This window comes from Pygocentrus nattereri, chromosome 4, assembly GCF_015220715.1.
Source record: "Pygocentrus nattereri isolate fPygNat1 chromosome 4, fPygNat1.pri, whole genome shotgun sequence".
In the NCBI taxonomy this organism is placed as follows: Eukaryota; Metazoa; Chordata; class Actinopteri; order Characiformes; family Serrasalmidae; genus Pygocentrus; species Pygocentrus nattereri.
This window is the reverse complement of record NC_051214.1, coordinates 17,127,648-17,199,736: the sequence shown is the minus strand read 5'-3', so window position 1 is coordinate 17,199,736 and position 72,089 is coordinate 17,127,648. Positions and strand designations below refer to the sequence as shown.

The 72,089-nt window shown below is 41.4% G+C and overlaps 1 protein-coding gene and 1 non-coding gene across 2 annotated transcripts; both read left to right on the top strand.

Moving 5' to 3' along the window:
- The first annotated feature begins 36,218 nt into the window (after positions 1–36,218).
- LOC108429310 (apolipoprotein B-100-like) lies at positions 36,219–58,217 on the top strand. The gene is made up of 27 exons (XM_037537895.1): positions 36,219–36,273; positions 36,505–36,546; positions 37,002–37,114; positions 37,291–37,436; positions 37,637–37,784; positions 38,138–38,290; positions 38,550–38,674; positions 38,766–38,851; positions 39,162–39,612; positions 42,862–42,982; positions 43,075–43,221; positions 43,309–43,520; positions 43,628–43,856; positions 43,942–44,121; positions 44,235–44,438; positions 44,633–44,797; positions 44,978–45,183; positions 45,329–45,508; positions 46,976–47,106; positions 47,232–47,433; positions 51,476–51,648; positions 51,732–51,907; positions 52,086–52,201; positions 52,564–52,937; positions 53,066–57,582; positions 57,681–57,955; positions 58,136–58,217. The coding sequence occupies exons 1-27, from the start codon at positions 36,219–36,221 to the stop codon at positions 58,215–58,217; spliced, it is 9,009 nt and encodes a 3,002-aa protein (XP_037393792.1).
- LOC119263338 lies at positions 47,567–47,730 on the top strand. The gene has a single exon (XR_005130254.1). It is a non-coding gene; the product is annotated as a U1 spliceosomal RNA (small nuclear RNA).
- Positions 58,218–72,089: the final 13,872 nt, after the last annotated feature.

The window sequence follows — 72,089 nt, the reverse complement described above, 5'->3', positions numbered from 1 at the left end:
TACATACAAGCCTATTATCATATGCTAGATAACAGAACATGAAATTCAGAGCAAATCTACATGTGAAATGTTCTCTATGGCTTCAGTTTCATCTGAAGTTTTAGCTGTCTGGCCTCTCTGTGATCCAAATTGCTTAAAGCCATTGACATTCTCCGCTGCACAGCTTGAGGGGAGCCTTGGGGTCCGTCAGTTTGTGCCCTTTAAAGGGGTCAAAATGAACAATAGGAACATGAACGTCTCCCTAAAATTCTAACAGCCATGAACAGGAGATCCACGACAGGAGTCTCCACTTCTGGAAAAGCCAGTTTAGTTTTATAATTGTCCTGCTCAAATACACCTGACTTAACAGATCAGTTAATGACAAGGAAATCATCAACCATCACCACTGTGCTGGAGCTCAGGGGCGACACATCAACCCTGGTCTAGGATTAGCTTATGCCAAGCATATGGCAGTATTACTTACTCTGGAAACTTTAATGTGCACTAATTTACTGTAGTTTACCCAAAGTTTCATCTTTAATACCCCATTGACTGTGCCATTGTCACACTTAACTCACTAACATTTGATCCCAGAATATTTGGGACATGTCCTTGTTAAGCACAGTAAAACCTATTGGCATGTAGAATTGACTCAGCGCTCAGGAATATTCTGAAAAACCCTCATTGATAAACACTGTCGCTACATCCGTGAATGCATATTAAGACTGTACTGTGAACAAAGGAAGTCAGATATCAATAGCGTCCAGAAACTCTGCTGATGTCTCTGGATACAAGCTCATCTGAAATGGACTGCACATCTTTGAAGGCATCATTAATGCTGAACACATTTTGGAGGAATCTATGCTGCCTTCTAGATGCTGTCTTTTTGGGTACACCCATGATTACTGAAGTATGCCAACACCAAGTCTCATTCTGCCTGTGTTTCAACAGCATGGCTGTGTGATCAGAGCGTGCAGGTGATCAGAGGGGTGAACACAGAAAACAATGACGTTCATAAGACAACCATAAAATGCTGTGTTTCAGTTTAATACACGCCAAAAGGGATCGTTGCATTTATCATCATCTCTCATACTGCTCCAGCTTTTTTGGAATTGGATTTGTAATTTAAAATTTACCATTATAAGAGAGATGCCAAGCTATCTTTAAATGAGATATGTAATGTAACTCTGTCATGTTGATAAAACTCTAAACTTGCTTTTTCATCCTGTGATTTGTTTTTGCTAGAGCTGATCCCGAACTGCTCAAAGTAAGCTGAGTTTGTTAGCCAGCTAGCGCAATGTCAAACTCCACTTCCTTAAACTGAGTATGAAGGCTAATGATGCTGATAATTCAGGTTTGAAAATGCTGAAAAATAGCTTCGAGAATAATTTATGAATGTCTCCTGAGAGTGAATTGTCTTGTCTGTCTAGGCTGGTAGCTTCGCTGTCCAGTGAGCTGTTGGAAGCTTAGCCGGTTGGCTTTAGTTACAGGTGCTCAGCTTTATGACCTTAAAATGTATGGGTTTGCAGTTTTTTGAGTAAATTCAAAGGACAGTTATTCAGTTTTTATGTGTGAAGAAAACAATGTTTCTTTTTCCCTTTGGCCTCTCATGCCTCCCACTGCTGACCTTTGACTCCATATTTTAGACCAAAAGGTTCTTTAAAAGAAAATTACGCCTGTAATTAATACTAAATTATACTAAATATACTACAAAAAGACCTCATGAAACATGGACAACATGACTGTCCAGCACTGTCCAGGACCAACTGTGCCAAAGACACTTAAAGACCCTGGATACATTTTACGCTTGTCAAGGCACCTCAGCCCTGATGATGTTCTGACACCAGAGGAGCTTTACTAGTCAAGAAGCTGCTGAATAAATATTATTTGTGTGTTGTTAATGCAGTAATTGCATTACTGTTAATACATTAAGTATAATAGTATAATATATTAATATATTTATATTTATAATCATATATTAATATATTTCATGACATCTTATATTACAAATGACAAAGTATAAAATAATGGTCATTTAAATACAGCGGTTGACTATATACACTAAATCATTACTAATGTGTTTAAAGTGCACATTAGCAGTATTTAGGACAAATTAGTGGTTCCAACATAAGTACACTCTTAAAAAAGAAGCGTTCTTTAGTAAAGAAAATGTTCTATATAGAACGATAAACACTCAAAGAAATTAAAGGGTTCTTTACATCATGAAAGCGCTCTCCAGACGGATGGAGAATGTGCTGTAGATGGTTCTATATAGAAGCTTTTTGAAAATGGGGTTCTTCTATTGTTATGCTGCCAAGCTTGTAACAACAGAAGAACCCTTTTGGGTGCTATACAGAACAGAATACTAGAACATTAAAGAAGCACAATCTTTTTTAAGTGTGTTTGACTTTGTCAGCACTACTTTAGTCCAGCTGTTTAAACTATAAAAGTGACCACAAAGTTCGCTGTTTTGAGAATATAACACTTGTCCAGAGCAGTGGGCAGCCCTATCCATGGCATCTGTGGAGCAGTTGGGGGTTAGGTGTCTTGCTCAAGGGCATTTCAGTCATGTACTGTCGGCTTTGGGGATCAAACCGGCTTCTGGTTACAGGGCTGGTTCCCTAACCTCTAGCCCACGACTGCCCCTAGAACTTTGTAGAACATAATATATTCTTTAAAACTGTGACTTCCTGCTGCTTATCTGAGTTTAAAAAATGTGACCATTTAGGATCGTCCAGCATATCATGCACTGTTTAAAACTATTGGAGTCTAAAACTAAAATCTGAAATATAAATTAAAAATCAAAGCTGTTGCTATGATTTATCTGAACGTTTAGCCTCTTAAAGCTGGTTTCATATTGGACAAAAAAGTGTTCGTATCTGTCTGCCCTATTTTCCACAGCATGAAGATTATTTTGGGAAGAGATATGCAGAGAGTTTTTCTGACCTTGCTGGGCACTGGGCTTTGGGCTTTGCCTCCTCCAAATGCCATAAAGCCTTCCAAGAAGACATTCTTTACTAAATCTGCCTCCTCCATCGTTCCTGTGGGAAGAAAAGTTTCATTAAAAATAATCCATTCAGAGAAGAGTCAAAGTCCAACTTGTGCACAGCATCGTTGCTGATAAATGCTCATGCAATATGATTTTTCCACTGTTGTATAAGCTCTGATAAACCATTGAAATATTCCTGTTCCACAACCATTATTCTGTCATCACTGCAGCTGAACAAAGCAACATTACAGTCACTGAAGGAACGATTATTATAGTTCTTATCCTAAAAGTATTTATTGTTCTGGATATAAGAGAAAATATCATTAAGATATTGTTAATGTCCAAAGAAAAACACAAGCTTCCAAAATAATAACTTTACAGGAGAATCCAAAATATTAAAAATATTATTCCTAACTTTTAATAAATGTATGTTAAAGTAAAGAGGTTTCATTACATATGATTTTAGATCATGTCTGCTGGTCCATTCATCATGAAATTTTCACATAAGGTAAAGGAGACCTGCTGCGTTCCAATGGTGTAGAAAAATAATCTTTTTTTTTTGACAGGAACGACATGAAGAGGATGGAACAATGTAAGTGTTGCACAGTGTAAGAATTACAGGTGTGTGTTGCGCTGGTCAGAGTGGATCAGACACAGCAGTGCTGCTGGAGTTTTTCAACACCTCAGTGTCGCAGAGCTGGCTGATATCAATTGTGTAGCTCAAGTAAATTTATAATCACATGATCGTATAGTTTCCTTATAAATGATTGTGATTTTGATGGCGCTGGTGACGGCTGATCACTGAAATTCTTAATCTGTCCTAGATCTTCTGCAGTGCATGCAGGAGGACATTATATACTGTCCACTGTGTTCTTTACCTGGTCATATCAGCCCATGATTACTCTTTTCAGACAAGTTGTTGATTTTCACTGATTAATAGAAAGACTAAGAAAAACTGTTAGAGAGAAAAAGAAAGATGAAGAACTGATTATAACTGATCAATATGTGAGCTCAACTACTGAAAATACTCTGTAGATATGACCAGATATATAGATATGCATTAGGCAAACACATAGCGGGGTGAAGCAGTACTCACAGAAGCAAAATCCTGCCTTCAATAGAATGAGTGGCTTTACTATATACAGAGGAGACAGTCGCAGTCTTACAGGCTCTGCAGTGAATAGAAGGAATCAGAGGATCTTCATCACTGAGGAGCTCTGATCACTCATATACACCAAACGAAGGGCCTGAGTGTTCAGTGTCTCTGGGTGTCTTATAAGAATAAGTGGAAATGCAGATAAATCAGCCACAACCAGTAAACATCTACATAATGGTCAGTCTGTCTGAATCAGAGCTCAGGCAAAATACCAGTGATAATGGTGGGAGTTCAGAACATGAAGGTGGTTTTATGGATTCAGAGAACAGCAGGAATCAAACCTTTATAATGTCTTTGAGAGAGAGGGGATCAAAGCAGAGAACGAGACATTCTGGACACAACAGTGCCAGGATCAGAAAGGGAAGAGGTGGTGGAATGGGTTAGGCGACAATGAACTGCATACACAGAATTGTTCATGTAAAATATACTTTATAACTTGAAATATATTTTAACAGGGAAGATCAAAGGAAAGATTTCCTCACATATACATCAGTATCAGAGAAGATGGCTAGAGTCTTAAAGATATGTAGTAACAATATGAACTCAATATGAACACACTGGATATGGGAACGTCAAGCAAAACACAATGGAATGGATTCTGCTGACCTCTAGTGGACGAAAACATTGCATTTCTGTTTCAGAATCTTTATTCGCAAAGTACCAGATACGTTTATACACCGATCTGCTGTGTCTGATCCACTCAGACCAGCGCAACACACACTAACACACCACCACCACGTCAGTGTTACTGCAGTGCTGAGAATGACCCACCACCCAAAGTGTACCTGCTTTGTGAGGGTCTAAGGGGGTCCTGACTACTGAAGAACAGGGTAAAATTGGGAAACAAAGTATCAGAGAAACAGATGGACTACAGTCTGTAACTGTAGAACTACAAAGTGCTCCTATACAGTAAGTGGAGCTGATAAAATGGACAATGATCGTAGAAACAAGGAGGTGGTCAGAACGTTGTGTCTGACTGGTGTAAATACATTGAGCTATGTCTAAAAAAGCTTTATTGCTCATTTTAGGGTGTCTGTTATACAACGACAGCTACAGGTGGCAGGACACCACGTTTTGTTGTCTGATATTAACAGTAGCAAGGACAGATAACTCCACCTTATACCATCTCATCACTTTCTACTCAGACACTAGCTGTTATCCTGACAAGACCACTTACCAAGGGTCCCAGTCCTGCTCCTGGAGTCATGCCACCCTGGAAAGATCATATCAGACATACTCAGCTCTAATATTCAGGTGCCTCTAAAGGCCTTTGTCACTGATCAGGGCGGTAAATCTCCATGACCAGGTTTCTCTTTCACAGAGACTAAAGCCACTTCTTTGTGCTGGACCATTTAAATGCATTTGAGTATAAAGAGGAAAGACTTGAGCAGTAAGTGTGTCAATAACTGCATAACTGAGGGCGGATAAATCACGACTGCGCTCAAAATAAAACCTGTGCACTACCTACTACCTTTTTTCAGATCATAGGCGGGAAAATGAATGTGTGCTGGTGATGCGATTGTTCACCTGAAGCCCTGTGAAGTCGATCTGCAGACACAGTAAAGGACCAACAGGTAAACATACTGAGGTGAAGATCTGCTCCGTATGGTAGTTTCAGATGTTCGTGTACTTGTGCCTCAAAGTCAGTTCATTCTATGATTATTCATTCATTCATTGTTACTCTTTTCTTGAGTTCTCTGCTCTCCCTTTGCTGCTGTAGCACTGAGAAATTTCCCACTGTGGGACTAATAAAGGACCATCTTATCTCATCTTATCTTACTCTCTTATCATCAATCTGTATAGGAACTGTAAAGGAAATTCCATGCTGTATATGTGATTGTTTTTATTTCTAATTCATAACAGCTCAGAATAATAAATGACACTTCACATTAATGACACTGTGGATATTAAGGGGTACTAATGCTGGCCAGAGAGTTCACTGTTTGATTTATTTTGTACACTAACCCTGTAACAGAAATGAGAAGAAATAGGAAATAAAAAAAAGGAGAAAAGGCTTAGAGCACCTGGTACTCACAGGTGATGCTAACCAGGCCCGACCCTGCTCAGTGTCCGAGATCAGACGAGGTCAGCGTTCACAGGGCACTTTGGCTGTAAGAGACAGAGACACTGAGGATAAGGGCTGATTTAGATGATGATTATAGGGCTGCATCAACAGCAGTTTGTCATTAGGAGACTATCTAATCTGGTTGTAGATGTTTGGAAAAAGCCACGCTGTTTTTTCTGACTGGCCAGCAGAAAGAAGAGATATGATTACCTGCCTTATCACAACAACCAATCAGTGAGGAATCACACATGATGGCACTTTGAAAGGGCTGCTAATCTCTCATATGACTTTCCTACATTTCCTGTCATTTGAAAAACTGACTGATGACAGAAATTACTGTTATCAGGCAATTTGTTCACTTGTTTATAATTTATAACACCATAACTTCTTTCTAATTAGAATATAACAGTTCTGATCTAGTTTATGGGCTCATTGAGATCCCATAATGAAAGGCTGGAGACAGGCTGCATGTGCAGAGTAGAATTACTGCAGGAAATCCAACACTCAAAGTTTACAGGTCAGGCAAGAGTTAAACACCAGCAGAGAGAAACATCAGAGACACTTCCATAATCAGACATTTAGTTAACAGGGCAGTGATCAAAATACAACAGATCACTTACACATAGAACATGAATCAGAACTCAGGAAATACAGAGTCTTCACCCAGTAAGAGCACACAGGGCTGTACAGGGTGATTCAACTGCGAGATGTCGAGGAACCAATCACAATCCAATTGTAAGAGGGGATCATAGAGATTCTGACTGTCACTGGAAGATGACCCCCTTCAGTCTGCCCCTTCATGACTGCCCCCACAACACACACAAAGGGGCAGTGTGCCCGGAGCGGTGGGCAGCCCTATCCAATGATGCCCAGGGAGCAGATGGGGGTTAGGGCACTTTAGTCAAGGGCACTTTAGTCATATACTGTCGGCTCAGAGGGTCAAACTGTCGACCTTCTGGTCACAAGGCTAGTTCCCTGACCTCCAGTCCACAACTGAATGATGAAGGGGTGGAGCCACAGAGGTGCAGGAGATGGAATGAGTGAAATCTACCCAGGGCAGGTCCAAAAGATCTCTCCTCAGAGGACTCAGACACTGAAATTTTACTTATCACACATTCATAAAACAATAACATTGAATAAATCGTAATTAGATTAAAACCAGGCCTTTTAGCACATCCTCAGCAGTAGTTATAATGCAGCAAAAGCATAAAATATTCATTTACTTAGGTTGAGATGCTTTTTCAGCTATTTTGTTCTCTATGCTGGGTACTTGGTCTCTTTTTAACGCACAATGTGGAGAACTTACACCTGCTCAGCACTTCATTATTACATATTTACTCATTGTTAGAAAACTTTTCCTTTAAGAGTTTTTCAAGTGACCTTTAGGTTCCTTTATTCAGTTCCTCCTCAAAGAGGTTACTGTTCTTGTTACAGTCCCCAAAGTTCTATTTACTGACCAGATAAATGTGAGGTACAAACTCAAAAAAAAAAAAATGAGATAATCATTTTGGGTCACATGATGGCTAATTCTGAGACAGTTTAATGGGAATTCCATTTTTCCAGTTCTGTGGAATTTACATTAAACTGTCTCTGTCTATTGTAACAAATATTTTGAAAGGACAGACTGAAGTTATGCTCAGCAGCTCAAACTCTAAATGTAAATTTAATTGTATAAATATATAAATAAACACTGATCAGGCATAACATCATGAACACCTCCTTGTTTCTACGCTCATTGTCCATTTTATCTGGTCCATTTACTCTAAAGGTGGACTTTATAGTTCTACAGTTACAGACTGTAGTCCATCTGTTTCTCTGATCATTTTTTACCCTGTTCTTCAGTGGTCAGGACCCCCATGGACCTCCACAGATCATGCCCTATTTGGGTGGTGGGTCATTCTCAGCACTGCAGTAACACAGATGTTGTGCTGGTATGAATGGATCAGATCACAAATATGCACACACATACACACTCACACACACATACACTCACACACAATCACACTCACACATACACACACAGTCACACACAGAAACACACACACAATCACACAGAAACACACACTCACGCATGTACACACACTCGCGCAGACACAAACACACACACACTCACACACACTCGGACAAACACAAACACACACACACTCACACACACTCTGACAAACACAAACACACACACACACTCACACACATACACACAAACTCCCCCTCACATTAACAAACTCACACACACACACACACTCACACACATGCACAAATACACATGCACTCACTCACAACACACTCAAATACCCACACAGACACACCCCCACACTCACACACACACACACACACAAACACACGCAGACAAACACTCACACACAAACACACAATCATACTCACACACACATGCACACTCACACACTTAGACACACACACTTAGACACAATCACACACACTGACAAACTCACATACTCTCACAGAAACACACACACAGACACACCCCCACTCAGACATACATGCACTCACACGCACAAACACACACACACTGACAGACAAACACATACTCACAGAAACACACACACAAACACATGCAGACACACCCTCACACACAAACACACATACACACACGCACTCACACACAAACACATGCAAACACACACACACACTCAAACACACAATCATACTCACACACACTCACACATACATACACACACAATCACACAGAAACACACACACACAATCACACACAGAAACACACTCACGCACGTACACACTCACACTCAATCAGACACAAACACACACACTCACACACACTCAGACAAACACAAACACACACACAAACTCCCCCTCACATTCACAAACTCACACACACACACTCACAACACACATACGCTCACTCACACACTCACACACCCTCAAACACACACACAGACACACACTCACACAAACACACGTCCAGACACACACACGCTCACACACACAAACGCTCACACACACACATGCACATACTCACATACACATACACTCACCCACTCGCACACTTACACACATGCACACTCACTCACAAACACACACTCACACACACATACACCCACACTCTCATGTACACACAAACACACACAAACGCACACACTCACATTCACAAACTCCCACACAAATACAGGTTTGGCATACACTGTGAGGGCCACCTGTTCCAGACAAATGAGCAAAAAAGTAATAACGCAGTTCGCCACTAGATGTCAATAGCAACTGCAACCCGATATTGTTTTTAGCTGTAACTCAACTTCCAAGAACAAGTAGAACGCTAATCGTGCGAGGACCCGCCGCTGATTGGCAGGAGTTAATTCGCTTTCTCTGATTGGACAGCTGGCAGGGAGGGTGGGCATGGCCAGAATGTAGGCATGACACCATGGCTACATGGGAAATGTTGTTTGTTGCGTTGAAACATGTTGCGTTGAAATACGTCGTTTTTGAGCCGGTATTTAAAAAGTGACTGTTCTGTTTTACACAGCGGCTGCAGCACGCGAGTCACAGCGGAGCTTCCGGGTCTAAATTCCGAAACATTTCAATAAAGCCCCAAATCTTAATCTCGTGTCAGTCAGCTCAGGGGAGGGGGGGGGCTGTTTATTGTTTTTTTTTAATGCTCTTTGTATTTTATGCTTTGTTGAACATTATTACCGAATTCATATAAAACTGCTTTGTGACAACATCAGTTGTAAAAAGAGCTGTACAAATACATTTTAGCACCCTGTATTTTTGGCCAAAAGTTTGTGGACGGTGCTTTTATCCAAATAAAGCATATATTTACATATTAATATTTTAAGTATAAACCTGTATTTTGCAGTCAGCAGTCATTCAATTACATTTTAGCTTCAACACAGACGTCTGAAACTCACAACAAACGCACAAGATGCTTAATAAGAACGAATCCATCTCCAAGAAGCTGGTGAGCTCTGTTGAGCTAAGGCTACTGCGGGCAGTACAGCAGTCACAGAGCGTCCACTCACACGGTGATGACCTGCTCATCATTTATACAGACAGCTTTACACTAAACATATACACACTTATACACGCTGCTCAGCTCCTCATACACAACACACTCACCACAACAATAACTTAAAACATTTTTAATTAAATAAAAATAAATAAATAAATAAATAAAGGATTATCTTATCTTATCTTACTTCAGCTCTAGTGTTCAACACACACAACACCATTTTATTAGGTAGTTTTACACTAACAGTAGTGTACAATCACCTGAACTGTAGTGTGGAGCTGCAGGGTTAACTGGAACAGTGGTGTACAGCTGCACTGATCTGAACTGTAACTGTACTGTAAAGTGCAAAGTACCTTAACAGATCTACTGTTTAGGTTTTTGTAATGAGAGAAGCAGCCTTTCACTTTTCTGTTGTCATACTATTGTAAACAAAATGTTTGATGTCTTTCCATGTTCTTGTCTTCAAAGCAAGCTCTACTTGGATGCACCGAAGGCAGTCCGCTTTTCCTGGAACTTTCTTTAGGGCACGATACTTTGTCAGGTGACGCCACACTGCCTCCTTCTCTCTGTCGGTCCCTGGTCGCCTGGGCTGGACTGTGTGTTTACGATCTGAAACAAAAAGCACAGACAGATGCAATGAATTTTAGTTTTTAAAATAAGGTTAATACATAAAATAGAGGGCATTTTCTCCAGTATTGCAGATACAAAGGATGTCCATACCATGCCAAGCAGATACATATTTACATATCTATCTACAGGTCGACACTCGGTTACAGTGAGATACTCGGTAGAGAGGACTGATAACCTGTGCGGCACGACATGAATGACATATTTGCCTTACATATATAGCAACGCAGCACACCCACAGTCATATAAAAATAAATGGTTTCACTTTACTTGGATGGTTCATTGTAGATGCATCACAGTTGCTCAACTAACATTCAAATGACATTCAACTGAATTTCTATTAAATGCGCCTGAACGCTAAGCTGAACGTAAATAACTCTCTATTGAATATAACCCTAAACTTAACCATACCCCTAACCCTAACCTCAATCTTTCACGAGTAAGAGCTATGGTTGGGTTTCATTTTAGGTTAAGTAAAAGATTATGTTTAGGTTTTAGGGTTGATTCAAGATCAAGATCTTTTTGCACATTTTACAGTCTTATTCCAAAATGGATTAAATTAATTTATTCCCTCAAAATTGTACACACAGTAGTACCCCATAATGACAAAGTGAAAAACGTTTGTTTTAATTTATTGCAAATTTATTAAAAATAAAAACTAAACTAAAATCCCATGTACACTCTCCCTTAGAGATAGGGTGAGAAGTTCAGTCATCCAGGAGGGACTCGGAGTAGAGCCGCTGCTTCACGTCGAGAGGAGCCAGCAGAGGTGGTTCGGGCATCTGGTTAGGATGCCTCCTGGACGCCTCCCTCGGGAGGTGTCACAGGCAAGTCCACCTGGGAGGAGACCCCGGGGAAGACCCAGGACACGCTGGCGTGACTATATCGCCCAGCTGGCCTGGGAGCGCCTCGGAATCCCCCTTGGAGAGCTAGTGGAAGTGGCTGGGGGAAAGGGAGGTCTGGGCCTCATTGCTTAGGATGCTGCCCCCGCGACCCGAACCCCAGAGAAGCAGAAGATAATGGATGGATGGATGGATGGATGGCATTGCGCACACTGGAAAACACTACTCTGATACACTGACATACCTGATTGTTGTTCTCCACAAGAACCCTCGACACCTGTCTCCAAATGATCCTGAGGGGATGGAGCTCTCGAGGACGTTTTTTGCTTCTTTTTGCCTGGCGGACATTCACCATTTGAAATAAATCAAAACATTGGAAATACAGTTCTTCCAGTACATTGGGCAAACCTCTTCATAAGGTCCAAGCTTGTGAGGCCGTTTGCTATATACTGCCCATTGCCCTTGCACCACAATGACGTGGCGCCCAATGTCATGGTGTGGTAGGGGTTAGAAAGCTTATTAGCTAACATGTTTTTATACTGTTCAGCTAAAACCTACCCATTTGCACAATAAATATTTCTAATTACTTTAATTCAGTTCATATTACAGTTTGAACACATCACATACAAAGTCCCTGTACAAGACAACCATCAAATATACGCCGATACGCTGATATAAACGTGTCCTGACAATCCGTTTGGGAATCACTATACTACTGACAGTAGGTAACATACCTGATTTTTCACCATCCAGAGTGTCTCCATCCAGCTCCAGCTCCTCTAGAGACCGTCCCAGATAATTGTGATTTCCTTTCTCTATGGCAATCAACAGTTTGCTAATTTTAGCAAGCTGAATGGTATTTTCAGAGAGTCTGTAATATTCACAGTGGACACGTATATCGTGACCCATAAACTTTGCCACCTGATCCATTTCTACATTTTTCAAGTTCATCATTTGGCCAAGAGTGGCTATGTGCTTCCTTAATCTGGTGGATCTTAAACACTCTGGATGTTTGGCCTGGCATTCCAATGAAAATTGGCGGAGATAGTCTGACCCTCTCATATGGATGGTTCCTGAAATTCGGGCAAACACAAAAGGGTTTTCACTGCAGATACCTACTGCAGTTCGGTTGCTTATCAGAATGTCTATGGATGCCTCCATGTCATGTGTGAGGAGCAATGGGAATTTTCGCTCTCTCTTCCCTCGTATCTCCAGTCACGTGAAGTTGTTGACAAGTGACTTCAAGTTTGGAAAGGCTCTCATACACTTCTGAGTGAGCTGGAGCTCTGTTCCGTGTTTGGTATGTTGCCAGGAGTAATTTTGAGGCTTCTCCTTCCCTCCTTCTATTGAAGAGGACTATCTGTGTGAGAAGGCTCTGACAGTTTCTTCCAGTCTGAAACACTGGGTGCAACCGAGAGTCCATGCAGTGCATCTTTTTCCAGTGCTTTAAGATGTTTCTGCAACTTCATGTTATCTTCAGTCAGGGGAATCATTTCATCTTTGTTCCACTTGGCTGTTTTTAGAGTGTTAAGGGCATGTCCTGACACAGAGGTGTTCCACTGTGTCTCCATCACCTCAATGAACTTCTTTGCGTCCCTCTCTGTTCTAGTGTTTCCACCTATTAGGCTCTCCCCTACCAGTATTTCCGCTGCTCTCTTGAGCGAATATCCAATTTTACATGCTAGAGAAGGTGTCTTGTACTCGTTCTGTGAAGCCATAAAGCCACTGACTGTTCTTGTCGCTTCCACAACAGTTTGGAATTTTCCTGGCACAAGGACATCTTGGAGCGTACATACACTGTTATCAATCTCTCTGGCGGCTATCAAAAACCTCCCTAGCTCTCGCATTTTCTGAGCGATGTAGGAATGCTGAAATTTGTTATGTCCATGTTTTTCAAATAAAACATCTCCAAATTTACAAATGAGAGGGTCATTTCTGACACAAATGCTGATAGCATATTGATGCATACTGTGTAACACATCCTTGCAGCCTGAAGAAATTGAAGATGACACTGGAACTAGGCGGGATGCACATGACTGAATCCTTTTTGTCTTCTTTAAGTTCTTTGCTTGCCTTACCCTACATGAAATCTCGTGCTTCCACAGATCTGTTTTAACAAAAAATCCCCAACACTGGGGACATGGCAGGTAATTGTTTGTACTTGCGTTGGCCTTGGGTTGTCGCCAGGTGATCAGCTGCACCATTCTCAAGAACGTCTATATTGTGCTCAAAGTCCCCTTTGTTTCGAATGTCCTCAAGCAAAGCTGCCCTTCGCTTGGAGCCTTTAGGAAAACTTAGAGCTTGGGCAACCTCCGTTTCTTCACCGTGTTTTCTTTCCACGTGGCAAGCCATTTTACTATTTGGTTTTTTACAGTACAGACAAAAATGTTTCTTGTTCCAGATCCGTTTGCCATCATCAGTTTTTGTGCTGCAATTTACTGTAATCTTTTTTTTTTTTTTTGTTTCGTTGACTCAGACGTACCGTTTTCAACTTCCTTGGACAGGATCGAGCTGGAAGACAGCTGGGTTGAAAGGGAGAGACAACTTTCAAAGTCAGACTCTCTGCCATCATGTTCATATTCCGAATGTGATGACACCAGATCCTCTTCGGACAAATTAATGGAGTCGTCACTCTCTTCCTGCTCAGGCTGTCACAGAAACATTAAAAAAACAAGAATAATTAAACAGTCAAATTAAACTGGATTAACTTAAACATAAAAATCTGTCAAAGACACATTTGGAGTCTAAAATTTGCTTCTTGAGTTTAGAACTGCAGCTGTGAGGACGACATCCCATTAGTCCACCAAACAGCCCAAACTGCATTCAATAAAAATCAATCTACAACCCTTTTCTCAACTCGTTATAAGTTATAACAATGATCCCACAGACTAGTGGATGTGCCTCTGGATACAGTAGATACTGAACTAAAAAAAATTTCTGAACTTAACTGGTAAATCAGAGGACTGACCTCAGATCAGACTCTTCCCTATTTACGATCATGGTCACTAAAGCAGGTACTAGATCAGCACTCTTACTGGGCAGCGTGTTTGACAACTCATTTAATTTTTATTCACTTTTATGGCTTGAAATGAAGCATACTGTGTCTTAAAGCACACTGACTCATCTGTGGAGCCTTAACTACAAATAGATGCACTTGGAGACGTTTTGATGATTTTTACACAGTAAAAAGGCCTCACAGCCTAGATCAACTATAACAAAGCAAAATTCTGACTTCAAACATGTTTCAGCCATCTAGGTTTTATTTTATGCTAAATTATTCCTTAAAATATTCATTTGATGAAAGCTGTGTTATATACCTTCTTGTTTGGCCTCACTCTGCCAACAGGCTTTGTGTTCTCCATGCTCTGAAAAGAGAAACAAATCACCACATCATCCATCTACTAAGACACATATGCAATTCATCAGTAAAGTACTGTAATTATTCTAAGTACAAAGCTTTGTTGTTCAGAGATACTTGTACTACAGCTGTTACACAAAAGGAAATCAACTTCTACTGCACTTCACATTTTGTTGGGTGTAACATGAAATGGCAAGAGCAACATCTCTTCTATCTGAGAGACCAAAGCTGCTGAAAACAGCTTGAGCTGGTTAAGCAGTTTAGATCCTGACCAGCACATGGTGTGTTTTTATGAGTTTAATGGTTTATCTGGTCTACTTGCATGATCGACCTGACCGAGACAGACCACCAGTATGACCGTGCTTGATTATGCAAGACCGAGCTGGTTGACCAGTATGACCAAATCAAATGTACACCAGTGTTTTTCAGTCCTGGTCCTGGTGTCCCAGCTCCCATCACCCCTGATCCAACTAATCAGTTCATTAACAGCCATTACTGAGTTAAAGTGGCTGTGTTAAACAGGAAGAGCTCTGAAATATGAAGGGCAGTGGGTCCACAGTGCCATGTTTGAAAAGCACTGGACTGTACTATGCTGGTCAGAAGCTGCTTAACCAGCTTGCTAATTGGCAAAGGGTATGATTTTACCAGCTGAAACCAGCAGCCAGTAAAACTAGTCCTGATCTGGATTTTTCAGCAGGACATTGTCTCATACTGGTCTCACCGTTTCACACTATTACAATATCTGGCAACCATTTAAAATATCTAGACCTTTAAACTTGTAGTAGAGATCGCTTCCTGTACCCCTACTGCGAATAACTCGTATGAGGAGTTGCTGTTCTGTATCTGAGCTGTGCTGGAAGTGAAGAGTAGTTTAATCTCGAAGCGAGTTGTAACCGGGTCTGTATGTACAGCGGCGGTGGGACTGACCCCTCCGCAGCGAAGCACCAGCTCTGTACTGAACTCAACACGAGATCAACATCTACCCCTAAACTCCACCACAGACACACACAGTGCTGAATAATCACCGAATATAAACGAGCTGCAGTACCAGAGACGCTCCGGCCGGACACAGTCAACACTAGAGCAACTAGCGCTAGCTAACTACTGCTAGCTAACAAACTTTCTCCTCATTCCACACAAACCCCACATTTCCCCCGATATCCGCCATAACAAAGAGATTACAGTTCCTGAACAGAAACCTGTTTAAACTGTGTACATGTACAGATATTTGTACTTACACAGCGCGTGTGCGACTGCAGTGCCGAACCGAACCGCTGAACTGTGAACGCGCACGAGCCGAACAGCCGTTTGACACACGAGCACGAGCTGCTGAACCGGCACGTGCTGTATCGCCTCTGAGCGGTTTAATGATCTTAAGTGTTTAAATTGTAAAATAAATAAAGCGAGTTAAAGAGCGACTCTCTGCTCTAACACTGAACTTTATCCACTACAGTAAAACAGTTAAACAGTATAACCGAGTCACGTGACTCATCTAAATATCAGCTACTTATTTCAGACATGGAGTCCAAGTAGGTTCATTAAAAGGTTTAATTGAGATTCTCTTACCTTGTTCAGCAGCTCTAAAGTCTTCTGCTGCTCCTTTTCCTGCTGGTTGAGGGAGGATGTGCTGATACTTCTCCTCCTGCTTCTTGTGATGCTCACGAAGTTTCTTTAATCGCGTTGAAAAACGATCCATTCAGAGACAGAGTGACTGTAGGCCTTGTGTACTGTTCACCCCTCACGCTGAGAATTACTGACCTTAAAGCCATACTCCAGAATCTTTACTGTTAGTTTCTACTACACAATCATTACATCACGTTTATCTGTACTGAGAAGAGAACAGGAGACGCTTAACATAGAAACCATCAGGCCTTTACAGAAACTCCTGCCCTTTAAATATTATTATAGATTTTAAAGTAGACTAAACTGTTGTTAAATAGTATATGTACACTTTTTACACTTACTACTGTTTCTATACTCAAAACAAACAGTTAATGCACCAAAACCTTTCACGAACAGAACAACCAGCAGTGGGTTTATATTAAAGTAGGGAAGAGAACTAGTTTGGCGTTGAGAAGTGTCAGCAGGTGCGGGAGATTCATAGAATAGATTTACATGATAAGCTAATAGATCACCCACACACAATCAAATGGTCCTGCTTACACCAAGCCACTTCATGTAATTAGTATCTGGACTGTATCCTGATCAGGATAGACATGTATCTTTTTTAGAACTTCAAACATAACTCAGACCTTTTGGTCCTCTGCCTGGTCAGGGACTCAACCCTGTATCCACAGAGCCTTAAACTGTAGAGTGCAGATTTAAATTAAGGTACCACAGAAAAGTATTTATACATAACAATGGACTACTCACAGCATGGTTCTAGCATGCTTTCTTGTGATTTGTGTACAACTGACCACTCTGATGGTGGGCCTCATGAACATGATTTGTGAATCACTCACGCACCTTAATACAAAGCTTTGGTAGCAATGTTGGACAAATGCCTGTAGATGCCATGCTATCACTGAGGTAGCGATGTTGGATGAGGCTAAGAGCTGACATGCCATCACTACAAATATTGACACATATTAATGCCATGGTATGTCTTGTTATCACTTCCCTTTACAGTAATATTTACAGGAAGGAGACACAACTTCAGCTACCCTAAGATTACATCTCCTCTCTGCAGCACAGATACTTGTCATCCATGGCTGTGCATCAGGTTTTAGTCACATGCATGTTCACGGGGAAGTGACATGCATCTCCAGTTATGTAGACTGGAATCCAGTCACTGTGTGGGACAGAATATGTATATTCCCTCATTGTGAGGCCATTATAACTGGTGTTCTGGTTGTACATGGGGCGCTGTTGAATGTGTCTTGGATATACTACTTGCATATTTATGTAGTTTGATCCAGATATAATTCTGATACTCAAGGTGCATGAAGTGACCAGGTGTAAATAGGGTCTAGGATCTACACAATATTAAGTGACAGATGGAGTGCCATAAAGCACACTGCAACTGGAGCAGTACAAATTGTTTTCTGGTATGATGAATCATGCCTAACCAGCCGACAGTCCGATGGACAAATCTGAATTTGGCGCTAGCCAGTAAAATGCTTCTTCACTGAATACGCTCTGCCAAGACTTAAGTTTGATGAAGGGCAAATAACAGTCTGGGACACGTGCATAGAAACAACAAATACATACTTCAAACTTTGTGTCAACGTATTTGTTATGACTGTTTCCTGCGCACAAAGCAAGCTCCATAAAGACCGCTCTGACTGACCTGCACAGAGCCCTGACCTCAGCCACTTGTACTTGTGGAATGAACTGAATCACTAAATGAGAAAGAGGCCTTGTTCCCACACATAAACATCTGTCCCCACTGTAGAATGATCGAGTGATGGTTTAATTCTATAAAGTGTCTTTATTTAGCAGAACAATAGTAACAAGGCTGGCATGGCATGGGCATAACACACGGTGCTCTCAGCTCGCGGTTTTCATCTACCATAAAGCAGTCTAGCGCCTTAAAGCAATACAGTGTCGTAAAGTTGTAGTACACGGTAGCAGCTCACAGTGCGCTCTTACTCTTATTACTTATATATATATATATATATATATATATATATATATATATGAGACATCTCCCCGCCCTTTTTACGTTACTTCCCCATATCAAAAGTGCGTTCAAACAGTATCAGATCAACACAATTCCTGTTAGTTAGCATAAATCACAACCACACTGGATTATTATTATTCAAACGTAGACTATGTAATTTGCTTTCCTAGCATTTGTGAACAGATCTTGTAAACATATATGTGCAATCCGCAAAACAGGGTTAACTCGCAATAACAAAATGCAGTACCAAGTGTCACCTTCAAACTTAAAGCTTTTTTTTTTTCTCTTTTAACATAAAACCCATTTAAAGTATAACACAGTACAGGTATCAAGGTACTCTATTATTATCAACTAATTACTCTACAGTCAAGCATCTCAAGAACAGCATATTAATATGTAAAGTCTCTCTTTCACCCACCCCCCAAAGGCCACAGAGCAGACGGCATAAAGTCTAAAGGTCCAGTCTCATAACCGGTTTGCACACACGTCCAGATCTGGTACGAACTTGCACTGGTGAGTCCATAGATGTGTGCGTGACATCCTGACTAGTGTTAGAGGGGGCAGTCTCAGGAGCGAGGGTACCTGCGGACTGAGACGGTCCCACCGCAGTACACTCAGCTGGAGGAGGAAGGGAAGCAGTGGCAGACAGTGGGGAATACTCCTGACGAAGATGGCGGCGATTCCTCCGGAACACTGCTCCCTGCGGTGTGCGGATGAGGTAAGATCTTGGGGTAAAACATTCCGTGGAAACAACTGCAGGTGTCACCCAAGTTTTCTCCTGATCCAGCTTGGTGACAACTGCGCCACCTGGTCGTAGTGGAGGAAGTAGTCTGGCCCCGTGGCGGCGATTGTAGTAGAAAGCCTGTTTGGCCTTTTCCACGGCATCCTTTTGCATGACAGCCTTTCTGTTGGGCCATTTAGGCTGAAGATTTTTCTCCAGGATAGGGAGAGTTGTTCTGATCTTTCTCCCCATGAGGAGTTCAGCTGGACTGACTCCTGTTGTAGTACAGGGCGTTGACCGATGACACATAAGAGCCAGGAGTGGATCTTCCTGTTTAAGGATTCTCTTAGCGGTCTGTACTGCTCTCTCCGCATGACCATTTCCCTGAGGATGGTGAGGACTTGAGGTTAGATGTTTAAAGTCCATTTGTTGTGCTAGTTCTTTGAATTCAGCACTGGAAAACTGAGGTCCATTGTCACTCACCACCTCATCAGGGATCCCAAATCTAGCGAAGGTTGTTTTCAGTCGCTGAATAACTTGAGAACTTGTTGTGGAAGGCAAGTGCAGTATCTCTAGGAAACGAGAGTAGTAGTCTGATACTATGAGGTAGTCATTCTTGTTGTATTCACAGAGATCTAGCGCAATACGTTTCCAGGGTCGACCAGGCAGAGGTGTTGAGATGAGTGGCTCTTTTTGCTGTGTCCGTCTTAGCTCTTGGCAAGTGTGGCATTGCATTACAGTCTCTTTGAGCTCAGCGGAGAGCCCCGGCCACCATACAGAGGAGTTTGCCCGGTCCCTGCACTTTGTAAGTCCTTGGTGTCCATCATGTATTTTCTTGAGAATATCTGCTCTTAGTGATTTTGGAATGACAATCCTGCATCCTCGTATGACTAGGCCATTTGTCTCTGATAGTTCATTTTTCACTTTCACATATGCTCTGACATCTAGTGGAACTTTATCTCTGTATTCTGGCCATCCGTTTCTTATGTACCTTATGACGGTTTGTAGTTCACAATCTGTTGTGGTGGCTGCTTTGATACTGTCCATTCGGCTCTGAGAAGCTGGAATGCCTTGCATTACAGTAGCTATGTAATGCTCTACCACGCTATGTGTGTCAGTCTTTTCTTCGGTATGAATCTGTGGACTACGTGACAAGGCATCAGCTACTACAAGGGTTTTACCTGGAACGTAGACAGCCTCTGGTTTGTACCTCATGAGCCGCATTAGGAGACGCTGGCACCTCAGGGGAACATTGTCTAAGCTCTGGCTGTTAACGAGTGGCACTAGCGGTCTGTGATCAGTCTCCAGTCTGAACTGATCTAAGCCACACAGGTACTTATCGAACTTTTCGCACGCCCATACACTTTGTCCAATCGAGCATCGTGTTCTTCCATGGTGGCCCCATAGACCAAGATGTCATCCATGAAGACTTCCACACCCTCCAAGCCTTCCAGGGTCTCCAGCATCTTTCGCTGAAAGATTTCAGGTGCACTTGTAATACCGAAAGGTAGTTTTTTAAAACAATATCTGCCAAACGGTGTTATAAAAGTTGTCAGTAAGCAACTGTTGGGATGGAGGGGAATCTGCCAGAATCCGCTGGCCGCATCAAGGGAACAGAACACTGTTGCACCACTTAGTTTGGAGGTTATCTCATCCGAAGTAGGCAGGATATAGCGCTCTCTTTTGACTGATTTGTTTAGCTTTGTGAGGTCAACACAGATTCTTGCTTGGCCTGTGTGTCTTTTTAGGACAGGGACCATGGGAGCACACCATTCAGTGGGTTGTGTCACCCTTTCAATGACACCATTTTCTTCCATTCTGAGTAGTTCGTCTTTTACCTTTTGCAACATGGGAAAAGGCACACGGCGTGCAGTGTGCACCACATAAGGCACTGCATCCTCTCTTAGCTGTATCTCGACTGGTTCTGTTTTTAGCGTGCCATGTTCCCCATAAGGCTGCTGGTGCCTGCTTAGGTTTGGTGTAACCTCATCTACTCGCCTCACAAGATTCATTTCAACTGACAAGGAGCAACTGAGTAGATTATTGACTTTGTGCCCACGGACTACATACATTTTGGATAGATATTCTTTGCCTTTGTAGCCTACAGTCACATTAAAGCATCCGAGGCACAACAGCTCTCCACCCTGGCTGTTAAGAGGGAGATCTGATGGTTGCAATGGTCTTTCAGGGGTAATTTTGTGGAATGTGTCTTCATTTATGACGTTAACATCAGCTCCCGTGTCAATTTTAAATTCCACTGGGACAGAATCTACATTAAGTACTACAGTCCATGCCTCACTTTTCTCTTTCGCATTGCACACTAAGCCTAGAAAATATGAGGTCTGCTCACCTTTGTCAGTCTCTGTGACTTCATTCACGGACCTGCGGTTACGACACACCTTGGCCCAATGTCCCATTTTGTGACAGTTATGACATGTAGCTTTTGAAGCTGGGCACTTTTCGTCTCTCCTGTGTTGTGTTTTGCCACATTTACCGCAATTTTTTCTCTCTCCCCATGTTCTGCCTGTTTGTGACTTGCCTTGTTGTCGTTGTTGAGGTTTCCAGTTTGTGTGTTTTTGCTTGGTCCGCACCTCCTGCACGGACACCGCTGGGTCCCCTTGCAAACTCACTTGCGCCGCTACCTCCTCCGATTGCCTCACGTTCTGAATGTGAGCGCCAGTGTGAGGTCCGACATTAGCTGCAGTCTGCGCGAGAGTTCCCTATCCAGTATCCCGACCTCGATCCGGTCGCGGATGTGCTCCTCTCTGGAAGCCCCGAACTCACAGTGTTCGGATAACTCGTACAGGGCTCGTATAAAGCTTTCTGCTCTCTCGCCTGGCCGCTGGACTCACTGATGAAAACATACTCTTTCATGTATAACATTCCTCCGCGGGAAAAAGTAGTCATCGAACTTCGCCATTACTACGGTCATGTCATTTCAGTCCTCTCCCTCCGCAAACGTGAATGACTCAAAAATGTTCTCGGCGTCTTGCCCATGGCATAAATGAGGCAGCTCACCTGCACCTCTCCGTCTTCTTTGTTAAGCTTAGTAGCGATCCTGTAGCGCTGAAAACGCTGTTTCCAGTCCGGCCAGTCTGTTGGCTTGTCGAAAGGAAAGTTCGTGGGAGGATTAAACTTTGCCATGGCTCCGAGTCCGCTTATACTTCTTTGTAATTGGCGACTGTCAGGTCCGGGTCACTTCTGACACCATGTAGAATGATCGAGTGATGGTTTAATTCTATAAAGTGTCTTTATTTAGCAGAACAATAGTAACAAGCCTGGCATGGCATGGGCATAACACATGGTGCTCTCAGCTTGCGGTTTTCATCTACCATAAAGCAGTCCAGCGCCTTAAAGCAATACTGTGTCGTAAAGTTGTAGTACACGGTAGCAGCTCACAGTGCGCTCTTACTCTTATTACTTATATATATATATATATATATATATATATATATATATGACACCCACAACTGAGCATTTCAATTTCTACCATTAAGACAAAGAAAAACAACAGGAGATGTGAAGCATGTCACCTGAAACATTAGCATGTCTTGTAGTCACTGCCTGATTTATGAAGGTCAACAACTGTTTGTCTCACTTCATTCTTTGATCTTAGCCAAATAATAATGCCTGTGTGAGTGTCTAGTCTGCATGCTTCCTCATATGGATAGGACAGTGAAACAGAAAGGCGTAAACTATTGCTTGCTGTGTTTAAACATGTAGCTGAAATAAGAACAACCACATACAGACGGCTAACAGCGAGACCAGGCAGTCCAGGTTTTGCTGCACCACCATCGGCTACATAGAATCATTAATGGCATGTCAACAACTGGAAGTTTGAGACTGACGTATCTTTTTTAGAACTTCAATCATAACTCAGACCTTCTTGTTCCTCTGTCTGGTCAGGGATTCAACCCTGTGTCTGCAGAGCCTTAAACTGTAGAGCGCAGATTTAAATTAAGGTACCACAGAAAAGTATTTATACATAACACTGGACTACTCACAGCATGGTTCTAGCATGGTTTCTTGTGATTTGTGTACAACTGACCACTCTGATGGTGGGCCTCATGAACATGATTTGTGAATCACTCACGCACCTTAATACAAAGCTTTGGTAGTGTTACGTCCTGCGTTTGGATGCTCTTTCTCTCCTTTTCCCTTAGTTTCCAGGTGGACCTTGTTTCTGTGATTGACGTCTCGGTTTTCCCGGCGTGTGGTTGGCTGCTCCTGTTGGCGCCGGTTATAAAGGGCCTTTGATGTCGGAGCAATATGGAGCGGTTTTCTTATTCGGTCTCGCGCGGTTCTGCTCCCCTGGCTGCCTGCCAGTCGACAGACCAGTTTCTTGTTCATTTACTGACCTACAGGTTCCTGTGGGTCAGTAAAGATGTGATGGTAGTTTTTGGTTTTTTTGTTAGAAAGGAAACGTAGGGGTGACCTGCCCTTTATGTTGATCTGTTGGACTTTGTTTATGGGTAGTGTAGTGAGGGTAGTGTTTTTGTAGTTTCTTTTTCGTTTCTTTTGTTAGGTAAGTTAGTTATTTCTTTTCTTGTTATTAGGTTTTTTGTTTGCTGTTTTGGGCTTTGGGTCTCCCTGAAGTTATGTTTCCTTTGTTTTGTTTTTTGTTTCAGTGGTTGTTGAGAATAAGATCGATGACAAGGAAAATGCGAAGCATCGAGTAAACTGTCAAACTTGTATTTGATGTGTTCTTAGTATTATTTTTTTAAGTTTAGTTTTGGTCTGGCGTCTGGGTGGACAGTCTTGTTTCTTCTTTGTGCGTCTTACCCCTAGGAGACGTAACAGGTAGCAATGTTGGACAAATGCCTGTAGATGCCATGCTATCACTGAGGTAGCGATGTTGGATGAGGCTAAGAGCTGACATGCCATCACTACAAATATTGACACATATTAATGCCATGGTATGTCTTATCACTTCCCTTTACAGTAATATTTACAGGAAGGAGACACAACTTCAGCTACCCTAAGATTACATCTCTTCTCGGCAGCACAGATACTTGTCATCCATGGCTGTGCATGTGTATTTCAACAAAAGTGATCAGTCAGTCAGTAAGAAAAAAAATGCATCCCCTAGGCCGTACCAGCAGTCTGGCAAACAAACAAACAAACAAACAAACACAAAGTCTTTGGGAGGCACTGAATCACCCCAGGAGCCAGAGCATGTGTGATATTCTTTTTTTTTTTACTCAAATTTTTATTTTCATTATAAATAAGAAAACAATAACAGAACATAACAGTGTCAGTGGGATACACAATCTTAAAAATAATATTCACATATCATCTTTTTCAAAGATTCTTGTGGTGTCTCTGTTGTGTGACTTCCATTCATCCCATTTCTTACATTTCCCGTTGAATTTTGTTTGTTGGAGTCTCAATCTGTGTGTAAGATGTTCCCTTCCGAGGATCTCCTCGACTGTGTCCAACCAATTCCTCCGAATGGGAGGATCCCCTTTATGCCACTTCCTAGTAATAGCCTTCTTGGCTGCAGCCAACAGAATTTTTATCAGGTTACATAGGTATAGTATCTTACATGTCTTTGGTATCTCATACCCCAAAATAGTTCTAATGCCCACCCACACATCATTCCAATAGTTAGCTATTTTATTACATTCCCAAAATATATGACTGTGACCTGCATCTGCTCCCCACACCCTCTCCAGCATGTTTGTTGTGTACTTGAAAATTTGCTTTTTGATTTAGGAGTTATAAAGAATCTGATTATGTTTATCCAACAAAATTACTTCCACATCCTGGAGTTGGTGGTGGTTTGCTGAATTTCACAAATATTGAACCAGTCCTCCTCAGATATCTGTATTTTGCTTTCTTTTACCCATCTGTCTCTTATATACAGTGTAGAGGTTTTTCTGTTTTTCTGCAGTCCCTGGTGATGATGATACCACTTTCCCCGCAATGTTCCTATATGCATTACATATTAGTACTGTAATTTGGTTTATCTCCTGGGGAAGATCTGGCTTTATATCCTTCTCAAAGAAATCTCTAACTTGGTAGTATCTGAACTGGTCACAATCTTCCAATCCAAATTCCCTCTTCAGTTTTTGAAAGCTTTTAATTTTTGCCCTGTTCCATTATTGTGCATATTGCTGTAATCCCCTTGTTCATCCATTGTTTGTAATTTCTATCCATTTCCCCTGGTTTAAATTTAGAATCACAGGTCAGCCAGTTCAGAATTTTTATTTCCCTCTCCAAATCGTATTTCCGAACTACCATAAACCAGATTTCTAAAGTGAATATAGTAACTGAATCGAGCATGGTCTTATATTTTCTAAACATGTACCTGTTAGCAATTACACTTTGAATATGGTATCCCTCTCCTGTCAATTCAATATCTTTCCACTTTGCAGTATATTCACTATTCAGTATAGTTCACTGTTCAGTATAGACACTGCATTGGACTGGTTTAAATCATATCTAATGGACAGAACAGAATTTGTTGAGGTTGGGAAAGCCAGATCTCAGACTCACTCAGTGACCTGTGGAGTTCCTCAGGGATCGGTCATTGGCCCTATCCTTTTTATTCTGTATTTATTGCCACTGGGCAATGTTATCAGACGCTATGGAATTTCTTTTCATTGCTATGCTGATAACCTACAACTTTACTTGAAAGTTGGCTCTTCACCGTCATTACTGTCATCAACCTCTCAGTCAGCAACCCCTCTCACTCAACTTCATGACTGCTTGGAGGAAATAAAAGTGTGGTTGGCACATAATTTTCTTCAGCTGAACAGTGCAAAAACTGAGGTAATTATGGTTGGAACCCAACAACAGATCCGGTTATCCCATGTTTCCAGAATTACACTCTTTGGACAAGACATTTCCTTATCCTCTACAGTCAACAACCTGGGCGTTAAACTGGATTCACAACTCACTTTTGATAGTCATATAAAATATATTTGTAAGACTGCCTACCACCATCTCAGAAATATTGCCAAGTTGCGTCCTATCCTCAGTCTGTCTGATGCTGAAAGACTGGTCCAAGCTTTTGTGTCCTCAAGACTGGACTACTGTAATGCTCTTCTCTTGGGGCTCCCTAGTAAGAGTATTCAGAGATTACAGTATGTTCAAAACAGTGCAGACAGGGTCCTGATGAAGGTACGCAAAAATGAGCACATTACACCTGTTCTTCAGTCTCTTCACTAGCTCCCTGTGACTAAGAGGATTGAATACAAGGTTCTTCTCCTTACACACAAGTGTGTTCATGACCAAGCTCCCTCTTACTTAAAAGAACTGCTAGTACCACAGACACATCTACGAGCCCTTCGCTCTGTGCATCTCCACCGTCTTCTTCCAACCAGAACAAAACTTTGTACCATGGGTGACCGTGCCTATTGTTCTGCAGCTCCACGCCTTTGGAATGCCCGGCCTGACCATCTGAGGAAGCCTCAGACAACTGATTCTTTTAAAAAGGGACTAAAGACATATCTTTTTAGGAGGACATATGGACAATAAAGTATTATATTTTATTAGTATTATTTTTTGATTATTATCTTTTAATTAATGTTTTACACTGTAAGCACTTTGGGATTTACTATAAATGAAAAGTGCGTTATAAATCCAATTTATTATTATTATTATTATTCAGGATCACACCAATACACCAAGGGTCGAATCTGTGCCGTATAATAATATTCTAAGAGGTTCGGTAAAGCAAATCGTCTTTGGGAATCTGAAGAGTTGTAAATTTTATCCTTTTATCCAATTGTGTTAAGTCACTACTAATATTTACACCTAGATATTTTATCGATTTTGCTTTCCATTTGAACTTATATGCTTGTTGAATGGCTTTATAGTTTATGGATAGCACCTGTGTTTTGGTCACATTGAGTTTATAACCTAACAAGTAGTGAAATGAGTCCAGTCTTTCCATAAGTCTTGGAAGACAGACATCCGGTTGTTTTAGACTAATCATAACATCATCTGCGAATAATCCAATTTTATGTTCTGTACCCTTTACTTCTATCCCTGCTATACCTTCATCTTCTCTTATTGCTTGGGCCAAAAGCTCTATGAATATTGCAAAGAGAGTTGGTGATAAGCAACAGCCCTGTCTAGTAGATCTCCAGTTTAAACCAGTCCATGAGACTGCCATTTATTTTAATTCTCGCTATCGGGTCTTGATAAAGTGTTTTAATTATGTTTACTGAGTCTATATTGAAACCGAATCTTTCTAAACTAAGATATAAAAATTTCCAACTGACGCTATCGAAAGCTTTTTCTGCATCTAAGCTCCCCTTTTCGTTTCTTCCTCAATTATATGTAAAGTCCTCCTTATATTATCTTGTGTTTGATGCCTCTTAATAAAGCCGCATTGGTCTTCATTAATTAATTCGGTCATAAATTTTCCAAGTCTCTTAGCCAGGATGGTCGTATATATCTTCTAATCACAATTTAATATTGATATTGGTCTATAATTTTGGCAGAATTCTTTATCCTTCCCCTCCTTGGGAAGAACTGTCATTATTGCTTCCCTCCAAGAGGGAAGAATCTTGCCTTTTTTTAAGGTTTCATTGAATGCTGCTAATAACATTGGTTCTAATTCCTTTTTAAATATTTTATACCATTCGGCTGGGAATCCATCACTTCCTGGGGCTTTATTTGATTTTAACTTTTTAATGGCTTCTTCCAGTTCCTTTGCTGTGATATATGAATTTATATATTCGTTCTGACGTGGTTCGGGCATCTTGTTAGGATGCCTCCTCGACGCCTCCCTTGGGAGGTGTCACAGGCAAGTCCACCGGGGAGGAGACCCCGGGGAAGACCCAGGACACGCTGGCGTGACTATATCGCCCAGCTGGCCTGGGAGCGCCTCGGAATCCCTCCCAGGGAGCTAGTGGAAGTGGCTGGGGAAAGGGAGGTCTGGGCCTCATTGCTCAGGATGCTGGATCAAGTTCTAGTGAATGAGTTGTGGGGTCTCTGATTTTATGAATTGTGTTCATGAGTTTTGTTTTCTTATTCGCCTCGCTAATAATTTTGTAGCTTTGGGGCCTGTTTCGTAATAAGTCTGCTTCAGAAGTCTAGATTTTAGTTCCACTTCATCTCAAAGTATCTCATTCACTTCTGTCCTCACTTCCTTAATTCGTTGAATTAAACCTACATCTTTTGAGGCTTTATGATGTTGCTCCATTTTTTTAAGTTCTTCAATCTTCATCTGATATAACGTAAGCCTAACTTTCTTATTGTATGTTGTTTGAGATATTAGTTTTCCCCACATAACTGCTTTCATGGCATCCCAAAGAGTAGTGTAATCTACCTCTCCATTATCATTCTCTTCCCTATATGTTTTAATTTCTGTTTTAATCTCTTCAACAAATTCTGTATTATTTAGTACACCAACATTCATTCTCCATGTTGTATTCCTTTTCCTGCTGCTCATGTTTAGTGTCAAGTGGAGAATGCAATGATCCGACAAGTCAGCTACTCCGATTTTACACTATTCTATCCTAAATCTGTCTGCTTTATTCATGAAGAAATAATCTATTCTAGTATAGACTGAGTGAGGGGCTGAATAGAATGTGAAGTCCCTTTCAAATGGGTGTAGTTCTCTCCATACATCAATAATTCCCAGCTCTAATAATACAGTATTTAAGTATCGTCTCACTGGGGTTTTGCTACTTTTCTTTGCACTAGTCGTATCCAAGACTTGGTTCAGCGTGATGTTAAAATCACCTCCACATATCAGTATCCCTTCTATTTCTTGAACAACAATTTTGAAGAAGCTCTTGAAAAAACTCTTAGCACTGTCAGGGGGTGTATAGACATTGACAAGTGTAACTATTTGATTATCAATTTTCCCTTTAACCAGTATGTATCTTCCCTCTTTATCCTTAATTTCTTGTTAAGGTCTCAAGTTTTACTGCATTTGAAATTAAAATCATTACCCCCCCTTTTCTTCCCATTTTTATAAGAGCTATAGTGTGTTTTTAAATCCCATTCTTTTATATTTATCATGCTCCTGATCCGATAAATGTGTTTCTTGTAGAAAACTAATCTGTGAACTTTCTTTTTTTAATTTTGCTATGACCTTCCCCCTTTTAATTGGATCATTCAACCCATTCACATTCAAAGACACCACTTTAAGTTGACTATATTGCATTTCCTCCTTTGTTTAAAGTTTCTCTGTCTTTCCCACTGACACTTGCAACTCGAACAACAATTCGTACTCTAACACCAGAACTTTGTTTCCGATAACATTGGGCTTCTTTAAACATGCCCACATCCCTGCTGGAAGGAGAGGGGAAAGTCCCCCAATAATGGTGGGGCCCCTCACTAGAGGTAGGTAGAGGTCCTACGTAAAGACCCCCTTGGCTTCTAGTAGTGTCCAACATTTCTCTACATTCCAACTCTGCCAGCCTAACTAAACTTATGAAAAGCCTTTTTTGTGCAAGGTAAGCCTTAGCCTATTAAACAATGTGTATTTAACTATAAGGAAATGAATAAACGCATATAACCTCCTGGGGTATTCCCATGACATAGTCTCTTCCTCCAGTCCCCTGATAGTACCATTAAAGTATACTAGCACTAACACTAAGTTATATAATGAATATTAAATACAGCACTAGTTCACTGTTCCTCATAATATCTTACTATACATTTAGACCGTGATTTATGTTCATTTTAAATTGAAACCTTATTCACGTCTGCCTGTCCGCTTTCCATTAAGTGTTTTCTCCGTCCTCGATTCTCCGAAACTCCTGCAGTTTCCCTCTCGCGCGTTGAGTTAATTCTCCTTGCGCCCGTTGTTCCCCGACGCGTTGCCACTGCGATGCCACCTGTATCCACTCTTCCATCGCGCACCCCTCGTCCGCTTCCTTCACCTGTACATCCATTCACCTTTTCCTCATCTCTTTCGCTGCCTCTTGCGCGCTGCTGTAGAGCCGAGGTCCGTCGGTCCAGTGGATCCTGATACTGGTCAGGGGCGTTTGGAACCGAATGCCTTTCGCCTTGAGAGTCTTTTTAATCTCCGCATAGGCTCTGCGCTTCTGTACCACCTCGGCCGCGTAATCGTTGTCAAAGAACAGGGGTGTATTGCCAAGTTTAATCCGCTTTTCCCAGGCTTTCTTTAATACCATCTCCTTCGTATCAAACCGGAGAAAGTTTATGATTATGGACCTCGGAGTCTCACCGGGACCGCGTCTCCTTGCTGCCACTCGGTGTGCTCGTTGAATCAGCAGTTCGGTCCCCTCGGGCAGAGACAACTCTCTGTGTAATAACTCCTCAACAAAGTGGGTGACCGAGTCCCCTTCCGAATTTTCCGGGACCCCGAATATCCGCATGTTGTTCCTCCTGGACCTTCCTTCGAGGTCTGTCAGCTTTTCCTTTAGTTTTTTCTGCTCGCGGAGGGCCGTCAACAGTGCACCCTTAACTTCCATGTTAACCGTCTGGAGCTCCTCAATGCGTAATGCGTGTTTGTGCCGCGTTAAGACTTTCCCTCTGGTCCCTTAGTTCGTCATTATTTTCCTTCAATCTGTTGTTGACATCTCTCTTTGAGTTCGCGGGTTTCTTTACTGATCTCAGTCAAGTATTTGTATAGTTCTGGCATGTTGTCTTTGGCTAGTGCCTCGCCACCATTAGCCTCTTCTCTCTGTAATACTGATTGTTCTGTAAAGCTGCTTTGTGACAACACCTGTTGTAAAAAGCGCTACATAAACAAATTTTGCTTGCTTGCTCTGTTTCACGGCTAGCTTCCATTACGAATTCTTGCGTCTTTTTCTGCGTTTTTTTCGGCTTTTCTGACGGGTTCCCCCACTCATCCCTGTAGCTTCATTTTGAATTAAGTTTGTAGTTCGTTGAGGAAGGGGGGTTAATTGTCCTCGACTGGCGGGAGCTGCGAACTATGCTGCCATTCCCTACATCGTTCAACCGGAAGTCAGCATGTGTGATATTCAAGTGATATTCAGTTTAGATTTTTTTGGATCTATGCATTGACCTATTCCAGGGATGCAACTACATACTTTCTGTGGTGGATGCAAACATATTATCGGCCCCCCCCCCCCAAAAATCCCCGCCCCTTAACTTAAAGTGACTGAAAAAAATTAAAATTAAAATCAAATATTTAAGCAGGCAAGCTAAAATAAGGAACTTTATAAACAGAATACAAATTAAATGGTAAGAGCAAAAAACAAGCAATGAGGATTTAATTAAGAAGAAATAAAATAATTCAGAATTAACTGATAAGTGGACAGGCTAAAATGTAGCACAATAAAATAGAGATTAATAATTAGAATAATAAAATATAAGCACAAAGAAAGAGGGTTAAAACACCAAGTTTATATAAAAAAGTAAATTATGGAAATAAAATAAACAGTAAAACAGAAGACAGAATAAATAAAAGGAAGAAATAAATTAAATAAAAAGGTAAAAGGCGAAAAGTATGGAATAAAATAAATAAAAAGGTAAAACAGAAAATTAAATAAATAAAAGGACAAAATAAATAAAAATGTAAAGGAAAACTCAAGTAAACAGTTACAGGCTGAATGTGTCTGAATGTGGCTAGAAACTAATAGTTTAAGATGATTTAGTGACACCAGCGAGCTGAGCTTTAGACCAGGCTACCACGGTTAGGATATTAACTAGAATGTTGACTAGCTAGGTTAGCTAGCTAAACAGGCTACTATAAAGAGCTATGGCTTGACTAATGTCACTCGTTTTGAAGTTAAACCGAGAAAATAACCAGTTCAGGGTTAATCAGGTCGTAGCTGGAGAACCAAGTTTAGCTTTAACGTTAGCTTGCTGCCTCACTGCTATCATTCATCTGGCTGGCTGGGTAATATTAATATGGCTAGCCTTAGCTAGCACAGTAACATACATCTTAAACTGAAAAGGCGATCTCTTCTGATTGTGTGAATCTATTCCCGGTGAAGTACGGGATCTTTGGGGAAACTATGGAAGGTTTGACCTCTATTAGATTCCTTTATTTTTGAATAAGTGCATTTGGGAACGCAGCAGTGAGGCAGCTTTGCTAGAACCCAGTGGTCCAACGCTACTTTCGTACCCTACAGTCTCGTTTTGGTAGACAAAGGTGACGTAGGTGAATAAAGCGTATAAACTGACCAACCTGCTGTCTTTCAACCACTTTGAGAAGCTTTTCTTCATCCCTACAACATCTTTTTCTCTCTCCCTTTTCCGTTTTCCGCCTTGACGTGTTCCCTATGGGGCGCGTTCTCAAGCGCCTGTGTTTGGGAGCAAATGACAGGAGGGTAGGGGACGGAGTGGATGGGCGCCTGATTAGTGCTGTGCTGTTTTTTGATGTGTATTATCATACTTGAACAAACAGCTCTTACAGAAAATGCAGACTAGAAATAATTTTCCGGCATTGTTTTGGCGCCCCTCTAGTGCAGCGCCCATATGCGCCGCATACGCTGCGTACCCCCTTTTTGCGCCACTGACCTATTCTATACAATATAATATACATATTAATAAGTACAAAGTCCAGAAGATGTTCAACTGGACTGATATCTGGTGATTAAGAAGGCCATAGCATGTGGTTTACACATCATTTCATCTTTACTCAACCATTGAGTGATGCTTCTTTTCAGAAATAAAAAAATTGTTGAAAGCATGCATGGAATGCATATGCTACATTACAGAAGACTTTTATAAAGATAAATGGCCATCAGAGTGGTCAGTTGTATCCAAATCACAAGAAACCATGCTCGAACCATGCAGTGAGAAGTCCAGTGATTCCCTTTAGAGGGAAGGGACACTGCAGAACAGTACAAAGAGCAGATGTATCAGCTTTGGTTAGATTAAAATGAACCCTAGTGAACCTGTTAGTACGGTTCCTTAGCGTAAGTGTTAACACTGCCCACTGAACTGAGCAGGTGGGTCTCAATTTGTTTCCAAATGAAACACAATTAATTTGAATTTTGGACACAATACCAACCAAAGTTATCTAAACACACCAAGCAGAGCTGTGCATGGGCACAGGGTCACTCCTGCCCGCAAAACCTAGTATCAACCCTGCCTGCTCCGCCAACATCATGCCATCTGCATCTCCTCTACATGCATGCTTGTGTCACATATACGTCACTAAGTGTAGCTACGTAATGATTTAATCCAGTGAGGTCATGTTTCTGGTGAAGCGGCCTTTCTCTGTGTTAATGTAGTGAAATCTCTGTTAGTGTGAACTGGACCAGCAGTACAGGCTGAACACCGCGCTGTGTATTTTATATGAAGAACTCTCTCTGAGAGGCTGCAGGACTCAGTTTCTTACTCTGAGAGCAGCTCAGGTTAAAAGTTCAGCTCACCTAGTTAACTGTCACCCCCCCCCCCCCAACTGAGGGGCCCGTCACCATGGCAACCCCCCATCAAATCTGCACAGAGAGGCACAACAGTGCACCTTAATATCACTGTTAACTCACTCTGCTGTCATACAACCATGACAGCACTAAACTCACTGTTTAATAAAGTTCATAGAGCTTAAAACATTTATATCATCTCCTACAGATTAACTTTAACTGAGTTATTTCACCTTTCCCTCCAAAAACACAAAATCTCCACAGTAAACATTTCCCTCCAAACTCCTGTTCCAAACATTATAAATCACCTTTACAGTTAGTGTCACTAATTAATAATTTTTTTATTTATTTGTTTCACGTTTCCCTCCAAAAGCGCTGCATCTCCACAGTAAGCCTTTCCCTCTGCTGCGCCTTTAAGAACAGACTCCGCCTACAGCGCCAATATTCAATAAGCAGGCGTTCTTAGTGAGGACCGGGATTTTGGTCCTCACTCTCCAAAATGTCATCACAAGAAGGACGTTTATCTTATGGTGGTCCTCACAAGAATAGCAAGACAAGTACTCACACACACAGGCAGACACACACACATTCTCACACACATACACACACTCACAGTCACACACATGCACACACACACTCACAGTCATACTCACACGCATACACACACATGCACACACAAACACAAAATTAAGGCAAGTAAGTGGGGTAATATAGCGGGTAAGTGGTGTATTAGTCAAATAAGTGACAAATAACTCACTGTTTGTGAGTGTGTGTGTCTGTGTGTGTGTGTGTGTCTGAGTGAGTGTGTGTGTGTGTCTGTGCTTGTGTGTGAGTGTGTGTGTTTGTGTGTGAGTGTGTGTGTGTGTGTGTGTGTGTGAGTGTGAATGTGTGTGAGCCTGTGTGTGTCAGTGTGAGTCTCTGTGTGTGTGTGTGTGTGTGTGTGTGTGTGTGTGTGGCCAGTCAGTTGTTTGGGTGATTACCAAATCAGAAAATGGTGTGAAAGGTGTTCAGTTTGACTGGCTGTGCTTTTCTATGACGATGACACAAAGCTGAGTGTGCAGCCGATTGTCTGTGTCAACACTGTTTGCACCTTAAAGCAGCTGATTCATAATTAGAAGGGAAGTCTGACTTTGTGTGGAGATCTACTGGAAAAATATATTTATATATTTATTAAATTTCTCTATATTTATGTTTTATGAAATATGTCTTAAACCCAGAATTTTTGGAAGGGTACTGTTACTGAAAAGTGCTGGTCACCCATTTGCCATGCTCCTCTGCTCGTCTGTTACTCTGTTACTCTGCTCCTCAGTTCCTTGTACACCTCATTTTTATGTCATGTATCTTCAATTCCTGGAAAAGTCATAATAAATAAATAGACAGACTCTCACTGGTTACATGTAGTAATGAGTGACCACATCATCGCCTCTTGGGACACAATGACATTTTTTAAAATAGACCTGAGTTTATTTCAAACTCTGCTGTCATTCAAAGTACTTTACAAATGAAAAAATTCAGAGTCAGAGTTCCTTAATAAAAGTTTACGCAAATAGAAGGACAATTAAAAACAATATTAAAAACATAACTAATACATGATTAAAACAATATGCTTAAAAGAGAAAATGATTAAATTAAAATCTAATTAGAAATTAAATTAGGATTGTTCATTCATCAAATGTAAGACTAAAAGCAAAACAGATAAAGTATCAAAGAGTTGTCAGTCTTATTTAACCTTCCTTAGCACCCCTGACTAAGGCAATACTGCACAAACATTTTTGTAACCAAAATCAGAAAAGTTTGGGTTTTGCTTTTGTTCTCACTTTGTTTGTTAGTTGTTGATTGTTTTAAGTCACTAACTTGGTTTGTTCTGAGTTTTATGGTGGTTTCTGAACAGAGGAATTAAAAACTGTTTTGAATGACAGAATTACTTTACTGTAACACAGAAAGTACTTCCCCACTGTCTTCATTACTGATTACAGTTTTAATATCATTGAAATATGATGATATACTGTGTTGTAGATTTTTAAACCATGAATGACATGAAATCCATCACAGTTTGTGTAGTGATTCCTACTGTCAAGCCTTTTGATCACAGGACATGACAAATTAGAACTGGTGACTGATAATGTGTGTAACTCGTTAATGTTACATTCTGACAACTAGACTAAAGAAGTTCATTTGCTATAAGCCTATGAATATAGAAATTTCTGAACTTTATAAAAATCATGAATCCTCATTCCATTTTTAGGGCTGCTTTAGTCATTAGTTGTATAAATCTAACTCTAAGATGTGCTTGTCTGTCCCTGCACAGCAACCATAGATCATTAGGTCTTATTTAAATGAGGCCAGAGAACAGAACAACAGATACTGTTCAGGTTGGTCCAGCGGATAATATTGACCTACGTACAGCTGACTAAGAAGTATTGGATGGTATTGACAAAGCAGCTTTGCCTTTGGTCTAACGTACATCCTGCCTGGACTTTAGAGTTGGTGCAGACCTTCACTGATCCACGATAAGAGGCTTAAATTATAAAAGGTGCGAGACGGAGGAAAAGAATTAGTCTTTGTCTTTGTTTTGGAAGAGGACTCTTTTCTAAGAGGACTCTTCTCTTCATGGGGGACATGAAGCTCTGGCTGGTGCTTTTACTCGGCACCTGCACCTTCGCTCGTGAGTAACTCGTGCTCGTGTTTCACATGAATAAAAGTTTTACTCTCATTAGAATTTTTTTTTCCAAAACATTGTAAAAAAAAAAAAAAAATGCTTGTAGTCTCAAATATTAAAACTAAGCAAATATACCTCTGGATGAGTTAATAACTAAGAATAGTAATAAGTAGTTCAGTCATATTTTTATTACCAAAAAAATAAACTGGAATTTGTTGTTAAAACTCATCTCTCCAGAACAAGACACTGGAGACGCTGAGGAAAATCCCACATGCTACTGTAAGTTCCATTTCCCTCATACAACCTTCCCAGGAGGCCAGGTTTCAATGGAAAATACTTGATTTATCATAGCAGCATCATTACATTAGATACATGGTTCTGAAGCTACATAACAGCAGAATTTTTTACTGAAAGCATTGTTTGATTTTTACCCACTGCACTCACCATATCGCCAGAGTAATTTTGGCCTTTAATAAATGATAGAATTTTTCTGTTAAGAGCTGCTTAGTCAATAACATCCCAGTCAGTCAGTCAGTGTCAACTTTATAATACACTCTTCTAGACTAAATTAATGGTAGATATTAGTCCGTCCCTGGTTATAAATATTAGAATGAGTGAAATACTCTATTGTTTCATATTCATTTTCGTTGGAATGTAAATTTAAATAAGAATTTAAAGATTACAGTATTACAGTCTTTGCCTTATGTTTTATCATGTCATTGTCCACTCTCCAGTGGCCAGAAGATACAAGAGCTTTAGAAGATATGTGTATCAGTATGAAGCAGAGACCCAAAATAGTGTGAATACACCATTGTCCCTCAGGAGTGGCCCCAAAATCACCTGCAAGGTAATTCTAGCTAGAATTAAGCTTCACTTCTAGAACCGAAGTTGGGTAAACCACAGTGGCAAACCATCACCCAGCCTGCGCTTTTTCCTTCTTCTCCCCAAAGTTCTTAATTTTTACATAACAGATTTTTATGCGGTCGTCCTCTCCTGTACTCTGATTTCTTTGATGCCTCCCAGGTTGAGATCGATGTGCCTCGAGCATGTAGTTTCGTGCTGAACATGAGTGGGTGCTCCTTGAGTGAAGTGGTGGACATGGATGCTGAAGGCTTCCCCGTTTATGGCCCGGCAGCTGAGACCCAGGCTTTTCAGGCTGCCATGGAGAAGTAAGTGTCACAGAACAATAAAAGACTCCTGCTTTCTCAAGGAGTCTGTGGGAGTTGAAAAGTGTTCTCTGTAAAAGTGACAAAAATAATTTAACTATCAATTATTATTTGTTTATTTTATTTATTTACTTTATGACCTGATGTTGGCAACAGTAACAGTCTCTCGAGGTTATAACAGTTCTTTGCTCCTCTTTGTCCAGAAACACTCTGAAAGTCATGGTTGAGGGTAAGAACAGTGTACAACTATTTCCTGAGAAAGACGAGACCATTAACATCTTAAATATCAAGAGAGGTATTGTCTCTGCTTTACTGGTGCCTGACATGGAGATGGAGAAGAAAAAAAACATGGTAATTATTATATTTATTCTTTATTTCTGGAAATGTTATTGCTCTGAATATAAGGTGAAAACACCTCTTTGTATAAAAGCTGTGAGAAAAGATCTTGTTTTGAAATGCTTTGAATGTCTTAATGGCTCTCTGATACCCCCCCCCCCCCCCCCCTTTTCTGAGAAGGTCCTCCATACTGTCTTTATAATTACACTGTTATTACATCCTGTCTTCTATCTTGAATGTGTATCAAATTAGTAGCTGCAAAAAATGTTATTTATCTTATAATAATATGATTACCATAACTTATATATCATAATAGCTGTACTGATGATGATTTTTGACCCTAAACTTATCTTTTTTTAATCTTACAGGCGACTATCCATGGCACTTGTGTTACTGACCTCCGGGTTAACAATAGAGAGGACATTGCCACTGATGTCACTATTACCAGGGATTTGTCAGGCTGTGATGGGTTCAGTGCCCAGAGGGATTACGGCAGCCCCGTAGCTTTGATCTCTGGCATGGTAAGACAACTGCAGGTCTAAGTCTTGGTCTTGTGTCCATGGGAACCTTCAGTAATTTTAACTCTCAAAGTTAAACACAGCTTTAAGGAAGCAGAGCAGGTGGTGCGGAAATACCTAAATGAAAATGGGGAAACACACCCTGGAAACAAAGCCGCAGTGCTGACTCAATGCTGACTCAGCTGTGACTCCTGACAGAAAAGATACCAAAAATCAACACATTGATTATTTATGTGATCTTTGGATTTTGCTTTGTCTCCAGCACTATCCTCTGTCCAGGCTGATTAGCAGCACCCAGATCTGCAACTATCGGTTTGACAATCAGAAAAAGCATATGACCCTCGCGACCTGCACTGAGAAGCATGTTTACCTGCCCTTCTCTCACCGGTGAGACCATTAACTTTTTTTCGATTTCAGTGACAGTATAAGAGTTTTAAGTACCAGATCCCGTTTTTATTCATTTTCATTACTAATCCAGGAATGAGTATGGAATCTCCTCTATTGTGAAGCAGGTCCTCACTCTGCACGGGACCAACAAGATCAACGACAGAGTGTTTCACTACAGTATGCATTTTTTTCTGTTCCTACATAGAAACAGAAATGGTTTACATTCAGTGCAGTGCCAGGACGTATGTGTACATATGGATACATTTAACTTAAAACAGAAAAACCTCAGCATTAAACATTCATTTAACAAGTCAGTCAGTAAAGGACTGTTCAACAAAACATATTCTAAAATATAAAAATGAATATTCATTTATTTTTTTAAGAATTTAAATTTTTTTTAGCCCCTTTAAAATTTGTATCTGTATTGATCTTGGTTTTTCGTATTGGTCAGACATTTCCTTTAAAAAAATCCCTGTTTCTTTCATAGACAAAGCCAACCTGAAGAACCTCCCTATGGAAGCCACAGAAGAAAAGGCCCCTGTCCAAAGTACCGATGCTCTGCTCACTGTTTTCAAGGAACTACGAACCATACATCAAAATCAGCAGGGCCACCAGAGGGCTAGCATCTTCTACAAACTGGTCAGTGAACTCCGCCGCTTAGAGTCTGCTGTCCTCAAACAAGCCATCACTCAGATGGTGGAGGAGGACCAGTTCCTAACCTGGCAGAGCCTGATCCAGTGTGGTACTCCGGAGTGCAGCAGCACCATGCTCCAGATCCTCAGGGGCTTCTCCTCCGAAACCATTGAGATAGATGCCTCCATCTATGCTCTGGCAATGGTCCACAGGCCCTCAGACCGTCTTGTGAGGGACATTCTTGAGATGGCCAAGAACAAGCAGAGTAAGCCCATCATGTTTGCTCTGAGCAATGTTGTTAGAAAGTAAGTGATTCTTTTTATACTATTTCATGTCATGAAATGCAGTTTCAGTCTCACAACATTACAGACAAATATGTTCTTTTGTGGTTTTCTACCACAGCTGAATTATGGTCTTTATGATCGTTAGGGTATGTACACTATCTCACACTGAACAACCACCCATTGGCTAGTAAATACTACATTAATGAAATAAAGACAAGGAAATGGCAGGACTGGTTTCTGGCACAGGATCTACCCAGTGGTGTCCTCTACTGCACCGTAAAAACCTTCCTTAAAAAAATTAATTTGAAATGGAAAATATATGGGCAGTAGAAAAAAATTAAAATGTGCTGTTATAAAAATTGTGCAACACCTGAACATATCACCCCATTTACTGGCATTTCTCTTCCATTGATGGACGGGTTAGAGGGGGCTGTGCATCAACGGACAGACTACAGTCAGTACATTTAATCCTACAAAACTGTGTCTTTAGGGTAGATGTACCTGATAAAATGGCTAATGAGTGAGTTTTTCTGAATGCAGAACCTGTTGACAGAGAACAATTTACAGTAGTTTAAACATTATTGAGAACACAGTCAAACACCATCTGAAGGAGTGAAGTAGGAACAGGGTCAAGATCACATGTGGCTGAACTTAGTGTTTTTATAACTGTTGTAGCTCCTCATAGTTGATAACAGAGAAAGATGTCATTACTGATGTCGGCGGCTTATCAGGAACATTATAGGAGCTTGTCTGAGTCTGCGGAGCTTCACCCTGTCATATCAGGTCTCTTCACAGACTTTAGAAGGTAATTCATAATTAAACGCACCAGCAGACAAGTGAGGGTTAATTAGCTGGTCTATGGTGGAAAAGAGGATGTTGGTATTATTTGTGTATCTATTGATTACTCTGGAGAGGAATGACTGTCTGGATATTTTCAGAGAATTATTATAGACTGAGATCTGCTCTTTGAGAATATCAGAGTATACCTGCAGTCTAGTTTTCCTCCATCCATTTTTTAACAGTGCGCAAACCTTTCTTCTTTTTTACTGGAGCGAGAACTTCCAGGGTTTCCTGTAAACTAGCACTAAGATGGGAGACTAGATCATTACAGGATGGAGTCGTATCTGTATTCGCTGATTTTTTATAAACACATTTAAACTTCTCAGCTGTTTCTGAGTAACTTTCAGGCACTTTCTTCTTTACTTCTAAATTGAGAAATTATCTGATAGGAAAACATCATACTGACCAAACCAAAGTCCTATTAGGAGGGTCTCTTCACTCTGCGGCCTCTGTTTATCAGAGAATGAAGACCACAGCTGGCCAGTTCTCAGACAGATTTGATTTATTATATTTATATCTTGCTTTGTTTTTGTTTAATTCAGTTGGGCCAGAGTTATGAACAAGTGCAGCTGTAGTGCAGAATGTGCTTTGATGCAATTTGTGCCCAAAATGAACATTCGATTTACTAAAACTGCACGAAGTATTACACAAACTGCGCAACAGCACCAATGCTGTGAGCCTGTCTTCTCACACTCACACATCTGAGGCTGTGCAAGCAAAGATTTAATCCATTAATAGTTTGCTTTCATTTCTGTGGCTACTACAAGCTGAATATACATTTTTAAAGACATTTTAATTAAAATTAATGAATTAATTTAATGGTCAATAATAGTCATGTTCATCCTTACATTAGAAAAAGTTTGATTTATGATAATTCATTAGACTGGGAGGATATTCATTAGTCATAAATCCAGTGTTTTTTGTATTTACTATTTTATTCATTTTTGTATTTTGCATATTAGACAAACACTTTAAGATAAAATATATTCACACAAAAAAATGATGTATTTAATGTATTTATTACAAATGTTACATTATTAAACTATTACTATAAAAAACTGTTATTAATGTTACATTTTACAAGATATTCTGTTTATTCTTAAAAGTTTGACATCTAACAATGTTCAAAAAACAGGATTCATTAATATATGTTCAAAAGGCCATTTTAAATGGTGCAGCTTAAATAGACCTTTTTGGAGTAATACTTCTACTAGTAACAATAATAACAATAATAATAATAATAATAAAGTGACTGACATTCACTGTTTAATATAAAAGATTTCATGCTCAATAGATAATCAATAATTAATGCTTCAGTAAGTGAAGCTACTGTATCTATTGTAATTAATTATTCCTGGTGTGGTTTTTATACACAGTTAACATTTCAGCATTTAAGAAGCAATTAAAATAAATCATTGTTTATAATTATAAAACTGTTAATGAAATTTTGTGAAAAATTAATGTCAGTTTTTTCTTTAAAATCCATGACATGACCTGCCATGTCCTGTATAGTCAAACCAATAGGCTATGTATGTCCATTCCTGAACACCAGTGGCTGTGATCACTAAGTAAACAAGAATCACGACATACATACATTTTTTGGCAATTCACAGATTCATCAAACATTTTCCATCAATTCTCTAAATAAAATACGTTTCAGTTTCTCAGGCCGTTTTCACTGCTCTGTTTTTTTAATTGCCAGTGTCTGAAACTGTCTATGGTCACTGATCCAGTTTTTTGGATAAACATACTACTTTATTACACTTTCAGCTCAACTGCTCAGAAAAGGTGAAGCTACATATACTCATGCAAAGTGTTCTGTCCCACTGGCTGCCACACAACCCCACAGAATAATAGACCCACTCACATGCTTGACAGTTTGCAAGGTGTTCTTTTCATCAGTTGCTGCTCCTTTTCTCTATACCTTTAGTGCCGGTGGCCAAACTGTTAAATTACTGCTTCATCAGTTCACAGCACTTGTTTCCAAAATGCATTTATAGGTTATCAGGTTGTTTTGTACTTCAGATGTTGACTTTTCTAATGAGGCTGCAGGTCAGATTTCCTTTTGATGATTTTCCATGTAGATCATGTTTTTCAGCCACCACTGCACAGCAGAGTGGTACATTGTGTGTAACAGACCCCTGAATTGTTGTTGCTATTTGACATTTCTACCTCAAAACACCAGCACTTACACTTGACAGGAGGAGCTCTTACTGCGTGGAAATTTGATTAGTGTTGTGGTTGGAAATGTTGCAAATTGGAAATGTTGCCCAATTATTTATTTCTAAATCCTCCAGACATGTAATGAATCCTGAAGAATTTATAATGGTTTTCTATTGAAAGCCATCTCAGTCGTTTTGGATCTTCAGTTGTTTGCTCTGCTTTCCCACGTTGACAATGTAACTGACTGTCATTGTTTTACCTCATCAGGCATTTCCAGCAGACGGACAGCAAAGTCACTCCTGCAATTACAGCAGTACATAATTATGTATCTTCTATCCTGGGCCCTGACTGTGCTGGAGACAAGGAACTGACCTACTTGATCCTGAGGGTACAGATGTCTCACATTGAACACCGTCTCAAAGTCATCATAATTACCAAACTTAATCAAAAAAGTTTACAATCAATTTCTTTTGTATCCAGGTTGTTGGAAACATGGGAAAAGCCATGGAAGCTGCAAACCCAAACATTAAGAGTATCCTGCTGAAGTGCATGAGGCAGCCTGCCACCACTCTGTCTGTTCAAATAGCTGCCATTCAAGCTTTTAGATACATGTCTGTTACTGATGAGGTCAGACACTCCTTCACTAAAGCTATTCTCATCAGTCTTTAATAATTTCATCTCATGGCTCCCTAGATCATTGTTTTTTTTTTTCAGGTCCGTCTCAACATCCAGAGGGTTGCACAGTACAGTAAGGGTGCTGTGCAAAAGAGACTCGCTGCTTACCTCCTTCTGATGAGAAACCCTGAGGTTAGCGATCTTGAGCTTGTTAAGAAGATCTTGAAGCAAGAACAGAACATGCAAGTCAGATCCTTCGTTTCATCTCACATCTACAACATTGTTCAGTCCAAGGATCAGGAGACCCAAAAGTATGTATCTCATTGTACACAGTTTAAAAGATTCATCAGGATCTAATTAAAAACATGTTCTCTCAGTGTTTTCCTTAATTTTAAGATTCTTTCCTTTATCTTCTCAGGTTGGCTGAGAAAATTATTGAAGTAATGCAGGACAAAGAGGTGATTAATCTCTTGGGCTACACTAAACTTTCCGGTAATTACAAGATTGAGGCTTACATGCCAAAATTTACAGAAACAGGGACCAACATGCAAGGAAACATCATTTTTGATCCCAGCAGTCAGCTGCCCAAAGAGGTTATGCTTGAGACAACTTTGAAAGTTTTTGGATACAGCTTTGACGTTTGGGAGGTGGGAGCCTTTTCCTTATTGTTTTTCACGTTCGGGTTTGCTGTAGAACTGTTCTTAGATAAAGCTCTTCATTGTTTTTTGTCAGTTTGGTATGGAAGGCAAGGGATTTGATCCATCCATTGAGGCGATCTTTGGAAAGAATGGCTTTTTTCCTGATACCATCTCCAAAGCAATGTACTGGGTTGGGGACAAGATGCCAAACCCGCTGAATGAAGTTCTGCAGCAGTGGATGGAGCCCCTGAGAACAAATAAAACCAAGCGACAGGTATTCACACAACCTCTGGATTCAATCGCAGAGATAATGGTTATAGTTATGATTAGTTATGATTTACTTTAAACACACCATTATTATGACAGTGTCTCCCATCTCCTTGACAGGTTTCTGAGGACATCTTAAAAGAAACTGTGTACAATTTTAACAAGCTTGTCAAGGACCTGAGAGATCATGAATCCCCAGAAGCAATGGCCTATCTGAGGATCATGGGAGCTGAGCTTGGATATATAAAGGGCAATGGTGATCTGTCGGCTTTTGCTAGCAGGATGGTCACATACTATAATAGCATCAAGCTCACACCCTCTAAGGTTTGTTTACATTTCCATACAAACACACACACCCACACCCACCCACACACACATGCACATGCACACACACACACACACACAGATTCACACATTAGTTACAAAACATCTCTTTATTCTGATTTTGATATAAGGCAATGTTGGTTTTCTTGTTGTCTTGTTGAAGAAGCTCTCCCTGCTCTATTATCTGAACGTAGATTATGATGGAACTGATGTCTGGCAAACAAAACATCTTTGCCCACTACATTTTCATGGACAACCAGTTCCACCTGCCCACTGCTTCTGGCCTCCCCCTCAGGTTCACACTGTCTGGAACTTTTACTCCCAGTCTTAAGGGAGGATTGCATATGGAGCAAAGCACGGTACATAAATCAGGCAATTACCACAATCAAAACAAACACTGAACAATTCCTAATAATTTATGTACATTTCCAAGACAGTAATGTATTGGCAGCATCTTTACCATATTGTTGTATGAGGTGAAATCTGCAATGTCATTTAAAAAAACTAATAACATTCCTGCATCATCCTCATCTTCATAGCGTGACTTGACCTTCTCACCCTCCATGGGGGTTGAGTTTGTGACTCGTATGGGTGTTCATGTACCCAAATTTGTTGCCTCTGCTGTGGAGATGCACACCAACTTCTACCATGAGAGCTCTCTCAATGCTAAAATTTCTATGGCTCATGGCCAGATCAAGCTGACCATACCTGCACCTAAAGGTACCACTCAGCTTCTCAGCGCAAGGTTAGTTATTTGCTGTAAACTCATTATGCATTTCATCAGTATTACTAATGTCTTTGTCAATCATTTCAAGTCTTTATCAAATCTACTGATGGTGTAAAATACAAAGTATGAAGCCTCATTACCAGGGTCACTTTTTCATAAACAGTAACTGGCTGCTAGTGCTGAGCTCCCAGAAGATCACCCAGCTGCCCGGTGTAGGCATTAAGACAGGCTCAGTGAAGTGCAGTCCACTTTTCACTGGGGTCAAATACTGCACAACTGTCCGCTACACCGCTGCACGTTCAAATGAAGCTGCTCCCTACTTCCCTCTGAATGGAGAGACAAAGTAAGGATACCTTATTATTATTATTATTATTATTATTATTATTATTATTATTATTATTATTATACATAGGCACCTCTCATACATTGCTTTTTAACAGTCTGTTGTGATTGCTTGTTACATTTGACTGAAATGTCATCAAATCATATTGCTTTTAAACAACAACAATAAACAAAGAGAATCTATAATTTAAAAAATATATTTTTCCTGTCACAACTTTACATCTCTGCACATCTAATACAGGTGAAGTGCAGTCTGTATACAGTCAGCCAGTTTCATGTTGCTTTACTGTAGCCGACTGAGACTAATAATCAAGAGATGTTTAGTGTTTAAAATGAGGTAAACTAAGAAGGCACTGTCTGCTTTTTATCTACCACAGGCTGTAGTTCTGCCCTGGACTGAAAGGACTAATAATGTAGCGTAGTTTGTTATCAATAGCTAGCTATAGTTGGTTTAGCACAGGCATGGCAAACCGGGCATGTCAAAGTGCCGCGGGTATGAATTTGGTTCCTGAAGGTCTTGCTATTTAGCTGATGAGCTGAGGTCTGCAGGGTTTTGGCTCATGAGGACTGGAGCTTCAAATACTGTGCTTATGTCTGTGGCACCTACAGATGTCTTACTAGGGTTTCCGCTATTGAGCTCTGTGTTTACCGGTTGGTCCTGCCAACTGGACGTTAAAATGTCCAGTTTAGTCTCACTCTTCAGGCACTTAATTAGTTGAAGCAGATAAAGTTCCTTTCTATTCTTGTCATTTCACTTCTCCCTAAATGCCTCAAACAGAATCACTCATCTGTTTTAGAGAGATAGAGATCTTGGTGTGTAAATGGCAACAAACATATATAGCTTGTCAAATGCCACCTTTACAGTGTGAGTGTAAGTTGATGTTTTAACATTCAGAAAATCAGCCAATTCAGCTAAGCACATTTTCAGAGTCTACAGTGAAATGCACTGTACAGAATATGCAGATTATATTTTTCAGTTGTTCAGTTTCTCATATACACTTGCTTCTCTCTTTTATCCATGAACTGAAAGGAAAATAATGATACACCACAATGATATTGAAATGCATGTAATGATACCCAAATTTTTATTGCTGTTGTTCATGAACAGTTTTATATAAAATCTTATACTAATTAATACAGTGACAATATTGTTATGATGCTGCATTATAATTCACTGTTTCTGGTACCAGAGATTAAGAGATTAATAGTTAAGATTTATTAGTTTGGTTTCTTTGCATATTTTAATAGTAATTTGAAGTGTTCAAGGTAAGAATGTGATGCATGTATTTATGACCATTTAATGCCACATTACTAATGTAGCATATCTTTAATGCTAATAAAGTTATAAAACACTTTCATATGATATGATGGGTCAGGTGGTATGAACATTCGCCCCCTTCCAAAGTTGAAATAAAACCCACACCATTGTTATAATCCATCAATTCTGTAACGTGTGATGTTCCCTTAGAATTGCAGTTGACATCCGTCCCACTGATGCAGTTACTGAGTATATGGCTACTTTTAGCTACGAGCTCTTAAATGAGGGAATCGATGGCCGCCAGAAGTCTGATAGTCTCAGAATGATCCTGAGAAGTGATGGTAAATACACTTTAAAACACTTATTTGAAGCCATAATGTATATCAGATGAGATTGGTTTGGCATTTGTGGACTACTTTCCTAAAAATACTGTTGTTTTGATAAACAATGTCCACTGTCTGATTAGGTCCTAACCCTGTTGAGGCCACCGCTGCTGTTAAATACAACAGGAATAAAAACGTCCTCACCACAAGCATCAACATCCCTGATTGTGATGTTGAGGCTGGGATAAGAGTTGGAATCACCGATAGCAGCGCTAAAGGAAAGAAACTCACAATTGACATCTCCAACAAGAACATTCCTCAGGTGTCTCTGGTAGGATGTGCCAGGTAAGCGAAGGCTGGGGTGATATTATTATTAAATTATGCCTGAATATACATTACCTTCTAAAATTACTGAGACAGAGAAGACAAAAGTTTTGCTTGAGCAGAGAAAAATGAAAAATCAATCAAAAACAGACCCATACTTACCTGATAGAGGTGATACCACGATCACGAAGGTGGTTCACCCAGGGCAATGCTCGGCCATTGTACTTCGGTTGTGCTGACCTTTGCGAATTCCCCAAATGCGGGAATCTCGACTGCATAATTTCTGGTGGTGAGAGACTGCATTTGTGCTCTCTCCTGAAATTCTTTGGGGGAAGTCATGGGCTGGAGTTTAGGGAACCAGCCTTGTGACCGGAAGGTTGCTGGTTTAATCCCCTGAGACGACAGTATCAGTGCCAGAAATGCAGAACAGTTAAACTGCATTTGATGATTAAAAACATCCAAAGCTGTAAAGAAACCAGTTCAAACAAATATAACAAACTAAAATCATCAGTAAAGTAGGAGGAATCTACCTTGAACAAATGTCTTCGGTGCCTGAATCCCACAGTATGCTTTGTTCAGAAATTATCATGCCTATTTATCACAGGCAAAATGTAGAAGTTCAGAACACACTGCAGCTTTGATTTTAAATAGCTGAAAAAGCCAATGTTGTATTATCCCCCTTTATGTTTCACCTTAAAACTGAAATGTCCAACTGAAAAGTACTGAAATGCATTTTATGTGAAGATTTGAAATTGATAAGCATTTAAATATGAATTATGAAAGTTATGGCTTATGCCATTTATCACTTTTGATGATGTTACTATGGCCAGATGTAGATGCAGATGTGGAAATATACAGCATTTTTTATACTTTTTTTGTGTAAATTTTCTAAAAACAAAGATTGTGCTGCTGAGGTAACTAAGGAATTTTCATCAAAAGAAGACAAAGGAAGTTGCCAGTGTCCAAATTTACAGTGCCTTGCCAAATGATTCATTTAAAGTTATTATAGCATGTAGAAGCTTAGCATGGTACAGCTTTATAAACTACTGATCAGCTTAGAGAGAGAGCAGGCCAATAAATAGCTTCACCACACAAGCTCAATTCTGGCTCACTGAAGTGCCACTGATACAACATTTGAGTGAAACACTCTGAGGCAGTGAATCTGAGGCAGTGAATGATCTTAGAATAGAATGCCTTTATTGTCACTATACACAGTACAATGAGATTAAGAGCAACTCCATCTCAGTGCAAACACACAATGTAAACAAATGACACGGAATAGAATGGGGAGGGGTTGTGCACAGTTCTATGCGTTTGTATATATATATATGTATATGAAATAAATATAGAAACAAAATAAAAACTATGTTTTTTACAAGATATAAATATGGGGATATTTACAGCTGTATTGTATGTACAATAAATATTGCACATTGCTAAGTATTGCACATATTCCTGTATAATGTACATACATGTACAGTATGATTGCACATTTCCGTATGCAGAGTATTGCACAGTAGCTGGTAATGGAGTCTGGGAATAGACTGGTATGTAGGTGGTGATGGAAGTCTGGGGATAGACTATCAGTGCATCTGTGAGTTGAGAAGTGTTATTGCTTTTGGGAAAAAACTGTACTTAAGTCTGTTTGTCCTTGATCTGATGCATCTGTACCGCCTTCCTGAGGGCAACAGGTCAAACAGTACAGATCCGGGGTGCGAGCTGTCCATTGTGATGCGTTTCGCTCTGCTGACGCAGCGGGAGGTGTAGATGTCCATCAGGGATTGGAGAGGGCAGCCAATAATCTTCTGTGCTGTCTTTACTACCCTCTGAAGCCTCTCCCTGTCTGCCATGGTGCAGCTGCCGTACCACACTGTGATGCAGTACGTCAGCAGGCTCTCGATGGAAGAGCGGTAGAAGGTCAGCAGCAGGTTGGAATCCAGGTTGTGCTTCCTGAGGACTCTCAGGAAGTGTAGTCGCTGCTGAGCCTTCTTGATGACGGCTGTGATGTTGTCTGTCCAGGTGATGTTGGTAGAGATTTGGACTCCAAGGAACCGGAAGGTGCGGACCCTCTCCACACACTCGCCGTTGATGGACAGGGGGTCTGGGTCAGTGCTGTGCTTCCTGAAGTCAACGATGATCTCTTTTGTTTTCTTGGTGTTCAGAGCCAGGTTATTCTCTGAACACCAAGCTGCCAACTTCAGGACCTCCTTCCTGTAGGCTGTCTCGTCTCCTTCTGAGATCTTGTTCAATGATACAGTCCTTGGTAGCATCAGAGGTTAATGTTAGCTTAGTAAGCAGATTCATGCTCTACCACACAGGTTTGATATCCACAAATTTAGAGCATAAAGGCTCAAATCATGCGTAAAGTTGAGCGATTGGTGCTCGGATTGGAGTGACACAAAGGTGGAATGAAGCCCATCCTGTGGTGTGTGTTGGGTTAGCTGGCTAAGCTAGAGCTAGCATAATCAAGTCTACTTTGCTTTTCACTCTTTTAATTTCTAGCAGTTCTTCAGATTATGGTTTAACATTTAAAGTGTGAAGATTTTAAGATTTTGCAAGTTTCGTTCCTGGTGGTGAACGGAAGTGGTTTTGGAATGAGAGACAAGGGGCAAATTGACGTGGAACATAGTAAAAGACACTGCAGGTATAGGTCTCATGTTTTTTCCACTGGAAATTGCATTTTTTCATTAGATTTAGTGAATATTTGAATGTCAGAATTAATTTTGACTCCAAACAATCCTGTTCTATATTTCTAGGGAGATTGAACAAGGGTTAGGATTAAATGAATGCCTAGATCAGTAACTGGTGCACTTTAAAATAGCTAAATTCACTGATTAGAAATGGTGTCTGGATACTTTTAGACACATAATGTAGTTTGGTAGATCATCTCAAATGAAGACTGTAGGACACATACACTATATTGCCAAAATTATTCAGTCGCCTGGCTTCACACGCATATGAACTTGAGCGACATCCCATTCTTAATCCATAGGGATAAATATGATGTCGGCCCACCCTTTGCAGCTATAACAGCTTCAACTCTTCTGGGAAGGCTATCCACAAGGGTTAGGAGTGTGTTTATGGGAATTTTTGACTGTTCTTCCAGAAGAGCATCTGTGAGGTCAGATGCTAATGTAGGACGAGAAGGCCTGGCTCACAGTCTCTGCTCTAATTCATCCCAAAGGTGTTCTATTGGGTTGAGGTCAGGACTCTGTGCAGGCCAGTCAAGTTCTTCCACACCAAACTCACTTATCCATGTCTTTATGGACCTTGCTTTGTGCACTGGTGATGTTGGAACAGGAAGGGGCCGTCCCCAAACTTTTCCCACAAAGTTGGAAGCATGAAATTGTCCAAAATCTCTTGGTGCTGAAGTATTAAGAGTTCCTTTCACTGGAACTAAGGGGCCGAGCCCAACTCCTGAAAAAACAACCCCACACTATAATCCCCCCTCCACCAAACTTTACACTTAGCACAATGCAGTCAGACAAATACCGTTCTCCTGGCGACTGCCAAACCCAGAATCGTCCATCAGATTACCAGACGGAGAAGCATGATTGGTCACTCCAGAGACCACGTCTCCACTGCTCTAGAGTCCAGTGGTGGTGCTTTACACCACTGCGTTTCATGCTTTGCATTGCGCTTGCTGATGTAAGGTTTGGATGCAGCTGCTCGGCCATGGAAACCCAATCCATGAAGCTCTCTATGCTGTTCTTGAGCTGATCTGAAGGCCAATCGGAAGTTTGGAGGTCTGTAGTGAATGACTGCAGAAAGTTGTCAACCTCTGCACACTATGCACCTCAGCATCCGCTGACCCCGCTCTGTCATTTTACGTGGCCGACCACTTCATGGCTGAGTTTCTGTCATTCCCAATCACTTCCACTTTGTTATAATACCACTGACAGTTGACTGTGGAATATTTAGTAGTGAGGAAATTTCACGACTGGACTTGTTGCACAGGTTTCTCTCAAAACTTCTATCTTTTCAAAAACGCACTGCATTTGTTGATGTAAGCAGTTGAATTTGTGTATGTGGCACCTTAAAGAGACATTTATGTTCACAACAGGCTTGAGGAAAAGAAGGATGGGCTACTGCAAGCCCAGGTGATTGTTCCTTCACTGAAGACTGAGGCGGCTCTCACTGCCACCATAATGCGCACTGAGGATCTCACCTTGGAGCTCAAGAGTAACATCACAGTCCTAGAGACCAGCTCTATCCAGAGCATAGTCTTCAAATATGGTATTTGAACTATTATCAATTGTGATCTTCCATTTAGTTGTACTGGAACCAGTTATTAATTCTGTCTAAAATACTGTTTGCAGCTGATGATGAGGTGGAGGTTCAGCTGAACTCTGACATGGACTCAAAAATCCAGAACTTCATGCTGAACACACAGCATCTCCAGAGCACACTGCAGTGGCATTTTCAGGAAATTATGCATCAGAGAATTGCCCAGACTGATATAAATCTACATCACATTTATTCAAAATCTATTGAGGTAAACTTGCTAAAATGGCATTTCTGCTTTGTGCTTTATGGGAATCATTTATTGTATGTATTGTATTGTATTTTTACGGTGTCGGTCCAACTTACTGAATTGTTCCAAATCAGTACAACCTGCTGTATTTTCAACATTCCCTCTGCGTTTTTTTTTTTGTGACTAAATGTGATCACAGGCTAGCAGGATTTGGATGGACAAGATATCTGCTGATGTTCCCTTCATTCAGACAGTAAAGAACAACATGCCAGACCTGGTTATGCCTGCTTTGCCTGAAAAACTGTACCTGAACACGTAAGATATTTTTTTTCTTTCATACTAATTATTGTTATTACATTATCTATTTATAGTTAATTAATTAATAGTAATAAATGACATTTATTATTATTATTATTAAATTCTGAACTTTTTTTCTTGTCTAGTGTTTTTGTTTCTATAATTTTCTAATGTTCTCTTTTTCCTGATTGGATTTGTTCATTTGTTGTGAAGCATGTTAGGATATATGTTAATGTATGAAAGATGCTAAATGCAGTTTATTAGTAATGTTTTATATCAGCATCATTTCTCTACACTCAGATGAATGAAAACATCCAAACATCCAACAGCCATAATGTTTGTCCTGTTTGTTAATTTTATTACATTTGTTTTATTCTTAGAGAGAGCACGTTCAAATACCAGTTCAACAAGGACCATATCACTACCACAATTTCCTTGCCTCTGGGTGGAACGACATCTGAAGACCTGAGAATCCCTCATGCAATGGCCACCCCAGACCTGTCCATGCCACAGATTGGTCTGACAGTATCCTCCAAACAGTTCAGGCTACCTACGTTCTCCATTCCTTCCAGTTATGACTTTACATTGCCACTTCTGGGAATGGCACAAATGTCTACCAAGATCAGTACCAACTTCTACAACTTTGAGGCCATGATCTCTGGTGGTAACAACACTGTTGAGGGACCAAGTTACATTGCCAACTACAAGTTCATTGCTAACAGTTCAATGGAAATACTGTCCTATCGAGTTGAAGGTAAGTAACACATGAATGTAGCACTAGTGGTCGTTTACCAGCACAATGTTCTAGCAGAATAGTACTAAGAAATGCACTTCTTACGTATTAAGAAATCTTATACATTCATGCCTTTTCCTCCCATGCAGGAACTGCCCATATCGCTGATGTCCCTGAGGACGCTTTAAAGATCACCTTCAATTCTTCCTTAAGCCACAAGCTCATTGATGCGCATTTTAGCCTGTTAGACTCAGTCACTGTTATGAGAGATGCAGTAAAGGGTACTGGAAATTACAAAATGCAAGTCTTCAGCCCTCTTGGTATGAAAATGTCCATGGTGTATACTTCACAGACTACTCTATATTCTGACATCACTGGAGAAGGCAACATGGAAGGACATCTGACAGTAGGCCCAGTGTCTGCTAGCGCTAGCCTCACACAGTTCTTTGTCTTGCAGCCCAGCATTAGAGAAGCAAGGGCGGAGTCCTCATTTAGAGTAAGTTCATCTATTGTTCAAATCTGTAATAAGATAAAGGCTGCAGTTACCAGTGAAGAGCTGTCGTTTGAATCCAACACCAACATCAACAATGATCCACTCAAGCATACAACAAAGTTTAACATTGATTTCAAGAAGGCTCATTTTACCTTCAAGTCAGATGTAACCAAAGCAGACAAGCGAATGATTCGCAACCAAGTAGACTTCTCTGCCACCATGGAGGAAGCAAGCATCAGGGTCGAATCCCAGGTTGATCACAGTACAAATCATGCCTATTCTCTGATTGCTGGATCACTGAACACAAGGCAACTGGAACTCAATGAAGATGTTACCATTAACTTTAATTCCATTCATGGCTCCCACAAAGGCACTCTGTCCCTTACTAAGGATGGTCTCACCACAAGCTGTACCACCATTGCCCAAGTCAGCCCAGTTACTCTAGAGAATGTTTTCCATGGTGACATTGGTACATCTGGGGCTTCACTGTCTCTAACCACACAGGCCACAATGCAGGAACACAATGCTGAGCTTAAGGTTGAAGGCAGATTGACAAGCACTGAGCTATACCTGAACAGCATGTACATAGGAGACGTCTTCAATTCCAGTGCAAAGAATACGGTAACTTTCAGGTTGACGGATGAAGACCTGAACTTCACTAATAATTTGATTGCATCTCTTCAGGACATCAAGTTAGAAAATGCCCACTCTCTGACTCTTTCTGCCAGCGCTCTGGCTATTCACTCTGAGGCTGATAACTTCTTGAATAATAACAACTTCTACAAACACAAGATTGCAGTTGATGTTTCCAGCTTTACTGCATCTCTGCAAGTTAATGGTGACTTGAAAATTCTTGGAGCACACTTTATCAATGATGCACAGGTCAAAGCAGAGCCTCATAAAATCGAATTAACTGGAACTCTGAAGAGAGCCTTTGCTGAGGAGGAACTGAGGCACACTTATGAAATAAGGTATGCTGACCTAGCAGTCACAACAAAATGCAGCACCACCGGAAAATTTCTGGGCACTCAAATGACTCAATCCTTTGAGGCAGAGATCATAGGATTATCCCTGAAGCTTAACAATGAATTTTATTTAAAATCTCCTTCACTCTATCCTGTAAGCAACATCTTTGCTGTGGTTGAGTCGTTCCTTTTCTCAGATGGGGAGCTGGATGTGTACAGAAAGCACAGTGGACAGATGAAAGGAAAGCTTCTTGTGAGTGTACAGCCTCTGTCTTTCTCTCTTGAGCATGAATGTAAGGCCTCAACCTCTCACCAACTTGGCAATGGCAACTCTATTGAAACCATCTTCCTGAATGAGATTACTGGAGCTTTTGCTCTTGAGAGACAAAGTTTTAATGTCAAGATGCGATCCAAACTCAATGAACATGCCTTTGACCAAGTCCTGGAGTTCTACAACACACTCGAGAATCTTGGGTTTGAATTAAGAGGCACGGTGCTCACTAACCTTTTGAATAAAGTAAATAAAGACCAAGAAGAATTTTCCATTTTTGGGGGTTTACAATATGAGAAGAACAGTGATAGCCATTTCATTTCATTGCCCTTCACTGAGAACTTGCCTAAACTCAGGGAGCAAATCAAAACTTCATTGTATTCTCTGAAGGACCACTGCATCAAACTGCTTCAGGACAGCAATGGTAAATATAATGTTGGAGCTAATATTAGATCCAGAGCAAGTGAGCTTAAACAAATATTTGAAAGCTTTGATGTAAATGTGTTTTTTGAGGATGTAGAGAATGCCATACTTTTCATTGAAGTGGAAAAGTATGTAAATAAGCTCTCTACTGTTGTGTCCTCTGAAGAAATCACAAAAAGTTATATATTTGTCAGAGAAATGATTGAAACCGTGGCCAAAAAGAATTACATCAGCAGTAAGATAAACGAAATCTATGCTAAAGTTGAAGAAATTGTGGCAGAGTATGGAATTGAACCTTTGGTGGAGAAAAGTGTGGATAATGCTGTGGAGCTTATGAAAAAATATAACTTAAAAGAAACAATGCAGCTGGCTATTAGCCATCTGAAATCAGTTAACATCAAACCTCTGTTTGACCAGTGTTCCAGGCATGTGAACGAACTCGCCCAACAACTTGACTCACTTGACTTCAGACATATGACTGATGAACTGAGTGACTATGTAGATAGATTCCTTCAGAAACTTACATCTTTTGACACCTTTGCTGATGAAGCAAGAGAGAAAGTCCTTGAAATGACCAGGGTTCTCTGCTTTGGAAAGCTCTATAGTGAATTTGAGATCAACTCACCAGATCACAAAATGAAGACCACTGCTCGCCTAGAGAACTCTACGAATTCTGAGACGTCACAGTTCATAGCCATTCTGAACTCTCAGTTTGACACTCCCATTGGTCCTTTGGCTTACTCTTTTAATTCTGCTGCTCAGTTTGTTGTGCCTAAAATTAGACATATTTCTATTCTTGCAACAGTGAGTGTCCATCACATGGCTTTCTCCTTTGACCATCAGGGATCACTGGCCGTCCACGACGTATCTTCTCAGGCCTCCTCTAAGACCACAGTCAAGGCGACCACTGAGCTTTATACTGCTGAGCTTGTGAACAGTGTAGCATTTGCTGTAAAGAGTGGATTTTCTGGAACTATGGACACGTCCTACGAGCATAACCTAAATATGCCACTGGCTAATATGTTCAGTGAGGCTGCCTTGACTCAGAAATCTACTGTCCAGATGAAAGTTGACATTATCACTCTGGCCCTTAAACATGAAGGAAGAGGGAAATGCTCTCTCTTTGACTATTTACATGAAGGAACTCACAAGAGTGACATGGAGTTTGTGATGGACATACAGTCAACCAAACTCATGTTCAGTGGTGATACTGATAGCAACCTTTTAAAGATGAAGCAGAACCTAAATATTGAGTCTGGTCATTTTAGATACTTCACCATCACTGCCCATGTTCAGACAGACACTCCATTCATAAAGAGAAGTGTGGCTGTTATGAAAGGGCAGATTCAAATACAGGATCCTAAAATTGAGCTGACTGTCTCACACAATGCTGAATTGGTTGATAAAATTGATGGTATTATGTACAACTCACTTAACATCAAGGCTGTGCCTTTTGAGATTGCTTTTGACACCAAGAACAAGAACAACATAAAGCTAGTTCTTCCTTTCAAGTTGTATGGAATGGTTGATCTTCAGAATGACTTGATATTTAACCTGAACGCTACAGCTCAGCAGGCTAGCTGGACAGGACTTGCACGGTTCAATCAATACAAGTACTCCCATTACATCAACATGGTTAATGTTGAGAAAGAAATTCAAGTCATTGCCTCAGTAAATGGTGAGGCCAATCTTGACATCTTAACATTGCCCATTGAAATCCCTGAATTGATGGTGCCCTTCATCAGGTTAAAGACACCACCCATACATAGCATTTCACTGTGGGAAGACACAGGTCTGAGGAAAATACTGATCTCACCTCATCAGCTCTTTGATATGGATACAAAATGGAAGTACATTAAGAGCCCTAAAGTGGTTGCTCTTGATATAAACATGGAGCAGTTGTTTAATGCTGTTAATAGGAACACCAGAGTGCTTTGCAAAAATCTGCTGATAGCAGCTGAAACCCTTTCCACCATCTTTAATCATACCAGGGCTTTGAGTCAGTTGGCTCTGATAAAGATTACTCTTCCTAAGATACCAAAGACCATCAGGATTCCTGCCATGGGTGACCTGATCTATGAGTTTTCTGTTAAGACCACTATAATAACCCTGAACACCAAAGTTTCCATCTTGAATCAAGATGATATTGTGACACAGTTTGAAGCTCAATCTACCTCAGAGTTTGATGTTTTCAATGCCACACTCACTGGTGCCACCATATTCAACAGGGATCGAATGAAACTGACCACAAAGATGTCTCTGGTACATATGAATCTTGAATGCATTCACAATGGTCTTCTTGTCCTGAGCACAGATATCTCTGAGTCATCTATTGGAAATGTTGCTAAAGTTAAGTTGCCAAATGTGAATGTAGACCTTTACCAGAAAGTAACTGGAACCGTTGAGGAAGGCATTTCCATTTCTGCTTCCACGCCATCAGCTGGACTAATTGGTCTACAGCTGAAAAGTAAAAGCCCCTCATATATTATTGGAAGACTCTACAGTAGATATCTGGTAAGACACTAGCAGTTTGTATTTTTGGATGTCTTTGTCACTTTTTACCATGTTACTTTCACTCACAGCTTTGATTTACATTCTGTCTTGTGTCACAGTCTGATTTCCAGAATGACGTGGACATCCTGAAAGTTACAATAATACTTGTGGATTCAGAGAAACTGAACTTCCAGACTCAGTGGAATATGGAGGTTCCCATTGAGATGCTTTGTGAGCTTAAGGAGCGAGTGTCTGCTGTTATATATTCACTTGATCTAACGAACCATATGGATACGATTTCCACTGAACTTGATAAAGTGTACAGCAGAGTTGAGAGTACGATTGCCCACATTAAGGATGAAGGCAAGGTTATGTACAGGCGAGCAACTGAAAAGCAAATGAAAGACTAATTTGGAACTTGACTATGTGCACAGAAATCTGAAGATGCATGCTCATTCAAAATGTCTTCTAAAAAACAATGTTATTAATAAAGAGCTTGCCCCTCCCCCGACCCCACAGTCTCTACTCTACTCAATTTTCATAGTGAGGATTTGATTGCATTCTGCCACAGGAGCATTAGTAAGGTCAAGTACCTGAATCCACCAATTAGAAGGGGTGTCTGGATACTTTTGGATGTACGGTGTATTTCCACTTGATAGACAAATGTATTGTATCTTATTTAAAAACAATGAAAAAGTATAAATAAACACCATTTGGGCTGCAGAAAGTGTTGTACTTTTTATTCTTAACAAATTTAATAATAATAATAATAATAATAATAAATCTTGCAGTACAATTTTAGCTTTACTTTCATTAGCTTTACTTTCATGCTTACATTTTCAGTTCTGTAAAGTACATTTGTTTAGATTACAGTTCAGCAGTCAAAGTGGTAAAGCATCAGTCCTGGTCTTTATTACAAGACCACCAATATCCATGTTCTTGTCACCAGAAGGGCATTTCTGAAAAAAATATATTTTAATGTGCCACAGGGTTCAGAAAGAGCCTTTTCCATCGTCAGATTTTGACTCTCAGTGAGGTAATCAGGGTTCAGAGGCAGGGCAGTAGGCATCCCACCCAGTCCACAATCAGGGGCGGGATTTTCAAAATACGGTAACTTGCATCACGAGTGATCTTTCAGGGAGGTTCACAGACAAATAGACACATACATACACAGGGCACACACACACTTAGCTACCATGGATGCTACCCCATATGTGATTTTTGAAAAGATCTGAGTTTTTCCTAAACATGTTGGAGCCAAAATAGAGAACTTCTGTATTCAAAAAGATGGGAATAAACAGGGAAACTAACCGGGCAGCATTTATTACAATATGACTTAAACAAGCACCACCACTCACAGAAGAACTTTACTCATCCAGTCCAATCTGAAAAGGTCTCGAAAGGTCGCAGGCCAGCACAGTTTGGTAATTCTCCTAATTAAACATACAGACTAAACCTGCCAATTAAATTAATTGAATCAGATGTACTCGAGCCAGCAAATCACAAAACTGGCTAGACACTAGTGTCACACCAAATTCTGTGACCATTGAGTTGTGTGACCTTAGCTCTCTTCACATGCACAAGCAATTTACCCAGACTATGTAAGCTACGCCAAGGTGCTTTCATTTCTTGTTAAGCTGCAACCAGCAAGATCTATATATATATATATATATATATATATATATATATATATATATATATATATATATATATATATACATATATAGATATACACTGCTCAAAAAAATAAAGGGAATACTCAAATAACACATCCTAGATCTGAATGGATGAAATATTCTCATTGAATACCTTGTTCTGTACAAAGTTGAATGTGCTGACAACAAAATCACGCAAAAATCATCAATGGAAATCAAATTTATTAACCAATGGAGGCCTGGATTTGGAGTCACACACAAAATTAAAGTGGAAAAACACTACAGGCTGATCCAACTTTGATGTAATGTGCTTAAAACAAGTCAAAATGAGGCTCAGTATTATGTGTGGCCTCCACGTGCTTGTATGACCTCCCTACAATGCCTGGCCATGCTCCTGATGAGGCGGGCGGATGGTCTCCTGAGGGATCTCTTCCCAGACCTGGACAACAGCATCCACCAACTCCTGGACAGTCTGTGGTGCAACGTGGCGTTGGTGGATGGAGCGAGACATGATGTCCCAGATGTGCTCAATCGGATTCAGGTCTGGGGAATGGGTGGGCCAGTCCATAGCTTCAATGCCTTCATCTTGCAGGAACTGCTGACACACTTCAGCCACATGAGGTCTAGCATTGATAAGCATTAGGAGGAACCCAGGGCCAACCGCACCAGCATATGGTCTCACAAGGGGTCTGAGGATCTCATCTCGGTACCTAATGGCAGTCAGGCTACCTCTGGCAAGCACATGGAGGGCTGTGTGGCCCTCCAAAGAAATGCCACCCCACACCATTACTGACCCACTGCCAAACCAGTCATGCTGAAGGATGTTGCAGGCAGCAGATTGCTCTCCACGGCGTCTCCAGACTCTGTCACGTCTTTCACATGTGCTCAGTGTGAACCTGCTTTCATCTGTGAAGAGCACAGGGTGCCAGTGGCGAATTTGCCAATCCTGGTGTTCTCTGGCAAATGCCAAGCATCCTACATGGTGTTGGGCTGTGAGCACAACCCCCATCTGTGGACGTCGGGCCCTTATACCATCCTCATGGAGTCGGTTTCTAACCGTTTGAGCAGACACATGCACATTTGTGGCCTGCTGGAGGTCATTTTGCAGGGCTCTGGCAGTGCTCCTCCTCTTCCTCCTTGCACAAAGGCAGAGGTAGCGGTCCTGCTGCTGGGTTGTTGCCCTCTTACGGCCTCCAACACGTCTCCTGGTAGCACCTCCAGCCTCTGGACACTACGCTGACAGACACAGCAAACCTTCTTGCCACAGCTTGCATTGATGTGCCATCCTGGATGAGCTGCACTACCTGAGCCACTTGTGTGGGTTGTAGAATCCGTCATGCTACCACAAGTGTGAAAGCACCACCAACATTCAAAAGTGACCAAAACATCAGCCAGAAAGCATAGGTACTGAGAAGTGGTCTGTGGTCCCTACCTGCAGAACCATTCCTTTATTGAGTGTGTCTTGCTAACTACCAATAATTCCCACCTGTGGTCTATTCCATTTGCACAACAGCATGTGAAATTGATTGTCAATCAGTGTTGCTTCCTAAGTGGACAGTTTGATTTCACAGGAGTTTGATTTACTTGGAGTTATATTGTGTTGTTTAAGTGTTCCCTTTATTTTGTTGAGCAGTGTATATATGTACATATATATATGTATGTGTATATATATATATATATATATATATATATATATATATGCTATATAAGCAGTGCTGAAGTCAGGAGAATTCCCAGTGGGCCCAGAATGGTCCCAAAGACTGCAACTGTTACAGGAAGTTCCTCTCGGTAAGATAGCTGTGCTAGCTAGCTAATGTTACAAGTCGTGTTTTGGATATCAGACACACGTTCAGTACAGGAGCTGCATCACGTGGAGAATTCATGCTGAAAGTCAGTTCAGTCAGTCCATTTTTGTTTGTAGCCTTATTGTGTTTATAACATTCTTATACACATCTTTTCCATTTTCATTTTCACTTCAGGCTCCAAAATGATGCTCAACAGTCTTAGAATAACAGATGCTATTCAAAACCCACAATATTTATTCAGTTTGTCTTATTTAAAGTAGAGCCCTTAAGGCCCAGAGTAGAACCCTGAAAGGTTCATCAAAGGATTCTTGGAGATGATTTGGTACAGGGGTTGTGACTTTTTAAAGGCTATAAATGAAACAGTTAGGGTTAGGGTTCTCTTAGGACACTTAAGGGCTGATCACCTTTTTCTAAGTGTATTATTGACCACTCATTTATTGAATCCTCTTTCTTTGTATTATGCTGAGAAAATTCTGGCAGGGGAGCCTCAGACCCGGTCCAATTCAGCCTTGGTGTTTCTGAAACATAGACAATAGGTAGCAAAGATCAAAGAGACAAGAAACTTTGAAATTCATAATAAGCCACTTTTCCACTTTATGGTACTGGCTCAAATTGACTCGACTCTTTTTTGGTACCACCTTCTTCATTTCAACTGCAGATATAGCGCCTCCTCAATGTAACTGGTCATCTTAGCAGCACAACATGAAATCGCTGCTATGTGAAGGAAGCAAATTTTGTTCAGAAGAGGCTGATGGCCGCCAGACAAAAGACAGTTGAAAAAATATGAGCATTTAGAAAAAACTACATCAGAGTTCAGACAACACTAACAAACACAAACAAAAGATCACTCCCTAAATGGTGTGAGTATTAAAAACTAACACAATTTGTCTTTTACTTTTGTTAATTTACTTAAGTTTATTCTGATTTTAATGTTAGTGAACTGTAAATGTCTTTTTGTTCACGTTCATGTCACACAAGCTTGCCCAAACCGGAGGTGACTGTCCAAGCTGTGTGATTTGTGTCCCATGACTTTAAAAGTAAATACGTATTTTGAAGGTGTCTCACTATTTCTGTGATGATGCATTGGAGTCATATTCTCTGCCAGATGTCAGAACTGGTGAGCCCTATGAAAGTTTGGGTTATAGAAACGCATCATTAATGTTGTTTTGGCTGAAAATGGAGTATCTGTTAAGTCACATGGAACAAAAATTTTAGGGATCTAATTGTTTTTATTGATGCAGTGCTGTCACAAAAACTGATAGCAGCTTCAGAATTAGTGACCCCTTTACTCAGGCCCTTCTGTCCACCCCAGTCATGAATGTTTTTTAAACAAAAAGGTAAAGGGACGGTAAGTCACCTGAAAGTTTGTGGTCAGTCTTTTATTGTTTTTTGTGGAGATGCAATGCAGTCAGATATTCTGATGCCAGATGTCAGAACTGGTGACCCCTAAGCCAAGGCCCATCTGTCCACCACCAAGCATTAATCCTTTCAGGCCTAAAAGTTGCTGCAACAAACGACTAATTTGATTGTTGAATAATCGATAGATCACTGAAATGAATAATTGATTATTTGTATTATGAATCATTACATTACCAAATAACTATTAGCTTTGAAATTTATCTTGAGGATGTTTATGCATTTGCTAACAAACAATGAAGACAATAAAGATGAACGACTTTCAAGAATTGACTGTTTTAATGAACTTTACTGCTAATGCAAAAATAAAAACATAAAACTCCAATATATTTTCCTATGAGTCTAAATGTAAATGTTAATGTAAACAGTGCGCTCTGTGCTCTGCTGTCTGTCTAAACTCTACTGAAGCTAAATTCTGCAATCACAGGTCTTTTAGTGAAATGGAGGAAAGTCCGCATCTCCCTGAGCTCCTGTGAGAGCATCTCTCTCCTGTGACAGCATATACTCCCTGCTGTGGATGAGACACTCCGAGAGCAGATACTCCTTGCTGCTGCGGAGGTGCTCTGAGAGTATATACTCCCTACTGCAGATGAGGTGCTCCGAGAGCGGATACTCCCCGCTGCGGAGGAGGCGCTCCGAGAGTGGATACTCTCTGCTGCAGAGGAGATGCTCCGAGAGCAGATATTCCCCACTGCTGAGGAGATGCTCGGAGAGCGGATACTCCCCGTTGCGGAGGAGATGCTCCGATAGCGGGTACTCCCCGCAGAGCAGGAGGAGCTCCGAGAGCGGATATTCCCCACTGCTGAGGAGATGCTCCAAGAGCAGATATTCCCCGCTGCTGAGGAGATGTTCTGAGAGCGGATACTCCCTGCTGTGGAGGAGACACTCCAAAGGTGGATACTCCCCCGCTGTGGAGGAGATGCTCCAAGAGCGAATACTCCCCACTGCAGAGGAGACGCTTTGAGAGGAGGCTCTGTGAGAGTGGAAACTCCCCAATGCAGATGAGAAGCTCAGAGAGTGGATACTCCCCACTGCGGAGAAGACACTCCGAGAGGAGACGCTCTGATAGCGGATACTCCCCCGCTGTGGAGGAGGCACTCCAAGAGTGCATACTCCCCGCTGCGGAGTAGACGCTCCGAGATGAGACGCTCTTATAGCGGATACTCCCCTGCTGTGGAGGAGATGCTCCAAGAGCGAATACTCCCCACTGCAGAGAAGACGCTCTGAGAGGAGGCTCTCCGAGAGTGGTTACGCCCCATGGATGAGATGCTCACAGAGTGGATACTCCCTACTGCAGAGGAGACACTCTGAGAGGAGATGCTCTGATAGTGGATACTCCCCTGCTGTGGAGGAGACAGTCCAAGAGCGAGTACTCCCCACTGCAGAGGAGATGCTCCGAGAGTGGATACTCCCCACTGTGGACGAGATGCTCAGAGAGTGGATACTCCCCACTGCGGAGGAGACACTCCGAGAGGAGACGCTCTGATAGCGGATACTCCCCCACTGCAGAGGTGGTACTACGAGAGCAGATACTCCCTGCTGCTGAGGAGACGCTCCGACAGCGGATACTCCCCGCTGCGAAGAAGGCACTCAAAGAGGAGATGCTCCGAGAGCGGATACTCCCCCGCTGTGGAGAAGGCACTCCAAGAGCAGATACTCCCTGCTGCTGAGGAGACGTTCCGATAGCAGATACTTCCTGCTGCGGATGAGATGCTCTGAGAGTGGATACTCCCCGCTGCAGAGTAGACGCTCCAAGAGGAGACGCTCTGATAGCGGATACTCCCCCGCTGTGGAGGAGATTTTTGGAGAGCGGATATTCCCTGCTGCTGAGGAGCCGTTCCAAGAGCAGATACTCCCCGCTGTGGAGGAGATGCTCTGATAGCGGATACTCCCTGCTGCGGACGAGGAGCTCCAAGAGTGGATACTCCCCGCTGTGGAGGCGATGCTCTGAGACAGGATACTCCCTGTTGTGGAGGAGAAGCTCTGATAGTGGATACTCCCCACTGCAGACGAGATGCTAAGAGTGGATACTCCTCATGAGACACTCCGAGAGGAGACACTCTGATAGCGGATACTACCCCGCTGCGGAGGAGGTACTATGAGAGCAGATACTCCCCGCTGCTGAGGAGACGCTCTGATAGCAGATACTCCCCACTGCGGAGAAGGCAATCTGAGAGCAGATACTGCCCGCTGCTGAGGAGACGCTCCAATAGCGGATACTCCCCGCTGCGGACGAGATGCTCTTGAGAGTGGATACTGCCCGCTGCGGAGTAGATGCTCCAAGAGGAGACGCTCTGATAGCGGATACTCCCCTGCTGTGGAGGAGGCACTCCGAGAGCAGATACTCCCCGCAGCGGACGAGATGCTCCAAAACTGGATACTCCCCACTGCGGAGGAGACTGTCCGAGAGGAGACACTCTGATAGCGGATACTCGCCCACTGTGGAGGAGACGCTCCGATAATGGATACTCCATGCTGCGGACGAGATGCTCCAAGAGTGGATACTCCCCACTGCGGAGGAGACGCTCCGATAACGGATACTCCCCGCTGCGGAGGAGATGCTCTGATAGCGGATACTCCCCGCTGCGGAGGAGATGCTCTGAGAGCGGATACTCCCCACTGCCGAGGAGATACTCTGATAGTTGTTAACTCTTTGGGAAGCGTTTAATGTCAAACATTCCTAGTGAGTGCGAGAAAGACACATCATTATGACGTTACCAGCCAATCGACTGCTAAATTAGTTGCCAACTAATTTGGTCCTCGAATTTAGTCTACTAAGTCGAATAATTGTTGCACCTCTACTTACAAGATGAAGGGATGATAAATCACCTGGAAAAATAGGCTGATCTTTCACTTTTTGTATTGATGCAGTCAATGAAGTTCTCAAAACAGCAATGCAAAGCTTCATTCGTCCACTGCTGAAGAGACTGTTCAGTTCCTTTGCCCCTCAAAAGAGTTTAGTATTACAATATTTTAATATTACAATGGATAAGACAGGGCCTCGTTCATCAATATCTTCCTAAGTTTTTAGTAAATTTGTTCTTGAGCTCTTGAGAAAAAGAAAAGGTCTGCGTCAGATTCATGTCATGTTCTTAAAGCGCAGAATGGTTCTCACCTCTGTGCTCCCGATTGTGTGTAGACTGTTCTTACCTTCTTAACACTGCTGAGTCAGAGTCTTCATGAAAACTGCGTAAGTGGGTTTAAGAAAAAACATCTTAAAGCTAAGACTAAAAACATCATCACAGTCAGGCAGGAAATTAAGTGGCTGTTTTTTGAGCCCTTCTTTAGAGCATATCTTTACACACAATTTAAAATAGTCAATAAACAAGCACTGATTTTTTATTTTACAGAGAACGATTTGATCATTTTTTAATCAGTTGGTAAATATTCTAAAAGAATATCCTAAAATGTGAAACGTAACTGTTCTGAAGACTGCCTTTAAAAATGTAACTTGGACTGAATACACTTACTTCATTTCCAGCTAGCTTTATTTAATATTTTCACCTTGAATGTGTTAATTTGATTATTTTCAGTTGCTCTCCATGCACATGAAAAGTTTATTGTCTCCTAGGAAGAAATTCTTTGAAAGGGCAGCCAGTGCTGGTATTCACTTGTTAAACGGCTGTCTATCTCATGCAATAATCCATTATTCTCATCATCTGCCTTTGATTGTAAAAGTGGGGACCAGCACACATCTAGCTGAGCTTTCAAACATCTTGGGCTTGGTTTTGTAGGAGAAAACAACAAACGGCTGCTTTAAACAGCTTCTGAAGTGCATCAAACTAACTGTAACGTTCTGTGCTGAACGAACCCAATTCCGAATACCACTTATAGCTTTTTTGCCTTCCTTTTTTTTTTTTTTTTATCTGCTACTGTGCAATGTTTGTCAGGTTCTGTGCTCCTGTAACCAAAGCCAATTCCTTGCATGTGTAAGCAAACCTGTCCAATTAAGCTTGGCCATGATTCTAATTCTTCTTATTTTTCAGCAGCTGCAATGGCATAAATTTGTTCATCACTGAAGTGCTTTTACGTCTGAAATGTGATTTACAAGAATAGGACGGGACAACATTTCGCCTGAAATTACTGCAGGTCAGGTGTGCTGGCTCTGCTCTGGTGCACCTTCAGGCTGGATTATACTTTCCTCATCCTGTCTTGAGCAAATGGTGACGAAAAGGTCACGCATTCCTCACAGCTAAGACATGTTTTACACTGACCTGCGTCGTGTATCAGAGGCACAACCATATTCTCCCAGGTGACCCTCTTTAAAAGCCTCCATGTTCCTGTTTGGTGTCCGTGTCAGCGCCGCTGCGTAGTTAACATTGTGTGTGTGACGCAGTGATCAGATGCACTGAGCTTTTACACAGGAGTGTATTTGAGTGTGACATCATTGAAGCTCCATGGACCCGACTTGTGCGTGCCACCTTAATTTCTCTCCAAACTGCAATCTCTATACAACAAAATGGAAGAATTACATCTATGCAACAAAACCAACATGGACTTTTCAGCCTCATCTGCCCTCTGTTTAATGAATTTAGAGCATTTAGCAGACGCTCTTCTCCAGAGCAACTTACAGGAAGTGCTTTGTCTACCCAGAGAAAGTATCTATGCTAGCTACCAGTAGGTTAGAGAGAAAGCTAGTCCTGAGTTCAGATACTACTTCAAACAAAAGCTCATGTTGATCCTGAGAGAAAAACGAACAGAGTTAAATGCAAAGCAGTACAATACATTTCTGCTTTCAGACCAGCCCCCAGACAGCGTGCTGCACCTGCCCAGCGTCCAGCTGCACAGAGAGGACAGATGCAGAAGCAGTAAAACCAGTGGTGCTCAATCCTGGTCCTGGAGCTCTACCACCCCGAAGAGTTCAGATCCATCATTCCTGGTTCTGACATTCAGATGCACCTAAAAGCCTTCATTAACTTATTATCGCAGCCACATTTATACTTCATTTTGACCTTTGGTGTAAACATAGATCAATTATCTGTTCTCCCCCAGAGCGCCGCAGCCTCAGATCATTACCTAATCTCATATGAAATTGGCTTTAGTCGTAATGTTCATCACCAGCTATCGTATTAAGCGGACCATTACTTCCTCCACAGCTGGTAGCTTTATCAGTTTTATCTCCCACAACATCTTCTGTCAGCTGTCCGTCTGATCCTACCGAGTTAGATATTATGACCAATTCTTAGAGGATACTTTTTTTGATCTACAACCCTAACTCCAATGAAGTTGGGACATTGTGTAAAACATAAATAAAAACAGAATACGATGATATCCAATGATAAATGATATTGTTGATCCAAGGAGGAAGCTACACACACCCCTGTATGTTGGTGAGACAGAGGTGGAGAGGGTGAAAACCTTGAAATTCCTCGGCATCCACATCAGTGAGGATCTCACCTGGTCTCACAATACACACCTCATCATCAGGAAGTCCCAGCAGCGACTGTACTTTCAGAGAAGGCTGAGGAAATTTGGCATGCCAGCCAAAATTCTCAACACCTTCTACAGGAGTACGATCGAGAGTGTTCTTACCAGCTCCATCACGGTCTGGTATGGAAACTGCACTGCTCAGGACAGGAAGGCTCTCTAGCGTGTAATCAAAACTGCCCAGTCCATCTCAGGAGCAGCCTTCCCCTCACTACAGGACATTTATCACACCAGCTTCATCAGAAGGGCACAAAACATCATCAGGGACAGTACACACCCCCAGCACAGACTCTTCACACTCCTACCTTCAGGCAGACGTTACAGGAGTGTAAAGTCCAGGACAACTAGACTGACCAACAGTTTCTATTCACAGGCCATCAGGCTGGTGAACACCTCACTAACTACCTCTTCCCCACTCCCAATCTGAACTGATTTAACCTTGCACTCAAGAACTGCACCTTACCTACACTGTACTGTTGCTGTTAGAACAATACTGTTTACATCTATTACTTGCACAGAGTAATATTGTTTACTGTTTACATCTGTTTTCATCTGTCACTTGATGCACTTTATGAACAGATGCTCCACTTATTTGTACATATGCACGTGTAACTTTAATTTTATTTCAACTTTGCACATACTGTACACTTTTTTGCTTTTGCCTTTTACTACTGTTTTTTAGAGTTATTCTTATATTTTCTTTTTTTTATTCTCTTAAGAGTATATATGGTGAATGGAGGAACAGCAAAGTAAGAATTTCATTGTACAGTGCAACTGCCTGTTCTGCTGTGCACATGACAATAAAACTCTTGAATCTTGAATCTTGATTTGCAAATCCTTTTCAACCTATATTCAATTGAATACACTACAAAGACAAGATATTTAATGTTCAAATGGATAAACTTTATTGTTTTTTGCAAATAAAAAGAAGTTGGAACAAGAGCAACAAAAGACTGGGAAAGTTGAGGAATGCTCAAAAAACACCTGTTTGGAACATTCGACAGGTTAATTGGACACAGGTGAGTGTCATGATTTGGTATAAAGGGAGCATCCCTGAAAGGCTCAATCATTCTCAAGCAAGGATGGGGTGAAGTTCATGACCTTGTGAACAACTGCGTGAGCAAATAGTCCAACAGTTTAAGAACAACGTTTCTCAATGTGCAATTGCAAGGACTTTAGGAATTTCATCATCTACAGTCCATAATATTCAGAGAATCTGGAGAAATCTCTGCAAGTAAGCGGCAAAGGCAGAAAACCAACATTGAATGCCCACCTTCGATCGCTCAGGCGGCACTGCTTTTAAAAACGGCATCATTCTGTAACGGAAACTGTAACACAGTTTGTCGCTCCATCTACAAGTGCAAGTTAAAACTGTGCCATGCAAAGCGAAAGCCATAAATCAACAACACCCAGAAGGAAATCATGGACGTCGTGTCCTCCGGGCCAAAGAGGAAAAGGACTGTCCGAATTGTTACCAGCACAAAGTTCAAAAGCCAGGATCTCTGATGGTGTGGGGGTGCGTTAGTGCCCATTGCATGGGTAACTTGCACATCTGTGAAGGCACCATTAATGCTGAAAGGTACATACAGGTTTTGGAGCAACATATGCTGCCATCCAAACATCTTTTTCAGGGACATCCCTGCTTATTTCAGCAAGACAAGGGCAAGCCACATTCTGCACGTGATACAACAACGTGGCTTCGTAGTAAAAGAGTGCGGGTACTAGACTGGCCTGCCTGCAGTCCAGACCTATCTCCCATTGAAAATGTGTGGTGCTTTATGAAGCGCAAAATATGACAATGGAGACCCTGGCCTGTTGAGCAACTGAAGTTGTGCATCAAGCAAGAATGGGAAAGAATTCCACCTACAAAGCTTCAACAATTAGTGTCCTCACTTCCCAAACACTTATTAACACAGTGGTAAACATGCCCCTGTCCCAACTTCTTTGGAACATGTTATAGGCATCAAATTCAAAATGAGTCAATATTTGCAAAAAACAATAAAGTTTATCCATTTGAACATTAAATATCTTGTCTTTCTAGTGTATTCAACTGAATATAGGTTGAAAGGGATTTGCAAATCATCGTATTCTGTTCTTATTTATGTTTTACCCAACGTCCCAACTTCATTGGAATTGGGGTTGTACTCTAGATAGTGTGGTTCCATTAAAAAGTAAAATAGTAAGGCAGAAAAAACTCGCCCTTTGGTATAACAATGATACTTGAGCTCTAAAACAGACTGCCAAAAAACTAGAGCAAAATTGGCACCTGACTAAAATAGAAGTGTTCCAGTCTGCCTGGAAAGAGAGCCTTATAGACTATAGCAGGGCACTTGCCACAGCACGCTCAGGCCTATCTCTCCCCTCTCGTAGAACAAAATAAGATTACTCCTAGATTACTATCCATCCATCCATCCATCCATCCATCATCTTCCGCTTCTCCTGGGTTCGGGTCGCAGGGGCAGCATCCTAAGCAATGAGGCCCAGACCTCCCTTTCCCCAGCCACTTCCACTAACTCTCCAAGGGGGATTCCGAGGCGCTCCCAGGCCAGCTGGGCAATATAGTCACGCCAGCGTGTCCTGGGTCTTCCTCGGGGTCTCCTCCCAGATGGACCGAGGGAGGTGTCCAGGAGGCATCCTAACCAGATGCCCGAACCACCTCAGCTGGCTCCTCTCGACGTGAAGAAGCAGCGGCTCTACTCCGATTCCCTCCCGGATGACCAAACTTCTCACCCTATCTCTAAGGGAGAGTCCAGACACCCTGCAGAGGAAACTCATTTCGGCCACTTGTATTTGTGATCTTTTTCTTTCGGTCATTTAAGATTAAGATTAAGTGACCCTTATTAGTCCCACATCGGGGAAATTTCGCCTCCGCATTTAACCCATCTGTGAAGTGAAACACCACATACACTCTAGTGAGCACACACACTAGGGGGCAGTGAGCACACTTGCCCAGAGCAGTGGGCAGCCCAAACCGCAGCGCCCGGGGAGCAGTTGGGGGTTAGGTGTCTTGCTCAAGGACACCTCAGTCATGTGCTGTCGGCTCTGGGGATCGAACCGGCGACCTTCCGGTCACAAGGCTGGATCCCTAACCTCCAGCCCACGACTGCCCCAAGTTCCCCAAAGTTCATGACCATAGGTGAGGGTGGGAACGTAGATCGACCAGTAAATCGAGAGCCTTGCCTTATGGCTCAGCTCTTTCTTTACCACAACAGACCGGTAAAGAGCCTGCATCACTGCTGACCCAGCACTAATCCGCCTTACAATCTCCCGCTCCCTTGTTACAATCACTCGTGAACAAGACCCCGAGATACTTGAACTCCTCCACTTGAGGCAAGAGCCTATCCCTGACCCAGAGAGGGCTCTCCGTCCTTTTCTGCCTGAGAACCATGGTCTAGGATTTAGAGGTACTGATTCTCATCCCGGCTGCTTCACACTCGGCTGCAAAGCGATCCAGCGAAAGCTGAAGTTCGCAGCCTGATGTCCCCAATAGGACCACATCATCTGCAAACAGCAGGTCACCATACCGGACACCCTCCATCCCCTGACTGCGCCTAGAAATTCTATCCATAAAAATTATGAATAGAATCGGTGACAAAGGGCAGACCTGACGGAGTCCAACTCTCACTGGGAACGAGTCAGACCTACTGCCGGCTATGCGGCTCCAGCTTTGTTTGTACAGGGCCTGAATGGCTTGAGCAAAGAGCCATGTACCCCATACTCCCGAAGCACCTCCCACAGAATACCCCAAGGAACACAGTTGAATGCCTTCTCCAGATCCACAAAACACATGTGGACTGGTTGGGCAAACTCCCATGAACCCTCCAGAATCTCCTCCTTGGATAGGGTGAAGAGTTGGTCCAGTGTTCCACGACCAGGGCGGAACCCGCACTGCTCCTCCTGGATCCGAGGTTCGACTATAAGCCGGACTCTCTTCTCCAGTACCCCTGCATAGACCTTACCAGGGAGGCTGAGGAGTGTGATTCCCCTGTAGTTGGAACACACCCTCCGGTCCCCTTTTTAAAAAAGAGGCACCACCACCCCAGTCTGCCAATCCAGTGGCACCGCCCCTATTGTCCACGCAATGTTGAAAAGGTGTGTCAGCCAAGACAGCCCCACAACATCCAGAGCCTTGAGGAACTCAGAGCGGATCTCATCCACCCCTGGAGCCTTGCCACCAAGGAGCTTCTTAACTACCTTAGCGACTTCGGCCTCAGTAATGGACAAG

Bases quoted from the DNA above. Each gene is read 5' to 3' on its own strand.
- LOC108429310 (XM_037537895.1), top strand. From the start codon at position 36,219: ATGGGGGACATGAAGCTCTGGCTGGTGCTTTTACTCGGCACCTGCACC. The intron at 38,291-38,549 runs GTAAGACAACTG...CTTTGTCTCCAG, and splicing joins TAGCTTTGATCTCTGGCATG to CACTATCCTCTGTCCAGGCT. The intron at 38,675-38,765 runs GTGAGACCATTA...TTACTAATCCAG, and splicing joins TACCTGCCCTTCTCTCACCG to GAATGAGTATGGAATCTCCT.